This window comes from Diospyros lotus, chromosome 10, assembly GCF_014633365.1.
Source record: "Diospyros lotus cultivar Yz01 chromosome 10, ASM1463336v1, whole genome shotgun sequence".
NCBI lineage: Eukaryota > Viridiplantae > Streptophyta > Magnoliopsida > Ericales > Ebenaceae > Diospyros > Diospyros lotus.
This window is the reverse complement of record NC_068347.1, coordinates 23,039,644-23,105,218: the sequence shown is the minus strand read 5'-3', so window position 1 is coordinate 23,105,218 and position 65,575 is coordinate 23,039,644. Positions and strand designations below refer to the sequence as shown.

Here is a 65,575-nt window from a genome sequence, read left to right as displayed (position 1 = left end):
CATGCATTTTATAATTCTTTTATAAATAAAATTCTTTATAGATGATTAATTATCTTCCTAAAAAAATTTTCAAATGTCGGAGTTATCTACTTTGAGCATTTGTGTGGAACCCCCTACATATGGGAAATTTATGTCTTTTAGTCCAAAAAGATTATTTTGAACTTTTAATAAACCTTTATTCATGACACAATAATTGATTTTCAAAAATATCTACAACAAGATTTGATATCGAGAATTTTGATGGGTGCATTAGTTTTGCCTTGACAAACGAAGTACTCAAGGAAGTCATTAAGGAAAATTCTACTACAAGACTTTGGGCAAAATTGGAGTCTCTATACACGATGAAAACCTTGATTGATAAACTTCATCACAAGCTACAGTCTACAGTTTCCAAATGTAAGAAGGTACATCGATTAAAACTTATATTAATGAATACAACTATTTTGTTAGATTTAGAAAATCTTAGAATAGAGATTGACGAGGAGGATGTCACCTTGAAATTGTTGTGTTCATTACCATTATTCTATAAGCATTTTCGAGATACAATGTTTTATGGCAAGGAAATCTTATTTTTTAAGGATGTTAAGGCATCATTTCTTTTTAAAGATCTGATTGACAATGAGATTATTACTAAAGGTGATAATCAAGCTAAAGGTTTGGTTGCCAAAGATGGACCAAAAGAAAGAAAGCAAGAAGAAAACAAAAGGAAGGGGTGATCCAAGTCTTAACACAAGAACTTAACATGTCATTACTACAAGAACAAAGGGCATACTATGAACGAATGCAAGAAATTGAAAAGGAAAGAAGAACAAAAGAAGAAAAACCCAAACACTGGCCAAGTTGGTGTTGCAGAGGAGAATTTTGATGTTGGTGTTCTTGTTGCTACTAATGTTGAAGGAAAGATGAAGGGTGAGTGGACAATGGATTCTAGTTGTTCGTACAGCATATGCCCAAATAAGAACTAGTTTTCATCTTATGAATCAGTCAATTATGGGATTGTGTTAATGGGTAACAATGCAGCATGCAAGGTTATTGGGTTGGGTACAGTCATAACTCATATGCATGATGGGATAGTGAGGACATTGATAGATGTCTGACATGTTCCAGACTTGAAGAAGAACCTTATCTCTTTAGGTATTCTTGATAGCAATGGATGTAAGTATACAGCTGAAAGTGCAATTTTGCAAGTTTCCAAGGGTGCTCTAATAGTAATAAAGGCCAAGAAATCTGGGAGTTTGTATGTATCTATTATAAAAGGTTCAACTATAGTTTCATCATCTATGTTAGATTTGGATGTTACCAAATTTTGGCACATGAGGTTGGGTCACATGAGTAAGAAAGGCTTGACAATACTTAGCAAGAAAGATCTCCACAAAGGACAGAAAATAAGAAAGCTAGAATTCTGTGAGTACATTGTGTTTTTGGAAAATAGAAGGTGATTAGTATTAACCTAGATACTCATAAGACCAAGGGCAGTGTTGACTACATTCATTTTAACCTTTGGGGTCTGGCCAAAGTCAAGTCCAACTAGACATATTGTAACTTTCATTGATGATTTTTCGAAAAAAGTTTAGGTTTATTTCTTAAAGCACAAGGATGAGGTGTTCAAGACCTTTAAGTAATGGAAGATCTTGATTGAAAAGCAAACAAGGAAATAAATTAAAAGGCTCAAAATAACTAATGGAGTTGAGTTCTATAGTGAAGAGTTTAATTAGTTCTACAAAATTAAGGGAACTGTGAGACATCGCATTGTGAGGAAGACCCTCCAACAAAATGGTGTGGCAGAATGCATGAATATGACTTTTTTGGAAAAGCCAAGGTGTATGCTTTCCAATGCAGGATTAGCAAGAGATTTTTGAGAAGAAACTATTTCCACTACTTGTCACTTGATGAATCGATCTTTTTCAATAGCCATTGACTTCAAGACTTCTGAAGAGGTACAGTCCAGTACTCATGCTAATTATTCTGATTTAAAATTTATCGGACACCATACATATATACATGTGAATGATGGAAAATTAGAACCTAGATCTAAAAAATGCATATTTCCAAGTTATGCTTTGAGAGTTAAAGGTAGTAAATTATAGTTTCCTGATCCTAAGTCCCCAAAACTCTTAATTAGAAAAGATGTCATTTTTTTATGAAAATTCCATTCTTTACCTAAGAAAGGAGTTTGGTGTTTTTTATGCAAACACACAGAAACAATCAGCTGAAAAGCTTGAATTTGAAATTGATGTTTCATGGCAAGCCATTCATTATAAACCACATTCCACTTCACAAGCTAAATCTTTATTAAGCCTAATGGAAGTTCAACAATCATCTGAACCACAACTATACTCTATTGCAAGAGATAGAGTGAGGATGGTGATAAAGAAAATAGATAGATATGCTACTTATTCTAAATTGGTTGCCTAGACCTTGGCAGTTGCTGAGGATATTGAGAGTGTAGGTTAGCCTTCCACCTATTTGCAGACTATTTCAAATGAAAATTTAAAAAAATGGCTAGTTGCTCTGAAATAAGAGACGAAATCTCTACATAAAAGTGGCACTTGGGAGTTAGTAACACAGCCCAAAGGGAAAAAAGATAGTTGGTCGCAAATGGGTCTTTAAGATGAAAGAAGGAACTCTAGGAGTTGAAAATGCCATATACAAGGCAAGGTTTATTGCTAAGAGATACAGTCAGGTACAAGGTGTTAATTTCAACGATGTATTTTCTCTTGTTGTGAAACACTTTTACATTTGAATGTTGTCATCTTTAGTTGCCATGCATGATTTTGAGTTAAAACAACTATACGTTAAAACAACATTCATATTATTGGGAAATATAGATCTCATCATACGCAACAGAATAAAAATAATTTTTACAGGTATTACGTTTTTTTATAAAATATGGTTTATAAAAATTGAAGGCAAGACGAAAGAATACCTGTTGACGAAATCCAATTTCACCGTAAGGTTACCTACCGTATAATTCTCCAAGTGTAGAATGTTGAGTTGATCCAACCGAAATCACTTAGATCCAAAAGTTTCAAGAGAAGAAGAAGTAGAAATTTTCTCAAAATTTCTAACTCAATATAAATTCACACACATACACTTCTCTAAGAATTCTCCCAATTCTCCAACTATTCAAGAAGTATGTTTCATGGGTTTATGGTGCTATTTATAGAGCACCATTGAAAACCCTAGTGTTCTATTAGGCTGGACTTAACAAGCCCAATCCAACTAGTGCCATTGGGCCATGCTTAATATGCTAGCAAAAATCTCAATTCAATTATTAATAATTAAATAACTATATTCACAATATGATCATTTAATTATTTTTATTTATCTAATAAATAAATGTATTATAATTAGTAATTTCAAAATTACTAATTTATCCTTCTTCTATTTAAAAGTGATTTCTTATTGGGTAGGACTTTTTGGGTTTACAATTAAATTGGTAATAAGAATAATCAATTATTAATTCTCATAAATCATGAGTGACATCTAGCAATATGTCATGATTACCCAATTTATTGTGAAATGAGTATTGTGAACATTTTACTACGATACCATGTAATACAATCATTCTATCATCCTATATCACAACAAGATATGAGATCATAGACAGCAAGTCAAATATCTTAATCTCGTTATATAACCAAATCCAAATTCAATCTTAACTAATTATGACACAACCTTATAGAACACACATTTCATCGTCATATTACCTCAACCAATGATTTACTATCAAGTGATTATTGCATCGCACATGAAATCCTTCTTATAAATCTCGAAGTGATAGATTTTATGTCTGATGCACACATATCTCATGCATCATTGAACTAGGCATATAGATACGCATGATTGTTCCTGATTAGAACAAGTATATAATATCGTTGATATCCTAATCCACCAATACACAGATATCCATGTCATCTCAATTCTAGGGACTAGTTGTAGCTAACATTGAATCATTGATCCGTGAGATATAACCCATGTGATTCAATGTTAACAATCCCGTTCAGTGAATTCGTTCTTATAACGAGCACACACTCATCTTTCTTCTATATCTCATACAGAATGGCATGAGACTTACCAATCTTATCTTTCAGTATCTCATGCTGAACAATGAGGAAGACGGTGTGCTGGTCTTTACGAGTTGCTACTATCCAGGTTAGGAACTCTATGGCCAAGAACGTGTTCATAGCATAACGAACTGTGAATTATCCGTAACTCATATTTTTAACACTTTAATAATGGTATTCGTTTCTTATTATACTAATGAATATATATTTAATTTAAATCATATTACAATTTAAATAAAAATATAAACTTGTCATTTAAATAATATTTAAAGAATTACAAAATCGAGTCCCTTTGTGTCACTAAAATTGGTCTTTAGGGCTCATATTCAACACTTACATGGTGAATTAGAGGAGCAAATTTATATGTAACAGCCTGAAGGGTTCATTGTTAAAGGTAAGAAATATCATGTTTGCTTGTTAAATAAGTCTATGTATGGTCTTAAACAATCTACGAAGCAGTGGTACAAAAGATTCAATGCATTCATAATTAGTTATAATTTTTCGAGGAGCAATTATGATGGTTGTGCTTATTTCAAGCTAACAAATAGATCGTTTATATATTTGTTGTTTTATGTGAATAATATGTTAATTACTGCTAAAGATATATCGAAAGTTCATAAGTTGAAAGCACAATTGAGTTGAGTTTAAAATAAAAGACTTGGGAGCAACTAAGAAATTTTTTAGGATGGAGATTCAACAGGATAGGAAAATAGGTAAATTATTCTTAACAAATGAAATATTGAGAAGGTCTTAGGTCATTTTGGCATGAGAGATGCTCAACATGTTAGTACACCCCTTAGTAGGTACATGGAAAACCCTAAGATTGGCAAGTAGTGAAATGGGTTTTGAGATACTTGAAAAAGACTATTTAACACTTGTTTGGAGTTTGAAAATTGTGATGGTAATTTGGTTGGTTAGGTTGATTCAAACTTTACATGTGATCTTGACAAAAGAAAGTCATTCACACGTTATGTATTTTGTTGGGGGTACTGGTGCTATTAGTTGGAAGTCTACTTTGCAATCTTAGTTACACTTTCTACTACAAAAACAAAATATATGGTGATGACTAAAGCTATCAAAGAGGCTATTTTGGATAGAGGTTTATGTTGTGAGCTCAATTGGGATCAAGAGATGATTGTTGTCTATTGTGATAGTTAAAGTATTATTTACTTGACTACGTATCAAATGTTCAGGGAAAATATGATACACGTGAAGGTTCAATATTATTTTATATGCTCAAGGAAGCATCATTGTAAAAAAAGTTGATAGTGAAAACAACCCAACTATATATTGACTAGGTCGTTTTGGGGCAAGTAGTTTAAGCATTACTTGGCCTTGAATGGTGTCATTAGCACTTGAGATTGCCCTCTGAGGGCATTTTGATGGAAGGGGAGTTCTGAGTCCTCCATGTTTAATGATTTTTATAGGGAATTCAAGGCAACGTAGGAATTTGTTAGGTTGTGCCTCTCATTCTCAAGCCTAAATATATTTCAACCCAAGATCCTATTTAAGCCTATTTCCTATTTGCAAGTTTAGGATTTTACCTCAAAACCTATATAAACAGGAAGTATTCCCATCTGTGTAAAAATGGGTATAACAGACTAGGGTTTAAAGGCCATTGCAACTTGCTCTCCTCTTCTTGTACATAAACTTTCTCTTGATAGAGGATTTTGCTCCTCTCTCTATCGTGGACGTAGGCGCTTAAGCTAAACCAATTAATCCTTATATGCAATTTTGAATAGTTGTGGTTTGCTTCTTCTTCTTTTTCATATACATAAATACAGAGACATACACATACTTACACAGGAGAACAACAGTAACGATATTTGATCCGAGAAGACTGATTGTATTGGCCGAACGAGATTTTCATCCCATTTCAACCAACACATTTGGTCCAAAACAGAACCGAATATTAGGGACCTTGTGCCATAGGGCCATGACAACAACCATGAAAAGCAGATGCTCTGAAAGTGAACTTCATTGGAATCCGAATCCCAAAATGTGGCTCCAAATTGGACAAGAACGTCCCATGATCATACAGTTGAGCCACCAGGCAATTCATAAAGACGGCAGTGAAGTTCAGATTAGCTGAAAAGGCTTCATACATCAATTTGAAATCCAACTCCGAGAAACTGCTACTAGGAATCCTCATCTAGGTAACCGCCCCCTTATATCAGTAGGGTTTCATTTCTTTTAGCTGCTTTATTTTAATTGAACCAGATTTCCAGATCTAAAATTCTAACGTAGTCCCAGCTTGAGCTCTAGCTTTGAGTTTCCTGCAATCTGTTTGAACTACTTCAGAGTGCTGCAATGCACTCGATCTCAATTCTTGCATTTAGAGGTAAAGCTGCTACTTGATATGTCGAACGAGCTGGGGCAGGTGATGGAAAGTCTGCAACAAAAACCATATAACCAAGATAAGTTGAACATCAAGTACCAATGGCCATACAAATGCAACTTCGTCGTATGAGTGTTTTGAACTTTTCGTTCTTTATTTCTCTTTTTCTTTGAAGGAAAAGATGGATAAACGGAGGAAAAGAAAGATGGGTTCAACCAATTATGGCATCTGAATGACGAGTAAACAAGAAGATATCAAGCCTTAATTAAAATTGTACTAGTGAAAGACACAAGGTCAGTTGTTTCGGTCGCTTCAATTTTAAGCTCATGCACTTTAGATATAAAGGCTAAAGCAAGCTTCCCCACAAACATCCACAACAGTAAAGGAATCTAGAAAAGAAAAAAGTACCCCATACACATCACAAATTCATTCCCGCCAACAGAATGCACCATCCAGGAGAATTAAGTTCTGGCCATCCAGGACACTATTTCCTGTAGTGGGTCAAGTGTTGATTTGGGGAAAGTTGCTAATGTATGAAGCAGGGTGAACATTTATCTACAAATTGACAATTGCTAAGTGAACTTTGAAAGTTTTTTTTTTTTTTAAGTAAAAAAAAAAAATCATATTCTAGATATTTTGATGCCTGCATAGATGGTGACTAATACCCCCTAGTAATGAATTTTTCCAATAATAAGTCATACATCAAGAATATCATATTCTAGATTATGAGAATCAACAAAAAAATTGCACCATATTTTAGATGTTCCGATCAAACACGGAATAAACAAGGATATACCAGGAGTAGCAACTAGAAAGGGTACTTAATTGTGTGCTAATTGGCAATATGTGATTTGTGGGCAGTACACATGCTTTTAGTGCACACACAAAGGATCACAGTAGTGTTTCCCATCTAGGTTGCATGGAAACGGAAATAGAAACATTTCCGATATGAAACAGAAATGGAAAAATGGCATTTTTTCCAAAAAAGTAAGAAACAAAAACGAGAGGTAAAGTGTAAATTAAAAAAATATAGGGATTTTTTTGTAAATATAATTTTTAAAATAGAAAATTAACAAATTAAATATAATTTGTAGCATTGTTGATTTTACTGTCAGTTGTTAAAAATTGGAAAGAAAAACAGGAAATGGTGTTGATTTTCCTAATCTATGCTCAATTTAAAAAAAAAATGATAGAATTAGAATTTTTTATTTTCTTAGACATACAAAAATTCTGTGTGTCTAGAAAAAGCCCACTTCCTTCTTCATCCATTATCATTGTGTGTATATGTGTATATATAGAGAGATCCAGATCAGGGTTCAGATATAGACGGAGAGAGAGCCCACTTCTTTGTCAGTGTGTGTGTCTAGAGAGAGAGAGAGATATATAACCATATACCCTTAGCGCATGAACACAGAGAGGGTGCGTGTGTGTGTGTGTGTTACTTAGAGAAGGAAGTGGAACAATTAGCAGCAACCGAGAGAAGGTACGACCGGTGGCAAACAAATAGAGCAAACGACCGGAGGCAAGGCTCAATCTTCGGGATTCGACGACTGAGAGAGGGGTGATCTTCGGTGAACAAATTGGAACCGGAAGCGAGGGAGCACCCTAGCAAGCTCTGACAACCGTGAGAGGGGACTTCAGGATTCGGAAACAAAACACTGAAAGAAGAAGAACACTGAAAAGAGAGGGAAAAATGAGCTTTGGGATTCGGGCGTGAGCGGCTATAGCCGGAAATGCGTTTCCGGCCATTTTATGTAATTTACGAAACGGTCTCGGAATGTTTTGCAACGTTTCGCAAATTATAGAAATGACCCAAAAAAGGTTTCGGGCCGTATTTTCCGCTTCTGTGTTTCAGAGTTTCCCATCATTATTCGCGGAAAAGGGAGTAGTAGCAGGGGGATACTGCCACCTACTAAACATGGGGAATAAAAGTCTATGGCTACAACAAGAGATCAACAAAATGCAAAATTAGGATAGGGAAGGAGCAATGCTGCCAGAAAACCAACTACATATCGAAGATACAATAGTAACATATTTGTAGAATGGAAACTCACATTTAGCATAAATTTCATTGACTTTCTTGAAGTCATTCAAGTCAGCTAACCTGCAAGGAAAGAAAGTAATGTAGATTCAACAACATTTCTACCTATCCATGACTAATAATCAAACGCAAATCAAAGATACGAATTTGCATACATAATTGTTGTCTTAACAACAGAGGAATAGCTGGCACCAGTAGCTTTCAGAATCTCCCCCATATTCTTTAAAACCTGCATATTTCATAAGTTCCAATCAATCAGTTTGCAACCCTGCTTGAAGCTCAAAATATAATAAAGCCATCAAGGTTCTTTCTCTTAATATTATTCATTCCTTTTTTGGGAGGATGGGTTTCAACCACCAGAAGGGACTATGTTCTTTTTTTGCCCACAAACAGGTGTTTTACAATTATCAGCACCTATGTAAGGCACTTTGAGCATAGTCAATAAATGAAGCTTAGCTTCTAAATCCTTTTCGCAGGTAACTATATAGAAACTTCTACATGCATTTTACAAAGCAAGCGAAAATAGAGACAAAAATAGTATGCCAGTATAGAATTACCACAGGTTTATGCATCAGTACTAATTTACCTGCTCTGTTTGGTCCTCCACACTGTCTGAGATAAACTTTCCTGTCTGTTGAAATGCCAAAATACTTATTAGCACAACAAAGAGACACCAGGCATTTAAAGAGCTAGTATATATTTGTATACCTGTTAACCACACATTTATTCAAAATAATAAAGAAATATAATCAAATTATGACATTGAAATATCATAAACCTCTGGAATGAGACCAAGAACGCCAGATACAAAAAGAAGGTTATTGGCTTTAATAGCTTGAGAATAAGGTCCCAGTGCTGCTGGAGCCTTGTCAGTTTTCACAGCCTCCTTTAAACCTGCAATGAGAACAAAGCATCAAAGTGATATCCATGAAATGAATGATCAATAGACCAAATTAAGCAATTAGATGCCAAAAAGCCAAATGCTATGATGACGCAGCGTGTAGCGTGTTTGTGAAAAAAACACACCAAAATAAACCCTTGAAAGAACAAACTTCAATGGCCGAAGCTTGGCTTTCAAGAAGACGCAAAAATAAGACTGTTTTGTTAAGAAAACCCAAATAGATTGCTGAAATTTGTATTAAGAAAACTTGATTACAACTCTAGGTTCTAGACATATTTATAGTGTTTGGCTAATCCAAATCTATCTAATATTTGTAACTAAAATCCAATTAGAATAAAATCATCTAACTAGAATCCTAAAAATAAAACCTAAGTAAAAGTCAACTAGAATCCTAATAGAAATAAATTCTAAATAAAATTCAATTAGAATCTGTTACAAATAAAACAGAGATAGCAAGTCCCTTTTACAGTCAAAATCAAACACTGCTGAAACAACTCAAATGGTCGAGAGTATAAACAAACAACTCAAACACAGCAGATATCAAAAACGAAACAAGAGGCACAAGGTTTATAGTGGTTCACCCCAAATAGGGGCTACGTCCACTTGAGCTCCGGTGAGAAGAGCTCGCTCCACTATATGAATAATCCAATTACACTCATACACAAGATCAAAACAGAACAACCCTGGTTCTCTAAATAAAATGCTCAAAACCACTCAATACAGGTTAGGAGCTTACCTTAAACGAACCAGAGAACACATATGAACAAAGACGAAGACTGTACAAAGGATTTACAGAGAGAGAGTAAAAACCCTAAAATGAAAGACTCTCAGCCAACCCCTCTCTTTTCTTTCGTCTTCCCCCGATACCTTCATCAATCTCAAGGTGCGCGATAAATAAGGCAACTGGACGGCTGCGATGCAAGAGAATAAAGGCACAGCAATGGGTAGGATGAATTCGTGCAAAGGACGATCTGCAGCAGGCTATCCAACAAAAGGCAAAAGGCAAAGGGGCTTGGGCCAAAGGTGGCTGCCAAAGTGGCCCTCCAGTGGGCGCCCAAAGGGCAGCCCACGATTGCCGAGTGGCCCCCCAATCGTTTGGCATCATTTGATGCTTCATTAAAATAATAGATTCCTAATAGAAATAAATCGTAATCAAACATGAAGTAGAATCCTAAATCAAGTAGAATCCTACAACTTATGAAGTATTAAAATACTGTTCTAGTGCTACTGTTCCGGTTTGGTCAGGTCAGCCTTGGGCCGGGTCTTGATTGGTGACCACATCATATGATGAAGATATGGTCAAACCCCAGAACAAAAGGTCAGCCTTGGGCCGGGTCTTGACTTTGCAAAGCTTACTCCCATACTCAAATCAGCTTTACCTGCAGGAATTTCATCCATAATATTGGGGAAAAAATCGCAGCAGAACAGAATGCACACCTCTGATAGGTACCGGTTTGTAAGTGTTTGACTAAGTACTCTTCTTTTCTCTATATATGTTCACGAAGGATCAAGGGGTCATTCTTTTCACGTTACAACAAAACACTTGCCTACTTTTAACACTATTATTGGTTCTTGGACTTGTTATCCGGAATGAATCCAGAAAAAGAGATGACAGTACAAAAATTTATTGATTTACGGTGAATTAAATAAAAATCAAGTTTGGGGATAAATACTTTTTTTTTTCTTCCCAACCGAATAGAAAAATAGCTTCTTTCTGTCTATTTTCTTTTCATTTCCCTTACTTTTTCTTCCCTTCCAAATCGATTTTCACTTCAAAAAGAGGTGCAAACATAGAGCAAGTGTCATTCTAGTTCAAAATCCAGCATATCACAGCAATAATTTTCAAAACAGATCTCTCTCTATTTCACTTCTCCCAGAAATTCCAAGCACCAAAGGGCAGCTCTTTCAAAGTGCAAAAGAACATAAAAATATGCAGATCCCGAACAAAAATACACCAAAAGCTATCAGAAAGTTGTAAAAAATACTAATAAATAAACGGAGTTGAAGTAAGAAACAAAAGACATATGTTGTATGGTTGATTGTACAACTACTACACATCCGAGTCAAAACAGAGCACAATTAAGAAGCTAAATATCAGTAGTTTATAGATTGTAAAGACAATTTCATACACACACATACATTCTAGCAACATAATCGCCAAAACGAAACACTAACTCACCGACTAAATCGAATGTACTATACCCTTCCAAGTGAAACTCAGTACGATTTATAGAAGATACGGTGAGCACTTTTGTAGACTGACTGCAGTGTTAATCGTGCGTTAGAGGAAACTCACCAGCATCAGTGGAAATGGCTAAGCAAGCGAAGGGCTTGGATCGGAAAGAAGAGGACGAAGATCGCCAGAGGTTCGAGCCGGCCACCGATACGAACCCGACTCCGAGGACCAACGGCACCCGAGCGCGCAGAGAGGCGACGTCGATCGTCCGATTGTGAAAGCATCTGGCAGCCGCGCACCACGCCGTCAACGCCATTGTTTAGTTTCTCTCAGTCACTTCTCAGCGTCTTGCTGCAAGTCTGCTCACTCACTCTCTCTATTTCAGCCCCAAAATTCGTCTTTGTTCTGCGCTGGGGGTGGGTGGGTCTGTTTGGGGAACTATTACCCGGAAGAGTTAATAGTGAAAGAAACCAAACAAATGGTCATTGATGTCATTAGAATTACTCCTCTTTTGCGGTCTCCGTCGTTCGTGTTCTTAATTTCTATAAAAGAGATAAATTATACGTAAAAATTTTTATCAAACATACAATCTATTGATTTAACTTATTGTAACCCAACAACTTGATCTATGTTTTAGAAATAATGGTCATCGTCCTTCAAATATATATATAATAATAAATTTAGAAAGTAAGAAAATAAAGTAAATTTTAATTAAAACTAAGCACATTACACCTATTAATACTATATTATATTTATTCAATTTATTTACTAATAGATGAAAACATAATCTATATCCTCCTAATCCATTTAAACAACAAAATAGATTTTGTTGTGGTTTAAATATATTTTATGGTTTTACTCATATTTATAATTAAAAGTAATATTTAATCATAAACGTAATTCTAGGAAAATTTGCAAAAATAGAACTGCCGGCAAAGAACTTTACAAAAATAGGACTCTTAATTTTTTTTTATAAAACTAGGACTTTTGAAAGTTAAAGGGACTAAAATGCCCCCGCTTTAAATTGGCCTTAGGATCCCTTCGTCTTCTTTCTCTCGCACGCACATCCTCAATCACCTGTCGACCAGAACATCTATCTCGCTCGTCCTCTGTTCTAAGCATTTAGGATTATTGCTTTTTCGTCGGTCGTCGACTTCAAAGCTATTGCAGGTAATTTTAGAGTCTTTGACCTACTTCGATGCGATTTTTTTAATGATTACGTAATATGTATGCAAATGAACCTCGCTCTACTTTTGCATTCTAAAGCTCGATTGAGTGAAAGTTATGTATTTTACAAGTTTGAACATCTATTGGTTGATGTACCTGTTGGATATATATATATATATCAATCGATATAGGTTCAAACCAGAACCATACCCAAAAATATTTTATATCGGTTCGGTTTATATATCGGTACCCAAAAATGCTTTATGTACTGGCATCATATATCAATATAATTGTATCGGTTTTAATTTAATGTAAATTGATACATAGTAACCGATATACATCCTTTAACAACTACAATATCGGTATAACTATATCGGTTGTAATTCGGTTAAATATCGATGTATTTCAACCGATATAGGTTCAAAACAGAAGCATCCCCACAATATTTTATATCATATATCGGTTGTGAAATGATATAAAAGGATATGTGTGTACCGACATCATATAACAAATGATATATCTGTATATCATATCAGTTTACGTAAATCATATCGATTTTACTTTTATGTAAATCGATATATATGAATCGACATATCCTTACGCGACCGATATTATGAAACCGATATAACATTATATAATCGATAATTTTTTTTACTTACATCCAACTGGTTTTTTTTTTTTTCTAAATTACAGGAATGACAGCTCATAGACCTATATTTGTACTTGTGATGTATAGAGGTCTGTGGGAATATAATGTTGATAGATGGAATATAAGTACGTGACCGATAAATGTTGTTGTGTAATACGTGCACATTCGATCAATTGATAAGTTCCATATATAGAAGGTTCAATTTTAGTCATGCTAAGAAGTCGGTTGTGCTGAAGTACAAGTTTAGAACACTAGATATATTTGCACCTCCAATGGAGATTCAAAGTGATATGGATGTTGAGTGCTTTATAGTGGAATGCTCTCGGATAGAATCCAGAAGCTCATTGTGTGTTGATTTTGTGGACAAATTAAAATCGAGTACACAGCCAAATGAAGAGGTTGTAGAGAATCAAGAATGCAGTAATTTATCGGTGATACGGTTGGGCAGCGGTAGTCCAATATGGTCGAACAACAAAACCACAAGAAACATGATTATGGCTGGTTTGCACGACAATGTTAATTGTGATGATCATGTGGATGGGAATGGGTTTGAAGAAGTCAATTGTGATGATGCTGGACATAGTGTTGAAGATATTTTTAATTATGATGATGCAAGAGCAGGGTCTGAAGAAATAGAAGTTTTCCATGAGATTGATGTTGAAAAATTGGTCCATATCGATGTAGAAGTTGGTGATGGCGCTGAGCAGCCTACTTTTCTCCCATCTTCGAGATTATCAAGGGTTAGTTCGGGAATATCGTCCGAAGTGTTAGAAGTTGAGTTAAACCAATTTTTTGCGTCAAAATCTAAATTACATCAAATGATGAGTTTGTTAGCATTGAGAAAGAATTATGAATAAAAGATGGTAAAGTCAACTACGAAAGTATTGTACATAAAGTGTAAGCACGATCAGTGTCGATAGCGGTTGAGGGGTAACAATGCTTGGCACTTATTTTGGTTAGGTAGTTAGGAAATATGTAAATACTCATTCATGTTCATCTTCAATAATGCGGCCTGATCATTGCCAAGCAAAGAGCAGAGTAATTGGTTCTCATGTAAAATCCTATTACGAGGACCAGAGGTACAAAAGAGAAATACACATTCGTATCGATCACTACACCGAAGTATGTAAACCGATGAAAACGAATGCAACAGACATAGGATATGTTGAGTCGGTCATCAATCGATATTACTGACCGATATCCTTTGCAATGGTTATTATCGGTTTACCCAATTCAGTTACATGACCAATATCTCTACCGATATTATTTTCTGGTTTAAATTTTTATATGTAAATCATGTGCATCTAATAGTGATACATGCTCCATTCATATTACTATAATATAAATTGAATCAAATGATTGTCAAAATTAAATGTTTATTACAAGAATGTATATTTACAGATATATTACAAGTAGTAGTACAGAGAATGACAATTCTGCAAACCTGTTGATATATCGTTTGTTATAACATCAGTACACACATATCATTGTCTATCATTTCACAACCGATATATGATATAATATATATAATATTGTGGGGATGCTTCGATTGACATATACATAGATAATCGATGTCGGTTAATATATATCGGTTTACGTAAAAGTAAAACCGATATGATATACCGATATATCATTTGTTATATGATGTCGATACACACATATCCTTTTATATCATTTCACAACTAATATATGAAATAAAATATTGTGGGGATGCTTCTGTTTTGAACCGAAACAGAACCTATATTGGTTGAAATATATCGATATCTAACTGAATTACAACCGATACAGTTATACCAATATAGTAGTTGTTAAAGGATGTATATCGGTTACTATGTATCGGTTTACATTAAATTAAAACCGATACAATTATATCGATATATGATGTTGGTACATAAAAGCATTTTTGGGTACTGATATATAAACCAAACCGATATAAAACATTTTTGGGTATGGTTCTGGTTTGAACCTATATTGATTGACACACATATATATATATATCTAACCGGTACATTAACCGATAGATGTTCAAACTTGTGAAATGCAGAGATTTCACTCAATCGAGCTTTAGAATGCAGAACCAGGGCGAGGTTCATTTGCATATCCATTACGTAATCATTAAAAAAATCGCATCGAAGTGGGTCAAAGACTTTGAAATTACTTGCAATGGCTTTAAAGGCAATGACTGACGAAGAAACAGCAACCCTAGATGCTTAGAATAGATAACGAGTGAGAGAGATGATGAAGAGGATAAGCGAGAGAGATGTTCTAGTCGGCGGGCGAGAGGAAGAAGACGAAAGGATCCTAAGGGCAATTTAAAGTGGGGGCATTTTAGTCCATTTAACTCTCAAAATTCCTAATTTTGTAAAGAATTTTTAGAAGTCCTATTTTTACAAAGTTCTTTACCGGTAGTCCTATTTTTGCAAATTTCCCGTAATTCGAATAAAATGCAATGAATACTTATTTTAAAATAATGTATATTAATTAATTTACTAAATATTTCAAAACACCGTATATTTATTTATTATTAGTTAATAGAAATCTTTAAGATTAAAAAAAATGGCATTTTATTAAATTAAAAATGTTTTATTAGATGTATACTTATATTATTGATTATCTAAACACTTTATAAGCTCCTTTGACAATCTTATAGAACATTTAATATAACAATAGTATAAAAAGTTAGAAAACAAAAAATAGGCACTTCCATATATATGATTTTGATATACTTCACTCAAAAGATTGCTTATACCTATTATATATAACCAAACGCTTAAGACTTTTCTACAAAAATAAAAGTAATTTAAATTTTAATCCCCACATGAAAATGTAGTAAAATGTAGAAGAAACGATTCTTATATGATATTTTTGAAGTGGCTGTGGTTTGTTCTTTTTGGGTAATATTTGGAGTAAGCCTTTCCATGTAGATTCATTGCTTTCAACCCACCCCCCCATTTGACCCCAATCCTTTTTTAAGATGGCACTGCCTTGGAACCATCATTACTGCTCAATACCCGGAAAAAATATCATTTGTATCATAAATACATAACAAAATACTAGGTGAACAAATTCAAAAACCAAAAAAGAAAAAAAATCATTTTACACAAACCACCAGAACAGTTATGTAGGACCCCACGAGTGTCATAGTTGCTTCAACATATGCCACAATCCATTTGTAGACAAGCATGAATGCATGAATGGACGTCCACAGCTACCAGATAAAGATCAAGTGGAGAGTGCAGAGAGAGAGAGATCCAAAAGCTTTAAAAAGAAGACAGCAATCAATTTATTATCAACGTGTAAATCACTACATAGCAATATAGATATCTCCATATCATAATAGATGGAACAAGTCCTTGAAAAGCAAAACAATTCCCACACACAACACAATTTCTTTCTCTTTCAATCTTAACACACAATTGAAACTATTACTAGTAGTAAGTGATAGGCGTCTCTGCATCACATCACACACCAATCAACCACCACCCACCCTTACACCTTATTTCAGAATGGATCTTCACACAAACGCATCAAGCCCCCCTCAATTCTCTAAAAACCATGTATCTTTATCTGATCCTTCTTCACAATACCAGCCTGAACAAGGAAATTTGACACATTCTTCCGCTGATCCCCCTGTAGTTGAATTACCTTGCCAACCTCCTTGTCTTGGACAACAGTCCCATTACAGCAGAACTCTTTCTTCAGATCTTTCAGGATCCTATCGTAGCTGAATTCTTTCTTCAGCCCTTGCACAGTTGTCAGGCATTTCCTCCCATTCCTCTGCTGGACGCGAATATGAACGTAATCTTTTGATCCAGCTCCAGCAGGGTCGTCTTTCGCCTCAGCAAATGGGTCTGCATCGACAGAATTTCAATTCGTATCAGGGGAAAAGGTATCATCAGATCAAGAACTCAACACCCAGTTTGCCAAGCCCAATTGACATTTATCAACATATAAAGTTAGCAGATACTTACCAAAAGCAGTAGGGGTCTGGAGGTCGAGATCAACCATGTACTTGGTCTGGAAAGTAGCTGTTGTTACGCTTGCTCGTGAGCTGGACATTTCAAAATTCCATAAACATCAGTATGAGAAAGCACAATCATATCAATCTAAGAAACCATACCATCGCATTAACATAACAAATTTTTTGTATTTTGAGTTGTATCTGCACATCATCTTTATATCAATTGTTTTTCAGAATTGTGTTCAAGACAATTAAGGTTCAACTTGGTTAGATCTCTCCAGGCCAGGCCCTCTCAACCAACAAAAAATCAGGAAAAATAATCTTTATTTTCTTCTCGTGTCTTTCTCCTAATCCTTCCTTTCCCATCAAGACTCAAAAGTCCTCGAAGACACCCAACCAAGATCCAAATCTTTATTTCTTTCTTTCCTTATTCCATACATCAAATCCAAAAGCATGTCACATATAATCTCGAAGCACATACAAAGGTTTTTGATGACAAAGACACTCAGATAAATGAAACCCAGATGGCAAAGGATTCAGATTAGCAGATGCCAGAGAAAACAAGGACCAATGGGTCCTAGATTAGCTTTAGGAACAAATAAATATCAGTTGTAAGTACAACCGATGATCAGATCAAATAAAGCTTCAAAGAAAGATCCAAAACTACAGCACCGCAGAAATTGATCCCTCAGATCAAACAAAGAAAGATCGACAAACTACAAACAAATAGTTCATCGAATCATAAGATCAATTCAACCGATCAATCATCCCCAGAAATCATTCGCCTATGATCCCTAACCCCGAGTCCAAAATCGAAGAAAAGAAAAGCATAAATTCGAATCAAAACAGTACAAAGGCCATCAAGACAACAAAAACAACACAATACGAGCCAAAACGAAAGATGAAGAATCACAAAACACATAACAGCCAGATCAGATCTAGACCACGAAGGGAAATTACCTTAAAGAAATCGAACTTATCTCCGGATCTGGAAACGAAGGAAGAACGATTGAATGGACTGAAGAGGTTCTGAGAAAGGGTGTTGGGTATATATAGTAACACGAGATGAAATATGGATGAGTCGGTTCGGGGGGAAGGAGGGGTGGAGATGGAGCGTCGGGGAATGGACGGTCCAGATTTGTGATGGGCTGTGGATGGCTAGGTTGTTCTGGATGCTGTATTTTCACGCGTACGTTCAACGCATCCGGTCTTTTACCTTTTTTTTCTTTTTTTAACAATTTATTATAAAATATTTGGACTGGAATTGTGCGTAGAATATAATAAAGAATTATATGTTATTTTAAGAAAAATTTGTTTTAAATCACCTACTTTTTAAATTTCTTCCGAAAATCTCACAACATATATAAATTATCATAAAATATAAATTATTATACTATTTGTATTGAATAATATAATGTTTGTTCGATCTGGGTAAACTCAGACGGGGCGCGAGTCTTGGCCTGGGCCTCACTCTTATATGTCAACATCGAAATGGATAACAGATCACCTCTGATAAATTATCTTCAATAATATATATTTTAATTAAACTTAAAATGACAAGAATGATAAAATTAATTAATTTTACTAATCAGAAGAGTCTTCTTTATAAAAAGGTAAGTCAAATATATTACTATATATATTTATTATAACAAGTTTGGTTGAAGTATCGGAGAATTTACGTAAAATATTTTATTCTTTTTAACCAATTTTTTTAATAAAATCTTAACGACCAAATACAAACTCTTCACATCTAAATCTATATTTAGATAACAATATTTTGAGCTGAGGAATTCATTAAGTGGTGCTAATTACATCTATCTAAACTTGTGGGCTCAAACCCAATTAATCAAACTAAAAGAATCGAATTAATAAGCCGACTAATCATTTGAATTGGAATTGACCATGGAGTCTGCCCAAACCATACAATATTGAATATACCCATAGGCATAGCCAGCCAATCAAAAGAATAGCGAAAATAGAAATATGATTCTTTCTTCTGGAATCAGCCAGGAGGTTCGTGCGGAGGCGAGCGCGTTCCACACATCTTTCTTTCTTTGGATGGGGGAAGAATCCACAATTTCTGAAGTACGTGGGCGTGACATCAGCAATGTAATAAAAATAAATAAAATAAAAAAAAGCAGTGACATCAAACATCTAAATTTATTTATATTTATCAAAAAAAATTATGTTATCTCTGTCAGCTAATATAAAATTTACCTGTAAATTAAGAGAAGGACTTCAACTCCATGAAAGTGGTGAACCCACGCACCCACGCTACAAATCACGTCACATCAGACAATGTTGTCCGACGTAATAGTTTTATAAAAATTTATATGATCTATTGCTTTTAAAATTATATTTAAGGGTGTGACGCGTATTTATTTTTATAATTTAAATATGTGACGTCTGTGTTATAAACTTAAAATCATAAGTCTCAAACTGCTGTGCAAGACAAAATTCATAAAAGATATACATGACAAGTCTCCTGGAGTTGCCCAGTGATCCACAAGGAGTGGGGTACGTCTAGGTTCCCAAATTCGAATTCACTCCCTATATAGGTCAAAAATCATGAAATCGAGCGATGAAGGGGAGGGCATCTCAAGATATAGCGCATGACAAATTTGAGTCAATTTCAAAATCACTGCTCATATAAAGATACAGTACTATTGCCTTAACTTACAATACTGAAATTATATATTAAACAAACAAATAATATATATATATGTAATATATTGGTAACACAATCATATGTCGTGACAAACAAAGATCAAATCGCAATCCAGTGGGTAATTGACTAGTCGTTTCCATGACACAACAAAACAAAACACATGTTGTTGGGAAGATAAAGAACCAAAGCCATGATGTAATTTTCACGTGCTTCGGTGATCTGGCAGGCGCTTCAGGTCCATCTCAACTTGGCGAATCGTCCATTGCATATTTTCCAATTTCTGTCATGCAGAAATACAACCCAATATGTATGAGAAAAAAAAAGGTTAGGTGTCTGAATGCCTGACATCTCCGCTTTGAGGGAGACAGCTGTTTTTATTAGTAATTTATCTTTGTTTTACAAACACACTGTTGTTTTGGTCACCCAAGGAACAATTTTGTTGTTGCTATCAAAACTTGCGCTCAAAAACCTAAGATATGTAACTCACGGGAGGTGTTAGAATTACCTTTACAATATCATGATACTGCCTGGCAATGGTATCAAAGTGAGGATCAACACCTTGATATTCACGGAGGCGCGTAACCTGGAAAAAACCTGAGAAATTAACCTCTGCCGATATCAAAACAGGAGGCATGAATAGACGCATCGGCTCTCACTTTTGAACAAACTACATATATATATTTATGTGTGTGTGTGTGTGTGCGCGTGTGCAGAGAGTCTAGTAAATGTTCGCCAGCGTTAGTCGTGACGAAGCAAATTTTTTAATAATAAATGAAATAATACAATCACTGTTGGCTCAGTAAAGGGGCACATTCATGACAGTGCACGTTTACAATTTGATATAACTAAGTTTGCAACATAAAAATCATTTGATCATCAACTTAAGCAGTTCTTAAAAGTTGAAAAGCAGTATGCATCTTCTCCGTTGCTAGAACCCAAAACGACAACAAAGATCAAACAACTGAAGTTAATATGGCTAAAGGCTCTAGGCATACAAAAGATGGCAAAGAGGGTCAGGTTGATTACGTTGGTAAATTGTCACACTAGTTTCTGAACCAGGCAAGTATGATTAATTAACTATGGAGACAAAAGCCTAATGCTTCAATATTCATTTCATGAGTTAGGTATGCTGAGTTTCTTTGGACATGCTGGAAGCCTGGAACATTCCGCGTGAAAGATCTTACCGCTTTGTTATATGCAAGTGAAGCTTCTTCAGTAGCCTCAACCAGATATTTCCTGAAGCAAAAGATAGGCCAATCAGAACCCCTCTTTCATTAACTTAATAAAAATGTGAACCATGATCCATATACATCACCTTATTTTGTGTAGAGCTGGAATTGATTCCTGAGTATAAGTTTCCAGCAGAAGAATATGCTCTAAAACCCTAAATCAATAATGGAACAAATCAGAGGCAACTATGCACTCTCCATCTTGGTCAAGGTGTAAGTTAGCCAGATTTACTGTGGATTAAAATGAGCGAGAGAAAATGGAAAAGAAAAAAATTGTAGAAAAATTAATGCATGCTATAACACTGCATGAAAGATATTGACCAAAGCAACTGATGGCCATGTATTCAGTTGGGGGGCAGGCACTCTTAACAAATTTAACTCCAACAAAATGACAGTTGACTTTCTTCATTAGGAACTATAACCAAAGCTTGAAATGTTAAAACAAATTGAATTCCAATATTTCACAATCTTAGCCACTACGCAATGAGATTCAACTTGCATATTCTCCACATTCTATTTAGTTCATGATGACTTGAAGTTTAGTTAAATTGAACTGCAATGCAAATGAAAAGCATAACATGATTAGAAAATGCCTGTGACTCCCCATGTGCAAGGAGATATCAAGCTGCCATCTTAAATTCTGCAATTATAAACTCTGCTTAATATCAATCCAAACCATGCCTTCAAGTTAAATGAAGAATGAAGTTTTGCGAAGAGCAGCTTGCGGCAACATACAATTTGAAGTTGTTGATTGGAATTTTTTGAGATAGTAAAAACTCAATGTTATTTTTTGAAATAGATGAACCGGCACTAGAAGAATTGTAGATTATGCTTTAATACTTCTAAACTCATTATGATTCATCTGAGAGCTAAGAAACACTAATGGGCTTAAAGAACAGAGCAGAAAAAGAAGGAAGAGTTGCAACAGACCTCAGTTTTGCATTCATGGTCTCACACCTTTTGCACAGCCAAGTCTTTTGCAGTTCATCCTATTTGTGAAATGAAGTAGTTAACATATCCCTCTAAGAAGGAAAAAGCATCATTTTGTGGAAATAGAATTTACCTAATCCACTCAAATGCAAATTATTCAGTGTTTAATGTTTAAGCAAGATAGCTGAGTAGCAGCAAACTTACATATTTGTGTTGATGTTGCAACTTCAAATCTTTAACAAGCTTGATAAGCACTCCAAGAATCTGCTCTAAGACCTTTGGCAGAAAAAGAATCTTTTACAAGTTAGAGAATGATAACTACTATGATAACACAATTGTGCAACAAAATAAAATTATGATTATAATAAGAAGAGGGAATAGAACACTAGATTAATATATGATTCATATTCACTAACATTGTAATATTCTGCAAATTTTCGGTCTGCAGAATATAGATCTTCCCTCAGAGCTGCCTCTTCCCTCTCAATTTCCTCAATAATCAACTTTACCCTGCATAAATGATCAGAAAGAAGCACGTAAGCTAAAGGCAACTGAACTCTTAAGGATGTCATTTCTGACAATTTAAGAACAAACAAGCACAATGATATGTTTAGGCAGTTAGGAAGGCAGGAATAGGGAGCCAAAAACAAGGGGAAAATTCTAATAATGACAGGTTATATCTCATTGGGTATAAAAACCACCTTGGTATCAAAGAGAACATTCAAATGCTCATGGCTCCGGAGGAGAGCATTGAAGAATATACTTATAGTAAGACAGCAGTAACCATTTCCATAACAACGTGATCTATGAGAATATACTTGTATAAATATGTCCTTTTCTTTTCTAGATAACTCAAGTCTGCCCCTGGATTCTTATAGCCTGTCCAAAGCCCGGATAAAAAATGAGGGTTTTTGTTAGGTAGCTAACAACCAGTGTAAAATTCATCAGATCAAACAACATGACCATTAGACAAATAAACAAATCGTTAGGGCGTAAGCCCCTTTCAGCTAAAAAGATTATTTAACTGTGACCCTTAAATAAAAAAGGATGAGGACAAGTAGAGGCTGAGTACTTTGGTGACTATTTATAAGCATAAAGGAGATTTCAAAGTTGTGAAGATTAAAGGGGGATCAAACCATGAGCCACACTCTGAAACTTGGGAAGAGAATGATTGAGCAAAGATTAAGAAGAGAGACCAAGGGGTTTGAAATCTAACTTCAAACCCCTTGGTCTCATGCCTAGTAGGTTAACTACAGAAGCTATATAGTTGCTAGAGTGCCTAATGGAAAGATCTAGAGACAAACAAAAGAAATATATGGTATTTATAGATTTAGAAAAAGTTCCTAGAGAAATCTTATGGAGGGTCTTAGAGAAGAAAGGGATTCAAATTGCTTATGTACAAGTTATTAAAGACATGTATCATGGAAACAAACACATATCAGAACATATATAGGAGATACCAAGGCTTTTTCAATTAAAATTGGATTGTTAAGTATCTGCATTATGTTCTTATCTCTTTACCCTAGTAGTGGATGAACTAACTGAATATATTTAGACAGAAGTGCATTGGTTTTTGCTATTTGCAAATGACATTACATTGGTGAATTAAGAAAAGACAAAAGGAGGTGGGAAAACTAAAGTCCAGATATGGAGGAACACTTAGAATCTAGAAGTTTTAAGTTAAGCAAATTGAAAACTGAATATATAGAATGTAAGTCTAGTAAAATAAAAGTGCGGATGATATTATGGTAAAACTTGAAAATCAAGCGATCCCAAGAAAAGATCAGTTCAAGTATGTTGGATCAATCATGCAAAAAGATAGGAAGATGAATAAGAATGTTACCCATAGAATTAAGGCAAGATGGTTAAAATAAAAAATGCATATGGTGTTTTATTTGATAGTAAGATTCCATAAAAAAGTAAAAGAAAATATTGCAAGACGACTATAAGAGCAAATTTGTTATATGGCATAGAATGTTGGGCAATAAAGCATCGACATTTGAAAAATAGGACCTAAAGAAAATGAAGATGTTACGATAGACATGCAATTTATACAAAAAAAATAAAGTACAATTAGAAATGAGTTTATTCGTAATAAGGTCGAAGTGGCTCCTACTAAAAATAAAATGCGTTAAACACAATTATTATGGTTTTGTCATACGAGAAGAAAACTAACAGAGGATAATTTGAGGAGAGTGAATGGAATGAAACAAGTCTTTAATGAAAGAGGTAGAGGTAGACTAAGAAAAACTTTGTGAAAGACTCTTAGGTATTATATGAGTTATAAGGACCTTATAAAAGATAAGACAATAGAAAAAAATAACTGGCAAGCTAGAATTCATGTAGTCGATCTTACATAATGATATAAGGCTAGATACGGTGGTGTTGTTTTAATAGATAACTTGAAGGAAGCTAACCTCAAAAGTATTTTTATTGAGAGATTGTAGGCTAAGAAAGTAGTTTGTGTCCCTTAAAGAGCCATTCATAAGCTCTCTACTCCAAAGATAGAATAACTAGCATAATAGAAAATTACAAATAGAAGTAAGAGAAACTGAGAAATAACTTTGAAACTTTGAAGCAAATATATGTATAATTGATCAACCTAGCCTAGCAAAGCTTCCTATAAGATGGCAAGACAAACATGTTGCCAAAGCTTGATATATGGTCATATTGCTTTGAATTCTAAATTTCAAACAATCAGAATACTGTACATCATTAATATTAACATTTAGAAGAGATATTGCCAGTTAAACAACAAGAACATGAAGAAATAGGACAAACCTTTCAGGAAGCCGAGCAGCTGAATTTTGATTTCCATTTGAAGTGTCTGCAACACCAAAGGAGGGGCAATATTATGCATTTGATCTCTCTTTGTGTGGATTATCTTATACTTGTCTCCTCCTAAAGTGATGCAATTATTTCTCTTTTTATTTGACTATCTACAGGGCAGGAAGCCTACCCTTAAAGCATTGCTTGCACACAACACTAATGCAATTCAAGTATTATGATTACAGATCTAGAATCACATCCATATGTCTGTGGCGGCAAGCATCCAAAACATAGTAGTATTAATGCACACTTAAGCTGACACCAATGCTGGGCATAATAAGAAAATGACTACATGGTCCCAAAAGGTAGGTGCAAACATACTTTGTGTCACTAAATGAGAATGTCCGTGAGAGATTAAACAACAAACAAGAACAAATTGGGGAGGGGGGAGATGTCACACTGACCGATGTCATCAATTACACAGGCATCCACTAACTTATTGCATTTAGCTTTTAAACGACTCTCAATTTCTCGCATTAGTGATTTTTGGTACTCAACCATGTCCTGCAATTCAAAGGGAATGGAACATAATTTACTTCTCTGAAAGTAACATAAAGAAAAAGAAACAAAAGTGTCACTGAAGATGATAAAAATTAACAGCTTGCACATGGATTGATATAATATTTTCACAAAATGCACAAAACAATTAGTCTAAAACATGTTGCACACTTTGACTCTTTAAAGTATGATACCGTGGATAACGGTGCTTGTTGTAGCTGACTTTGCCATAAATAAGCAGGTGTTATTCCAAGGTATTTATTAGGAACACCACCAACACCAGGTTCAGCCGCATCGTTAGAACTGCTAGGAAGTGCATTGTTTGAACCAGTGGTAGTGCTAATGGCAGTTATGTTTGTGTAATTTGTAGAGTTTGAGCTTGAGCCAATTGTGACACTAGTACTTGTGCTATCAAGAGAGCTTCTTGACATTATACTCCATTTTTCAATTTCTTCCTCATGAATTTCACCATCTTTGGAAATCAATGGAAGCCTCAATCTTTGAGCTGCTTCTGCAACAACAAGCCGGTGCTCAAGTGTCTCATAAACCTGAAATATGATGGATGTTCTGATCATGGTTCTCATCATTCAAGGCCACCAAACTCAGATATAGATAAGGACTACACTGTAAATCATGAGAGGAAAAATTAGCATTATGTTCTTTCCAATATCTGCCAACCTCACCTAGTCAGATTAAGTTGCTGTTGTATATTCTTTTCAAGATCTACTAAATGCCAGCTTCGGGCATATGTCATATAACTAAATGTTTAACTAAAACCTGCAGTTAGCATATAGAAGTTGAATGTCAAAAGAGCCCTTGATGTTCAGAAGTAGTATACATATTTGTTACAAGAGGGCGGTCTTTGTTATGCACCTGTAAATAAAAAATTTCAAATGAAGGTTCATTGAGTGGTGCTTGACAGTTGCAGTTTAATTTTTATTTAAACAAAATAAGTCTTGCTGTAGTGGTAAAATTGTTCATAAATTTGTTGTAATTTGAAGAGGTCATAAGTTCAAATCTCGTTAACCTAATTAATTTTTGTTTTCTAAGTGATATACTGGAAGGTATTTTAGGAATACAAAAATTTGACAGGGCTTCACACACCAAATCTGGTGTTTACATATTTAATAGATTACACGTGTACCTTGTACTGCAAATTCACATATTGCACTAGCCATGTCAGGCTCCACTGGAGATACAATAGTGTAAGTCAGATTACCTATGTATTCAGGAACTGCAGCACCATTTTTTCTTTTTCACTTCAGATACAGAAGTAAACTAATCTCGAAAATATCCTATTTTTAAGACTATGAAGTCATGTCTGTCAAGACTAGAAAATAGAAGGAAAATGAAATTACTTACACATATACCTTTTTTCTAGACGATAAAACCAACAAATAATCTTTTGAAATATATTATTTATTTTCTTCTCCTTTTTCTGATCCAATCAAAATAAATAAGAAAAAACTTGGCGTCAAAAACAACAATGCACTAAGCATCAGTTCCACTGGGTGGTCATGACAGGAAATAAATGTACTTGCTTCAATCTCTTCATTTTCTTTCCCCTTAATTTTTCCTTTCTATTTCTTTTCCCTCCATGAGCACTTCCAAACATGGTGATAATGATTCAAATAATAGCAGGAAGTGCAAAAATTTGAAACCTGAGGAGGGTTCTTCAAACCAAGTTGTGGATATAGACCCTGGACATCTCGAATACCTCCCAAGTTAGCCACTGAAAAGGCCTGCTGATGCTCTTCTACCATCCCAATGGCCTCGCTGTAAATTGCCTAAACAAATGCCAATTCACTTGTCAGACTGACAGATAAAAATATGCTAATTCCCAATGGATAATATTTCTTTTTGTTATCATCAAAATGGTCAAGATGTTCTGTTTTGTTGAAGAACAAAAATAAACTCTAGCTGAATAATAGTTGTGTTAATGCATTAAGACATGTCAAAATAGAATATGATTGTACCAAAATGACAAATTGTTTGATAAACCAATCATTAAACTTTATACATCTAGTTAGACTTCAAATCATTCTTCCAAACATTTCTACATCTTCAAAGTTCTCTTGCTACAAAAACATTTATGTTATCTTTGCTACTTGAATATGTGGAAGAAGAACACAAAGAAAGGAAAATAACAGACAATGAAAGTCAAAGGGTTGAAGCATGACCTTTGTTGCATTGAGTTAGAAAAAATTATTTTGACTCGGCTAGCCATTATAAAATTCATACATATATAACTGATTTTACATCCCTTTCATTTTCTTTTCCTTGAGTCATTCTAGTTCTGAACATAGCATTTCACAACACTTCCTTTCCGTTGTTGTAAAAAGGACACAGAAAGAAACTCCAATCCTCGTTAATACCCTGAAACACATTTCAGCAATTAAAATTCCTAAATGCACAAGAACAGTACCATGGCTTCCAGGTACCGTAGTCTCTCTCTGGACATTTCCTCTCTCGCCTGCAACACCAATCAGAATCGTTACACCAAAATACAGGAACATTAACAGATGATGAACAATGAAACATAACTCACTCAATAGAACAATGACAGAATTCATTTCGTTCTTCAATATCCAATTCAACAAGTTTAGCATTTGAACATACAATAGATCAAACTGCAGGTGCTTATCGCAGATATGCACAATTCAAATATCAATTTCCACGTAAATAATTATACTATATTTTCCTACAAATATGTCCAACAGTAATCATGTTCAAAAAAGTTCTCTCTCATTCTAGATTCTGATACTTCCACCATTTCAATTTCCGGATCCAGTTACTGAACGTCCACAAGGGACGTTCATATTTCAACTTGTGTCCGAATTATGTGTTAATTTAGATAAAATTTCACAAGCATCGCACGTGCAGTAGATGAAATTGATTGCATATATGTTTTCCTGTATGAACGTATGTGTGTGAGGAGAGAGAGAGAGTACGAGTTGGAGATCGTAGTACGCTGATTTGGAGACGAGAGAGCCATCTGGGGCCAAGCAATGACGCTCCAGCTGGTCGATCAACTGTGTGACGTCCGGAGGAAGGCCTTGCCCGGCGGCGGCGGCGATTGCCTTCACCATTTTTCTTGATTCGAGGCTTCTCTGCGGCGGAATTCAGAGACTAATCGGAAGCGTTTGCTTTCGTGTAGTTGGCCGGCACCACAACTGGAAGCGGCCGCGGCGTGCGTTTGATTTTCACTTGCCCACAAACGACGTCGTTAGGGATCTTATTTGTGTTCTCCGCCGCCTGGATTGAGAATTAAATCACTTAAAAGGCTAAAACTATTTAGGTATTAGTGGGATTAAATCCAATCTGTAATTTTGAATTTGCAAATATATGCATTTTAATCTAGCTGCAAATTTTACGTACTATTATTGAGATTTATTTAAATAATATTAATTATTCTTATATTATTGAAAATGCCACTCATCTCTTTCCCTCTAAATATATTGAATAAATTAATTAATTTACTCTTGTATTTAAGTTTTTTTTTTTTTTATTCTCTTTCTTGTCCCATATGTCAACAATTGTTTATGGTCGCATTCCCTCCCTCTTTTTCTTTCATGCATGTACTCCATTTCGAGAGTTTTATATAAATCCAATTAATACATATAATAAGAATTTCGATCTTATCGTAATTTTAATTAATGATCGAAAATCTCTATTATGTTCTAAATAAAGGTTTATTTTCTCTCTTTTTTTGATCCATGCGAGTCTTCTTGATATAGTCACTAGAGATTTTTACACAAAATGTCACTGATATAGATGACATTAGAGTCCATTCCAACCATAAATTAATCTTTTTTTATTTGTTTTGAATTCAAAGACACCCAAATCCACCCCCACCCTTTCATATTTTCTCTCCTCTCTCTAAATTTGAATAACACATAGAGTTTCATAATAGAGATTTGGGTTTTTAAAACCCATACTCCTCGTCTTTTTAAGATTTTTTAAAATATTTGTCACTTAAGTGGTTGGTAATGCCATCATCGATAATAACTTTTTTGTTTTTTTAGTATTTTTTAGTTACAATGACATTTTTGAGTTTTAATAAATTTAAATCCCCTTACTTAAGAGACATTTGTTAATCAAGATAAGAGGTAGAAAAGTCAATATACGGGATGCATTCTATACTTCTATCATTTTTAATATGTTTGTTAAGTTTATTTAAAAATTATTAAAAAAATCATTAATGGATCAATATATTTCAAAATATGTTTATCTCTCCCCCCTCAAGATAAGTATTTATAGATAAGAAAAAAAAAAAGACATTTGTGTCATTTAGTGCATTTTAAAAAATTTAACAAATAACTTAATAAAAATTTTAGAATAATTTCCAGACTTATTTTAATCATTCCATATCTTGATTCAGAATGTATTACAACCTTATCTTGACGTCTCTTATCTTGCTCATTTTAACAAACGGCCCCTTAATAGTAAAAGGGTACGTGATACATTAAAGGTGGCATTTTTTTAAAATATAATAATAATCAATAAAATTCAAACAAAATTAACCCTAAAAAAACTCGTATTTATCCATTTATTATTAATGTAGACCCTAACTAAATATATTCTATTAATAACATATAATTGTGTTAAGTTATTTGCATCTCCCAATATATAACAAAAATAAAAGTCCTTTAATCTATCCAAATCACGCCTTTTTTCCCTGTTCTTAGGTTTAGAAAAATAAAGAGAAAAATACGCACACAAAAAGAAAAGCATATATTTTAACACTCAAATTGCATACCTAAATAATTTGATTATAATATTAACATTATTATATACTAGGTTGCACGGAAACGGAAACGGGAAAACGGCATTTTTTCAAAAAGATAGGAAATGGAAACGCGGGATAAACTGTAAATTTAAAAAATATAGGGGTATATGTGAAAATAATTAAAAATATAAGTATTAGAATAAAATAAATAAGGATGTATAAAATTAATTTATAATTTATATAATATAAATATTATTATAAGTGTTGCAAACCCTAATCAAATGGCTGCAGCCATTTGTTGAAGCTGGAGCAATTGTTGCCACCGCGACTCGAGTCTGCTGCTCTGGCCGCTAACCTGCCTCATCGTCGACCCATCTCACCACCTCGTCGCCAACCGTCGACCTATCTCGCCGTCATCGCCAACTGCCTAATGTTGAGTCGTCGACACATCGATTCACCGCTGCCTTGCCTCTCACCGCCAATCCGTCTCGTCTCTCGCTCTTTCTGTCGATCGTCGCCTCTCATCTCTCTTTGTCGACCGCCGCCTCACTTTTCTCGTCACTACATCCTCTGATCTGGCCGTCGCCTAGCCTCTCTGTGGCCGTTGTAGATTTGGTGAGTGACGACCTCATCTTCCTCTTTGCAAGCGATTGCTTCACCGCAATCGTCGGAAATGCATTTTCAGTTGGAAACACGTTTCCTACAATTTTCTGTAAATTGCGAAACGACCCCGGAACATTTTGCAATTTATAGAAACGGCCCAAAAACATTTCCGAAATGTTTTTGCCGTTTTCGAAACGGGAAATGGTTCGGAAATGTCGAAACGGCATCTCCGAGCCATTTCCATGCTTCATAGATTATATATGTTTAAAAACATAGTTATAAATACTCTATGAAACAAGGTATCGGATAATACTAATTAATAATCATCGTGCTTGCTAACCAGTGATCACTAGTACCTCGACTTATTAGTAGATACTAATTAGTTGAATCAATAATTCTATTTAAGATTGCTTTTAAATGAATTTAAGATTTTTATTGTATGGATAAAAAGATTAATTATTATTTTTTATGACATAATAATGTAATACCTCAAAGACACAAAATACTATTTTTGTTTATTTTATTATTTTTGGCTAATGACAAGATATTAAAATAAAAAAATAATGCTATTTTTATATGTTATTTTTACATGTAAACACTCGTTAGCAGATCATGATTGGAAAAATCGAGTGGATTCTTAAATTAACTCACATGGTAGTTTAGGTGTTAATTTTAATTAGTCTAATAAATATTTAATTTTAGATATTTACTCGTGAATATTAAAATTTACTAAAACACTATATATTTATTAATTTTAAAACACTATATATTTATTATTAATAAAAATTTTGTTAAAAATTAAAATTAATACGTAATAAATGTTAATTATTTAAAAATTAAATAAATTTATATTTATTAAGAATGATTGTTCTTACGTGACTCTCAGTACTCGCACTTTCGATTACGTCAAAAAAATAAATTATAAGTATGAGATTTTATTTAATTACATAAGACAAGAATAAAATTCATGATCCATCAAATTAATATTGAGATATTATTTGTCCGTCACCTGATTGGTCAATTTATATTTACTTTAATATTGAAAAAACAAATTATTCAATCGAGGGGTGTGAATTACTTATTTATCTCTGTATGAAAATGAGAGCCATTTCTTTTATATTTTTATTTTTTATTTTGATGGCTTATAATTGTTTCGTAATATGGTATCGGAGGACCGTAATCGGGCTTCAAGATCACCGACGCTCGGCAGGATCAACGCAGCAAGGGTTTCCAATTGGATTTCCGCTCTCTCTTGTTTGGCTGAAGAATTTCAGACTCGACGCCTCTCCCGCCATCTCTTTCGTTGATGGAAAAAGGCGAAGTTAGGGAGACAATTACAAGATCGTTGCAGAAACTCGATTTGAATCCCAATTCAGACTCCCCCAAATCCAAAGGAAACAATCCTTCCGCCTTCCAGCTCTCCAGTACGCATCTCAAACCGTCACGATCCATTTCTGATCAGTATTTAGTATTTAGCATTTACAAGTGTATGTATGCATTTGTCACGTGGTCAATTCAATTTCTTGAAGCGCTGAATGGAACGGCCATATATCCGAAGTATAAGTTTTCGATGATGATCACTGTCAGATTACTGAATGGAACTTTTGTTTTTCGGCATGCGTTAGTGTAATATTGTTGAGATTTTATTTGGTTGCAGTATTGCCACTTGAGAAGGCAAGGCCTCCCACTTTGGTCAGCCTATGCCTTGGTGTTATTGGGAGGCACTTTGAGGATATCATTGAGGACTTGGGAGAGATTGCTGCCAATTTTCCTGCTGATATTAAGGTTATGCTTCTTGTCTCCCCACTTCTTCCTTGCTTGGTTCCATTATTTCTATTTTTGTTTCTGATTCTTTGACGTTTCAATTACAGTCTAATAGTTAGCATATATGCATTGGTTTTTTGTTTTGTGCATGCTGTTCAATCTGCTTTAGTTGATGCATGACCTTTGGGTTCTTTACAAGAAGATAGCAAACATGCATCGTGATGTTAAACAAGAAACCTCCCCTTTTCCCTTTTGGGTTCTTTACAGTGCTATTTTGCTTCAGCTTTTCTGAGTGTTTCAACTATAGTGCTGGTCGTGTTATTAAATAAGCATGTTGGTTTTTTATTTTATGCTCAGTGTTCAATCTTCTTTTGTTGATGAATAACCTTTTAGTAAATGAGCATGTATAATAATATAACCAGAAACCACTTTTCTAAAAGAAGGAAAAGATCTGGAAAACAAGATATGAGATGAGATTAAACCATGTTTGTTCTCATTTCAGGCTATAAAATCTGCGCTGATCATTTAATCTTTTCTCCAAGACTATTGTTATATTTTTTTTTTTTTCTCGGGCTATTTGTTCATGGTAGTCATTTCTTGTACAGCTGAACTAGTGCAGGCCAGGAAATCCTCAGATCCCTTGGTTAGCAAGTCTCTACTTGTAGAGAGAAAACAACTCATCTGGAAAGACATATATACGGACATCTTTACTGTTCTTTGTTTTTTATGTTCATGCATAGATAAGGGTTTTCCAGTGCGCAAGGGTCATTTTTGTATGCAACCTCACCATTGCTTTGCAAACTGGCTGTTACGGGTGTTTATTTGGTTAATTTGGTTGGTGATGGAGGAATTGGGTGATCAAACCAAATTATTCTATTGGGAAACCAGCCTAAACTGAAATTTAGAAAAACAAATTTAACCATTTTAACCAAAATGGCCAAATTATAAAGTTATTCAAAACAATGGGTGTTCAAGTTGTGTTGAAAACATTGAATTTGACAAAAAAACAAATTGTAACTTTGTAAATAACATAAAATGAAGGGGTATATTTGTAATCATATATTTTATTCAATTTGGTTAAAATCGAAATGCTAATGTCAAACTCGGACTTTTTTTTTTTTCCTTAAGAAAATCAAACTAAACCAACTGAAATTAATTGGTTTAGTTTGGAAATTCGGTTTTCTCTGAATAATGTTCAACCCCAAAGGCTGTTTCCACAACTTGAACCCATAAGCTTTCAGTCACAAAGGAACAACCTTATCTTTGCTACTAAGGCTAGACATCTCCATGCACGGGTTCAAGTAGCAGGTTTCTCTGTTCTTTCCATTACATCACCTATCACATTAGGCTTTGCTTAAAATTCTATTGTGCATCTCATTACTGGATATTGCAAGCCTTTATTCATATTTTTAGATGAATTCAAATTTTCAATTTGCACCCCCCCCAAACCAAAAGAACAGGACAAAAAAAGAACAAACTAAAAAAAGGGAAAATGAAAGAAAGGTAGAAAACAAATAAAACATAGGAAAATTTTAGAGCATCTTTCTCTTTCTTTCAAATGATGTTATTTGTACAAAATCAAATTTTATCGGTTCTTTCTTCACAGCAAGCCATTTCAAACTGAATAGAAGCACAAAAAAATTTTACGAGATGAGGATCTTGGTCTTAAGGAGTACCTAATGAACAAATAAGTTCAACCAAAATAAACAGATAAATATATAATACTTTTAGTAGTAAAGGAAATAAAATGGAAAATTTCTTTTTCCTTCTTAAGAATGAAAACCATAGTTGTTATTTTTGTTCCACACTGGCTGGTATGTATCGTACCAGGGAAAATAAGGTTCAAATTCCTTCTCGCTTCATTCCAGTTAAAACCCTGGTATTGGTCATGATACTTTGGGTGTCACCAGTCTCCTATTTAATGAGAGCCTCTGCATCCCTAACCCTGAGGAGTAGGGACACAGCTGCAACCCTGCTTCCACCACATCCCTGTTTCAGCAGGAATGTATGCAGCTAATATAGGGTTGCAGCTACTACTGCCCCTACTAGCTGTAGGCCTATGTTATAATATATTATGTATTAGATATTATATGTTAATATATGGTGTTAATATATATATATATATATAAATATAATATATACTATACATATACTCATTTGATATAATATATAATATTGTGTATATATTAATTTGACATTCATTCTCTTAAATTGTTTTTGCAATTTTGGGGCCAAAAAAATGTCATGTACCTAGGGTTGAGATAGGGTTTAGAAAGGAATTTGGAATAAACTGAGGGAGAGAGAACAGAGTGGAGGGAGAAACAGAACAAGAAGAGAGGGAGAACAGAGAGAATTGAGGAAGAACAGAGGAGATTGAGAGAGAGAAATGTAGAGATAGATGACAGGAATTCAGATTATCATTCCGCAATGCCATTCTCTAACTACTCTAGCCTATTTATAGGTTGTCTAGGCTTTATTAGAACAACTGAAAGGTACAAATAGGTTAAGCAGCAAAGTACAGCACCTAACTAATACATATAACATACTATGACTAATAAACAGGGTTGTGACAATTCCCCCCTCCTTGAGAGAGTTCTTGTCCCTGTGAACTTATAGCAATTGGCCCTGTTTCTTCAGCCAATCCCTACTTGCTCTTCATCTTCTTTTCCTTCCTCTAGTCTTTCCATATATAATAACTGCTTCCTGCACTGATGTCTTGGATTTTTCTCCACAATGGTAACACAATCTTGTCTCTTTTGTTCTATTGGAAGAGATTTGGCCGAGTTAAGGTTAGTATAAACCCTAGGATTCATACTTTCTTGATGCAGTCCTGAGGTTGTAGTTCAAGAATTCCCTTCCAACTGCAGACTGATTGTAGGAGGAATTTCAGTTAGGAGCTTATGCTTTCTAAAAATTGCTTCCAGCTCTAATTCTTGCAATCTAGCTTTCTCAGTAGCTTGCTTGACTGTAGCAGGCTGCATCATTTTAACCGTTGGCCTCAGCTCATCATTAAGGCCATTGATGAAGCTAGATACAAAGTAGGCCTCATTCAAAGTCAGATTATAAATGATCATCATTGACTTTAATTCATCAAGTTTGACCAGATAGTCCATGGCAAAATCTTCTTGTTTCAGCTTGTTGAATTCTTCGATCACATCTGTCATCAACTTATCGCCAAATCTGTCACAAAGATCATCCACAAATTCTTGCCAATTAAAATCAGTTTTCGGCCTACTCCATCCTTGGAACCAGGCATCAGCCATATCATTGAGATATGCTGCTGCCAAATTCACCTTCTGATTTTCAGCCACTTGATGGTAATGAAAAAATCTCTTGCACTGCCTGATCCACCACCTAGGTTTATTTCCTTCAAAAACCAGGATCTCTAACCTCAGCATAGGAGTGTGGTGGTGACTTGAGTTGAAACCTCTACCTGGAATTTCCAGCTCTAATTCATTATGTTCCTCAGCTTCCTGTAGGACATGAGCATGAGGAAGAATTCCAGCTTCTGCTAGAACTGGTGCTGCCTCTGATCTTGGAGGAAAATCCTCCGGTAATCTGTTCTGAAGCAATGTAGAAAGCATCCTCATCATTCCATCCATCTGTTAGGCCACCGATACTGCAAACATACCAAAGGCGTAACAAGAATCAAGGGAATATGGGTGACACCGCGAGAGGGAGTAACGGCCAGCATGTGCGCCAGGGGTAGAATAGGCACTTGGCTGGTTTGTGTAACAAACCAGCATATGCATGGGCTAGAGGGATAACAACCTATAAAAAGGAGGTTAGAAGAGAGAGAAGGTGTGAAGAATTTAGAGTTTTGGGCAGGAGAGTCCTGGGCCTCTCGAATGCCCAGTTTTGTTGCTTATTTCCATTGTTTTCCTTGTAATTGAGAGTTGCATTATAGCAGAAACTCACCTAATTCTCTGGAAAATCCTTCCTATTGTGTTGAATCTCATCACCATCCTCTGGTCAAATTTTCTGTTGATTTCCTGTACAGTTCTTTCCAAGTTTTGAACAGTTTCTCTGGTCGCTGCATTCTCCTCTCTGCAAAGACTCACCTCCTCCTGAATCTGCTTTAAACTTAGCTCCAACACGTCCTGCCTTGCCTCAAACTGTTTCATCCTTGTTCCTTCTGCCATTTCTCAATCACCTATGATCAGCAAAGACAGACTATGATCAACGATCACCTGTGATCGCCCAGAGCAGCAGTCTCCTATGAGACTGCTTCCAAATTCGCCTAAGTCACAATGCCGAGGATCAGCTGCTCTGAATTCGCCTCCTATATTGATCGACTCTGTTGCAGCTAATAGAATTTGTCGAAATCACCAGCGGAAATTGCCTGGCCTTGCTTCGCTGCCTAGATTGTTGGAATTCACTTGACCTTGCTTTGTTACCTAGATCACCGGAATTAGCCTGGCCTTCACTGCCTAGATCTGGAATTCACCTGACCTTGCTTCGCTGAATCAGCTAATAGAAGTGTTGGAATCAAGCCAAGAATCGTTGGCTCTTATACCAAATGTCATGCACCTAGGGTTGAGCTAGGGTTTAGAAAGGAATTTGGAATAAACCGGGGGAGAGAGAACAGAATGGAGGGAGAAACTGAACAGGAAAAGAGAGAGAACAGAGAGAATTTAGGAAGAACAGAGGATATCGAGAGAGATGACAGAAATTCAGATTATCATTCCACAATGCCATTCTCTAACTACTCTAGCCTATTTATAGGCTGTTTAGGCTTTATGTTATTAGAACAATTGAAAGATACAAACAGGTAAAACAACAAAGTACAAGACCTAACTAATACATGTAATATACTAGGACTAATATACCCTTGGGGTTGTGACAAAAGAATTCCATAAAAAATAAAAGGATAACTATTGTGTTGTATTTAGGTTTTGAATTATTATTATTATTATTATGTGTTATATTTTCAATTGTATAAACTACCTCTCTGTATAATTTGTATGTTAATTTGGGTGCATTTTTATATTATTACATTGAATAATTTGTTTATTACATATTCTTGACAATAATGATGGTTTTATATACTTCTATGTTGTCCTTTTATATTTTAAATTATATCATAATAGCAATTTATTATATTGATATATCCAAATTGCTAGTGGGTATAGTACCATACAAATGACAAATGCAGTATATTCTCCTGTGTGGAAATAACAACTTAGGGGAAAACATTATCATTCCAAATAACAATGTGCTTTTCTAGGCGAGTACACTCTTAGAGGCAAGTTTCCATACTTTATCTTACTTTTACCACTTTAGATGTTATGCAATCATGTTGGAACAAGGGTGAAATATAGGCAAATTATGATACAATTTAGGACATTTAGAAAGCTCAAGTTCTTCACAAATTTTGTTCAAGATGGTATATGTTGTTGTGCCTTTTGATGTGTAAGAATGTGTTCATATGAACTACAGATGGCAATGGCAGCAATTGCAAAAAGAAGAAAGTTATTGAATGATGATGTCATTATATCACTGGCTGATAGCTCATGGAGAATCCTTGATTTGTCCAGTTCAGATGTTTCTGATTTTGGCTTATCAAGAATTGCAGCAATTTGCAAATTTATCCGAGCAGTGGATATAAGGTATAACTATAAAGTCTGAGTTCCGTATTGACCTAGCCTGCTAAGTTTTTGAGCCATCCATGAGATTGAGATTGGGTATGTCGTAAGAAAGATCACTTGCTGAAGTGGTCCTATTAAAAGAGCATTCATCACCATATAACTTAACAGAAATCTGTGAATATCACTTGGAATATCAAAATTATGCAAATGCCACATTAATGTGTTATGACTGGCATGTAGGTCCATTGATTAATACCGTAGGCAACTTAACAGAAATCTGTTAATATCACTTGGACTATCAAAATTATGCAAATGCCACATTATTGTGTCATGACTGGCAAGTATGCCCTTTAGGCGCTCTGATATCTATAATTTTTAGATCTCAAACTGTAGTAATTCTTGGTAAAATTTCTTCTTCTTTCAATTTCAAGAGAGCTGTACATTTTATAGAAGAAATCCTATTCTAAATATGGACAGGATTCTAATTACAAGTGTTAACTTGATTGAGGTCTAGCCTCTTCATTTAGATTTTATAGGAGGAATGTACAATAATTTACTCCAAAAAATAAGGACTAATTGACAACTCATTGACATCTATGACAGCTAATTACATTTATTCCAATACTCCCCCTCAAGCTGGAGCATATAGGTAATATACACTAAGTTTGTTACAAATAAAACCAATACAAGGGCCCTGAAGAGACTTAGTGAAGACGTTTGCTAGTTGATCGATTAAATTGACAAAGCTAGTGGCAATACATCCAGATAAAACATTTTCTTTGATGAAATGACAATTAATTTCTGTGTGTTTGGTCATCTCATGAAAAACAGGATTAGAGACTATATCCAAGGCGACTTGATTATCACAGATTAATTTCATTTGTGTCACCTCGCCATATTTTAATTCTTGAAGTAATTGTTTCAACCATGTAAGTTCACATGTTGCCAAGGCCATAGCACGGTATTCTGCTTCGACACTAGACCTAGCAACCACATCCTGCTTCTTACTCTTCTAAGATACCAAGTTGCCACCAATTAAAACACAATACACAGAAGTAGAGCATCTATCTGAAGGAGATCCTGCCCAATTAGTATCAGAATACCTAATCACCTGGGTATGACCCTTATCTTCATATAACAATCCTTGACTTGGTGTGCCTTTGATATATCTAAAAATGCGAATGGCAGCATCCCAATGACTATCACATGGAGATTGCAGAAACTGACTAACTACCCTCACAACAAAAGAGATGTTTGGCCGAGTGATAGTAAGGTAATTTAGCTTTCCGACAAGTCGGTGATATCTACCAGGGTCGGATAATAGCTCCCCTTGTCTTGGTAAGAGCTTGATATTTGGGTCCATGGGAGTATCAATCGGTCTACAATCAAGTAGACCAGCGTCCTCAAGAATGTCTAAGGCATATTTCCTTTGTGAAATAACTATGCCGCTTTTGGTTTGGGCTACTTCAATGCCAATAAAATATTTCAACTTACACAAATCTTTAGTCTGAAAACGGTTGAAGAGATGTGTCTTCAGTTGAAGAATACTATCTTGATCACTTCCAGTGATGACAATATCATCCACATAATCCACTAGATAAATGCATTAACCATTTAATAAGAGACGATAAAAAACAGAGTGGTTGGCCACATTGCGATTCATATCAAATTCCTGAAGAACTATACTAAACCGTTCAAACCAAACTTGCGGAGATTGTTTCAGCCCATAAAGAGAGCGACAAAGTTTGCAGACTAATCCAGACTCCCTTTGAGTAACAAAGCCAGGGGGTTGCTCTATATAGACTTCCTCCTAAAGATTCCCATGACGAAAAACATTCTTAATATCCAGTTGATAGAGAGGCCAATGATTCATCACAACAATGGATAAAGACAAGCGCACGGGGGCAATTTTAGCCATCGGAGAAAAAGTGACATCGTAATCCAGTCCAAAAATCTAAGTGTAGCCTTTGGCAACCAGACGTGCCTTAAGGCGATCAATCTTCTCATCTGGACCAACCTTCACGGTATAGACCCAACGACAACCAATAGTAGATTTACCAGGAGGAAGAGAAACCAATTCCCAAGTGCCACTAGAATGTAGAGCATCTATCTCATCAACCATGGCTTGGTGCCTCCTAGGATCTGAAAGTGCCTCATTGGTAGTTTTAGGGACATTAATAGAAGATAAGGTGGACACAAAAACATAATAGGGTGAGGCCAAGCAATGATAGCTAAGGAAGGTGTAGATGGGATGAGGGTTACGAGTAGAGCGTATACCTTTTCAAGTGGTAATGGGCTTAGGAGAAGGTTCAACAATTGGCTCAAAAGGAATGGGCTGGTCCGAGGTAGGTGAGGATGTCGGAGCACTAGGTGAGTTAGCAGGTTCTTTGTTAGTAGTTGCAGGAGGATATGGATAGCGATGATAAACCTAAAGGGGACGTTCATGGACAGTAGGAGTAGTGTCAAAGGAGGGAGAACAAAGGTAAGGAATAAGAAGAACCTCAAAAACAGGACAACTCTCGACAGAGGAGGAGAGAAAGAAAAGAGATGCCTCAAATAAGGTAACATCAACAAAGATGAAATAACGTTGTTGATCAAGAGAGTAACACCAACAGCCTTTTTGAAGTAATGAGTAACCAAGGAAGATGCACTTGATAGCCTTGGCTGAAAGTTTGCCACAACCAGGGGTCATGTTGTGGACAAAACAAGTGCACCCAAAAACACAAAGTGAAAGGAGATAAAGACTCTAAGCAGGGAAAAGGATGGAGTGAGGAACCTCATGTTGTAAGATAAGAGGAAGGCATCCGGTTAATGAGATAACATGCAGTTAGAATAGCATCAACCCAAAAAAGGGAAGGAGCATGACCATGAAATAAAAGAGTGCGGACAGTTTCAATCAAATGACAATTTTTGTGTTCAACAACTCCATTCTGTTGGGGTGTATAGTCACAAGAAGATTGATGTAAAATACCCTTAGAAGCCATGAAAGTGGTGAAAGGAGGTGAGAAATATTCTCTAGCATTGTCACTGCGGAAGGCACTAATAGAAACATTAAATTGAGTGTAAATTTCAGCACAGAAATCCTTAAAGATAATAAATAACTCTGAACGGTTTTTCAATAAGAATATCCAAGTACAACGAGAGTTGTAATACCCCAAGAGTCCAGAAAAGAGTAGTAGATATCGAGGATAAGTAAGGAAGGAAACAACACCAGTTGGATACCTTTTGGGCTGAATGTTGATAAAGAACTCCCAAGTTAAGCGTGCTTGACCTGGGGTAATCTAATGATGGGTGACCCCCCTGGGAAGTTCGCGTAGGTCTATCAGGGTAAGTTGTTCCGGTCCTTGTTATTGCTCGATACGGGATGTTACAAGTGCTATTAGAACTGACTCCCGAGCCTCTGAGCGCGGTGGTGGGGCAAACCTCAATGAGGACGCTGAGTCCCTAAGGGGGGTGCGTGTAGGCACCTTAGGCAAATCTCACATTGGCCATGCAAGGGGGGAGATCTGGGATCAGTTGTAAGGTCGCATGATGAGGACGTCATGTGCTCAAGGGGGGGAGAATGTAATACCCCAAGAGCCCATAAAAGAGCAGTATATATTGAGGATAAGTAAGGGAGGAAACAACACCAGCTGAATACCTTTTGGGCTGAATGTTAGCAAAGAACTCCCAAATTAAGCATGCTTGACCTAGGGTAATCCAAGGATGGGTGACCCCCTGGGAAGTTTGCGTAGGTCCATCAGGGTAAGTTGTTCTGGTCCTTCTTATCGCTTGATACGGGATGTTACAAGAGTAATCGTCGATGAAAGTGACAAAGTACCAAAAACCTAAAACAGGGGAATATGACAAGGACTCCAAACATCACTATGGACAGGTTCAAAAGGGGACGTACCCTGATTTTTGACACGCTTTGGAAACGAAGTATGAGACTATTTTCCAAATTGACATGACTCATAATTTAAAGTGGAAACATTAGAAAGATGAGGGACCATCTTTTGTAATTTAGATAGACTCGAATGCCCCAAACGATTATGAAGAAGAGTTGGAGATTTAGTAGAAATGCAGGTTGCTAAGGAAGATGGTTTGTCGAAATAATGAAGTCCTTGCGACTCACGCGTGACGCCAATCATCTGTCCTGTACCTTGGTCTTGCACGACAACGGAATCAGCAAAGAAGGTTATGGAACAGTGAAAAGCACGTGGACGTCGACCATGTAATTTGTGGCACCGTTTTGGAAGATGACCCCACCAATGGTAGTAGTTGCATTTAGTTGACATGAATCCTTGATCTTCTTTTGAGACCATTCCACAAAGTGTTAATTTCACTACCAAGTTCTAGCGGTTGTAATTCTTTTCTTATATCATAATTCAATTGCCTGTTTAGAATGTCACTGCAATTTTTATTTGAAACTTCATGCTTTCATTTATTTATGGAATTTTATGACCATGTTGAGACCTTTTTTTTTTTTTTTGGCAGCCGATGCAGCAAAATCACATCTCTTGGTGTTTATGAACTAGTGCAACATTGTCGTTCATTGGAGATATTAAGATGCGGGTATAACTTTCCTTCTGTAACTATTTAGTGTTCTTTACTTTGTTGGATGGAGGGAGGGTGTGAATTATACACGCATTAGTATGTTCTAATTTTTGCTTCTACGTTATTAAAAAAGTTCAGAGGTATTTGTTAATAGCATAGAATTAGGGTTGGCAATGGTTTGGTTTGGTTTTAGTTTTTGCCAAAACCATAACCAAACCAAACTTAAACTACTAAAACCAAAACCAAACCATTACCAATTGGTTTTAAAAATTAAAAACCATAACCAAACCATTCGGTTTCGATTTTAACCATGATTTTTTTAGTTTGATCCATACCAACAAGCAAAGACAAACTCTTGTAAATAGCATTCATAAAAAGTTTTGATAACTTCACAACAAACAAAGACAAACTCTACTAAAGTTACCTTCTTCTTGCATAAAGTTACAAATTAACTTCAAACTTCTTGGATAGAAAATCACATCTCCAAACCTACACATTCAGTTTTAAATAAATATATATATTATATATGTATATTCGGTTCGGTTTCATTCGATTACCCGCACATTCGGTTCGGGTTTTAGTTTGGATTTAGTAAAAACCATAATCAAACCATGCCCATTGAAACAGTGTTCGGTTTTTTCCCAAACCAAACCATTAACCAGTCAAACAATTTTTAACCGCGTTGACCGGTTCGGTTTCAGTTCGGTCCCCCACGATTTCGGTTGCAATTGCCATCCCTACGTAGAATACCTGTCCAAACAGCTTTGCTGCTTCTCCTTTTCCAAGTTAGATAAAAAGTTTGAAGGTCAAACATGAAAACCCTGTGACCGGCTGGGTTAATAAGCAGTAAAGAACAATCTTATCAGTTTATTTTTTTTATAAATAAAGTGGTAAATTTACCGTAAATTACATTTGGTTCTATGGCAGGTCTATGTTAACCTTCCCATGAGGGTTAGTTCCAATTAATGTGTCTGAATTCTCCTTAGAGGCCATTTGGCTAGGCTTTTTTAAAAAAGAGCTTTAAGTTATCTTTAGCTTTAAGCTTTCTAAAGCTTTATGTAATACTTTTAGCTAATGAAAGTGTTCGGATAAAATGTACTTAAAGCTGTCAGTTATATAAATATGTGTTTAGTAAAACAAAAGCTTAAAGTTGTTAAAAGTGATTAAAATGACCAAAAAGGGCATGCCATTTTCCTTTGCATAAATAAATTCATTAAAAGTAATTATAATAAAAAAGCATAAATAATTATATTTTATAATAGAAGTATAGCATATATTATGATTTTAATTAATAAATTCTTATATACCAAACAATATATTTATATAGTTAAGCTTTGATCTGTCATTGGCAAGCAACTCAGTGGAACCCATCGGCAATGGGTTTTGCTGGTGACTAGGAAAGCATCCTTTTCACCAAAAGAACCCATAGCTGATGGATTCTGTTAAGGTGGAAGACCTTACGGTCGCTATGGGTTCCATCTAGAACCCAAAGAGGAGGGGAGAGAGAGAGAGCAAAGATGACGGCGATGAAGAACACTGGTGAGGATGACAAGGCAGCTTGGAATTTTTCAGTTTGTTTGATGATATATTTTTCTTTTTCTTGGTCAACTATAGCTCTTTTATGCGGCTTTAAGCTTCAAAAATAAAAATTTTAGCCCCCTATAGCTTTTTAAAAACGCTGATGTGAAAACTTTTTAGCTAGGTAGCCTTTTGGCTATTTAAGCCTAGCCAAACACCTCAAATTTTTTAAAACGCTGATGGCTAGCTTTAAAGCTGGTGTTAGACCAGCTTGTAAGCCTAGCCAAAGTTTTTAGCAGCCTTTATATTGTTGTCGCAATTTCAGTACTGTATTGACTCCAAGACACAGGATGGCCTCACTGCAATTATGAAGTAGATTGCTTTTGATTTATATGTAGCTCATGTATTTAAATGATGAAAGTTGGTATTTATGTTCAATGATTTTTGTTTTGTGCTGTTCATGCCCGGAACTTTTAAATGATAGAAGCAGGCTTGAACAAGCTGTTCATCTTTGATATCTGAATCAGCGATATTTGGCCTGCCAAACAAGACTTGACCATAGCATTCTTGCTAGAAGAACCTCTGGAAAGATATTGAGATTGACATGGAAAATGTGCATAATGCTCTCCTTTTCAGCTTTCTGGACTACTTTTTTCCAGTTATGCAAGTATGAGTCATGCTTGTGAGAAAAAGATAGAGAAATGAAGGAAAAGAAATTGATGATCCTTGGGCATGTTATGAACTTTAGTAGCAACTCCAAGAACCATTAGTTGTCACATTTTATATAAATAAGTTGAATTTGTTTGGAAAGTTAATGCTGGATACACATTGACTCCATGGCCGATAGGAAGGATACCTCCCAAATTTTGACTAAAGTAAATTCTATATACTTGTTTGGTGTCTAGAATGAGCTGTTGAACTTGGTCCCCCCAGTGTTTAAAAAAGGGCTCTTTAAGTGCAGCATGCTTAGGGCTTTTTGTGTGTGAAGCTTAGTGACTTTAGTTGAGTGTGATTTAAAGTGCAATTAAAGTGCACTTCAAAAATACACTTGGTTTTTTTCTTTTTTTTTAAATTTTTATCAGACAATGTGAATATGGCTGGATTTGTTTAAATTTTTGCAATGACGTGGCTGCTTGAATGGAAACCTTACCAAAAAAATCTGTTTTAAGTTATGATAAAATCATATATACATTTAAACCAAAAAAAAAAGACTCAACTGTATTTACCAAGCAAAAATATTGATGGAAGCATGTAATTAGGCAAAAATTAAGGATTGCTATTTGCTAATATATTCTTAATTGTTATAAATTAGGGATTGATAACTGATTCCCGATTGTTATAAATTACAAATTGTTGATTGATTTTAAATTAAGGATCAATTGTTTGGGGATTGCTATAAATTAGGGGTTGATTGACGAGGATAGGTGTAAATTTGGGATGATTTTTTTTCCTTGTGCATTTTTTATGATTCTATGAACTCGTAAACATGTATAAAATATAAATAAAAGGGCTATTAGTATGAAAAACCAAACATTTTCGCGTTTTTGAGATTTTATCCAAACGTTCCAATTTTGGGAATAGACGTTTGATTTGCTCAATCGATTGCAATTTTAGCCACGATTCGAATCTGATTCGAGAGTCGTGTGCGCCTGTTGACGTAGCACGCCATTTGGTGTTTTAAAACATTTTAAGTGGGCCCTACGTTGACACATGGAAAAAAATAAAAAAGAAAATGTTAAATATATATATGTTATACACACACACACATACAGAGAGAAGAAGCAGGGGAGGACGGGGATGGCGATGAAGGAGGACACCGACTACCGATCTGGAAGCTAGAGGCAGCAATCGATTTGGGCTTCCTCCTGCTCACGGCAACAACAACCGATATGTAAACTGGATCAATGACTGATCTGGGTTTCCTCTTGCTCACGACCACCTCACTGAAAGCGACTGATGGCCCTTTGCTCTTGTCAGACGATGACGTCCTTTGTTAGCCGCCTCACCCTCACCATCGGTCGCTTAAGCCGGCCTTATCGACGTCAATGATCAGCCATCAAACTTTCAGATTCTAGATCGGCCTTCTTCCAGATCAATTTCCATTGCCGCCTCCAATTTCTAGATCGGCCGCCACCTCCAGCCCAACATCGTCATCGTCCCGTCGCCGTCTTTGTCCTCTGCCTACCTTCCTTTTCTCTATGTGTGTATATATCACATATATATGTTATTTTCTTTTTTATTTTTTTTCATGTGTGTTAACGTGGGGCCCACTCAAAATGTTTTAAAATGTCAGGTGGTGTTCCACATTAGCTAGCGCGCACGCCTCTCGAATTGGATTCGGGTCATGACTAAAATTGCAACAAATCGACCAAATTGGGCGTTTATTGCCAAAATTGAAACGTTTGGATAAAATCGCAAAAACGCAAATTTTTTTTGGTTTTTTTATGATATTAGCCCTAAATAAAAAATGGTATTTTGTCATTTGTTAAATTTGTAGTCCTTATTCTTAGTTTTTTTAATGATTACTTTTGTGATAGTTTATATTTTCCATGTTTATAAAAGTTTATACTCTTTCATTTATTTGTGATTCGCTTCGCTAAACGTGCTCTTTGCTTTGTGCTTTGCATTTAAGTTTCTAGGCCTTCTGCATTTAGTGCATTTGAAAACACTGGGTGCCCCAGTGTGTGTCTTTAGGAAAAGGAGGGAGGGGGATAAGAGAAGAAAGAAAAATGCTCAAATGACATCAGGCATGCAGGCCAGACTCCTTTTTTGTTACAATTATTAAATACCCTACACGGTCTTTAACAATTAAAGGGGAAGGTAAAAATGATGAAACCATGATCTGTTAAAAGAGAGAACGCTTGATGGTGAATGAGTATCTAATCTAATGTGAGTTATCACTCTATCAAAAATATTTATTCATCAACTGAACTTGAGAAAATGACAATTAGGATTGCTGCCTTTGAGTATGGAGGAATGGGATGGGAATTGAATTAGTGAGAAGGAAACAGCAGAAAAGATGGACTGATGATGGCCCTGTTTTTGGACTTGTGGCATGCATAATGATGTGAATTACACCATCTTATAAGAAGACTGTGCTTGTCAAACTTCATTAATCGTAGGACAACTAACTTTCTGTTCACATCCCCACACAATGAGAGTTTCTTGGGATATTAGGTTTAACTAAGGGGTACAAACCTCATAACAGGCTATGAACCAAAGTTGCTATTGCAGAGGGTGCCCTAGGAGTGACAACACTGCCCGCAGATGCTTGGGTATCTTGAAACCAAGCCTAGAAGATGTGGAGGGGGAGTCCTGGGAGGAACTCGATACCTTGGAGATTGCTCATGGTGCACCATCGCTGCGCTGGCTTGTATGGGTATGAACTTACTATTTCTATTCAGATGCTTTTGTTAGTTCATATGTGAGATCTTAAGTCCATCTCTTGCTCTTGATTTCCCTGGTTTAAGTTTTATTGTTCATGTTGTGAGATACAACACTGGAATTAGGACTTCCTGTTCCCTGTTTCCAATTTGTTAGATTCTTCTCCCTTTTGCAGCCAAAGATTGACAAGGATTCATTGGAGAGCTTGTCCACTGAGTGTCCACGGATCATAGTAAACCCCAAGCCATCGCCTTTTGGCTACAGGGGTGCAGAGGTTCCCAGAGAAGCACTGCCAAATATACCATTGGATGATCCTATTGTCAAAGATATTGATCCCAAAACATGGTCAGTTTATGGGTATGCAGCCAGGTCCACTGCTGCATCTGTTTCCAACCCCACGGATCTGCCAATGGCTGAAAAATTCAGGCTTGCATTCGTGGAGAGGGACAACCGGTTGGCGCCAAAACGCGCGAAGAATGCAAGGCAGCATCAACGGCGTGCAGAGAGGGAATGGGTGATGACTAGTACGAATGCAAAAGCAATAGCTCTTGCCTCACAAGCAAGCAAATCACTGCACAATCGAACCTAGTTTGTGAAAAAGCAATGCTTTACTGAACGGACAAGTCCATGAAGTTCGTCTATTTTTGTGTGTTGAACATGACACTTGCTATGTAAGACAGGGAATCGTAACAGTGAGAATCTGATGATGATTTTGGGTTCAAGAATTTATTCATTCAAAACAAACGTCTAGCATTGTTATTATTATCATCATACCGCAACGCAGTTACTTTCACCAACATAAACTAAACTTTTGGATACACCAAACCCCAGTATTTATTGACAGTGGAGAACAGCTCTGCTGCCAAATAGCATAAGCAAAAGCTGCTCCTATCAAGTGTTATGCCCTTTTCCCTAATTCGAAAGGACCCTTTTCCCCTGAAAAAAGACGATGGTTTTTTCCCTTACTGGTAACTTTATTTCCGTGACACAACAGATCCAGTAATTCTTCGCAAGGCGGTTGAGAACAAGTATCTCTGCGAGAAGGCAGTTTCCGGCGAACCATGATGGCGACAGCTGAATGATATGAAAACAGTCCGAAAAGTGTTCGATAATAATTCACTGCTTAATCAGATTCCGAAGGGCATATGGAAGGATTCCACCATGATCAAAATAGGCCAATTCAACCTGCAGATGCAACCAAATGAAGCTCTGATATTAGATCTCTATTGAATATGTGGAAAAACCCAAGTTGGCTGGAAAGCCACCCAACCATCAGATTACTCATATTTAAAGTCCCATTAGGAAGGCATTCAAAAGAAGCAAGAATTCATATGCCAGCTACCTCTGTGTCAAAGCGGAGTATGCAACTGAACGACTTGCCATTGTCAGTACTCACGGTAACATCTTGACCGGGCCTTATCTGACTGACATTACTTGGAAGGTCAATGGTATAACGCTCATGACCTGTTAACCCTAGAGTGTCGGCATCCTGACCAGGTTTGAAGCAAAGAGGAATAACGCCCATACCGACCAGGTTGCTGCGATGGATTCTCTCAAAGCTTTTTGCAATCACAGCTTTCACTCCCTGACAACATAAGATAGGAGGAGAATGAATACCGCCAATAGCATATTAACGGTCAGGTATTGCTAAACGTAGAGATCAACTCACCAGTAGCATTGGACCCTTGGCAGCCCAGTCCCGAGAACTGCCACTTCCATATTCTGCTCCTGCCAGAACAATGGTCTCTTGCCCTGCAGACTTGTACCTCTGCCAGTACCAAATTTAACCCTCAACATTGTGCAACAATAAGGTTAAAATGATAGATTCTCTCAAGCAGACAGAGCAAGTGTCTATGCAATTCAAAACAAATCCAGGACATGGTAGTTTCAGCAATGCAGTGAGTTGTATGAGAATCATAGCATAGAAGCATCGCAGAATTAGGGCAACAGTTACTTGCATTCTTTCATATTATTTGGAAGAAAGGGGAGAAAAAAGGGGGAGAGATGATGTCTGCAGGCCATAGAAAATGTGCAATAACACTTCACACCCCAAAATTGTAATGTCCACTATAAGGATAGAGATAACATTCCCACTGGAATATAGGGAGACAGCAATTGCACTTAAACTTTGATTCATGTTAAGACAGCAGCAATATCAGAACAATGAAAAAATCATAAAACAAATTATCAATGCAGCAAACAAACTGCAAGGAGCTAATATTCAGCTCTAAATTGTGAACTCCACTGCAGAAAAATTATTTCCAAAAACAGAATAAAGGAATATGCCAGTCTTTGCAACCCATCCATTTAATATTGGTGGATGCACAAGTAAAAACAAACAATCTACGAATCCTGCTCTGACATGCATATCAGTGGAAAACAGAAGTATTTACAGAATATGTAAGAACAAGGATGAGTGGCATTTGCATAAGCTACTACCTAGTACCACACAAGATATTCAGATGGAATTTGTTCATGTATAAGACTAAATATGCATTCCATTATGCTGCATCTCCAAAAAGTGACCCAATTTTTTCCGTGTGTATGTGTGCATCTCATTTTCTAAGGGGGGCATTTATCACAAATGAAACTCACCATTGCAGCATCAAATACATATAGCTTCTCCCCTGTTGGAATGTGAATAGTCTTTGGGCCAGCTTCACCATTCAAGAGCTTGTTAACAAGACGGATATTGGCGAAGGTGCCCCTTGCCATCAACTCATCATTGCCACGGCGGCTACCATAGGAGTTGAAGTCCTTACGATCAACCCCACGCTCAAGCAGGTATTTAGCAGCAGGGCTGTCCTTGTGGATGCTCCCAGCGGGAGAAATATGATCAGTTGTAATGCTGTCACCACAGTTGAGTAAGCAGTAGGCATCCTTCACTCCATGAGGACCTGGTGGGTTCATTGTCATATCTTTGAAATATGGGGGTTCGTGAATGTAGGTTGAGTTTGGATCCCAACCATACAGACTTGAAGATGGGACTGAGAGTGAATTCCACATAGGGTTGCCCTTTGTGATAGACTCGTAAGTGCTCTTGAACATCTTGGGCAGTACACTAGATTGAACCACCTACCAAAGGATAGGATCTAAAATGATCAGCATCTAGCTGTTATAGGTATGGCATTGAGTAACAAGACTAAATATATCTCCAAACAATCTACCTCTGCAATTTCTTCATTGCTAGGCCAGATATCCTTGAAGTATATGCTTTTGCCATCTTTTCCAGTTCCAATTGGCTCATTCTCAAAGTCAATGTCAACCTGCAATGATTATCCCAAAGAAACAATTTTTCAGCATTGTGCTGAGTGCATTAACACATCCGGGCATAGGTGCCCAGATTTATGCTATTTGCAGAAAATTGTCTTCGTAGATGAGACAAAATAAGGTGTGAATATTGAAAACCAAATACATAGAATGTAAGTTTAGTAAAAATACAAGTGTGGATGGCATTATGGTAACATTTGGAAGTACAAATTATCCCAAGAACAAATTAGTTCAAATATCTTGAATCAATAATCCAAAACAATTGAAAGATTAATGAGGATGGTAAAATGAAAAGGTGCATTAGACATTTTAGTTGATAGTAAGATTCTGTTAAGAAAAAAATTTTGTAAGATGGTTACAAAACTAGCTTTGTTGTATGGTAATGGTACAGAATGTTGGGCAATAAAACACCAATATGTGAAAAATATGAGCATAACAATGATGAGAATGTTATGATAGATGTCAGACCATGCAAAGGAAAGATAAAATTAGAATTAGGATATTTGTAATAAGATCGAAGTGACTTCTATGGAAGCTCAATTCAAACATTTCGGATCAATCATCCAAAAAGATGGGAAGATTAATGGCGATGGTTAAAATGAAAAAGTGCTTTTGACATTTTATTTGATAGTAAGATTCTACTAAAGATAAAAGAAATTTTTTTATAAAACGATTATAAGACTAGCATTGTTATATGGTACAAAATGTTGGGCAGCAAAACATTAATATGGGAAAAATATGAATGTAACGAAGATGAGGATGGAGTGTCCATAGAAAGAAAGATAAAATTATAAATTAAGTTATTTGTAAAAAGAATAGAGTGGTTCCTATGGAAGATAAGGTACATGTGACATGATTAAGATAGTTCAGTCATGAGAGAAGAAGACCAATAGAGGCTCTTGAAGGGTGAGTGGATGGAGTGAGACAATTCTTTAGAGGAAGATCAAGAAGCACTGAATGGGATACTCTCAAGTATTGTATAAGGGCCTAAGATAAGATAAGGCCACAGATATAAAGGATTGGCAAACTAGAATTCATGTAGCCAACCCCATTAGTGGAATTAGGATTGAAATATTATTGTTGTTTAATTGGAAAGGCATTTAGTGTCCTTATATGGAAAAAGACTCCTCAGATTTGAGCATAGGACTTCCACAAGCAGCTATTGACCAATGAAATGGCTAAAAAGGTAGGTAAGCATGACTTGTCAAATCTGGATGGCAGAACAACGGTGACAACAAAGATGGGGGTATTCACAATAAACAATACCTGACCATAATAGTTTTTAGCTCAGGATATTGTTTAAATACTGGCTGACACAAGTGGTACCCAATTGTCCAAGAAATAAAAGCATGCATAAACTCTCCTTATATGGAAGCAAAGAAGCATTTAAGCAAAATCAGCTCATCAACACCTTGGATGAGGGGCACCTTGTGATTCTGTAAGAAATAAAAGCACCAACAAAAGAGCAGTGGTATACAAAGAACAGGAATTGGTTAAATCCCCTCTCAGCTTGAAGATCCTTTTTCGAGATCAGTAAGTATTAAAAATGGGCAGATGGTTATGAACCCAATCACAACAACACCCCCAAAAAGAAAAGGAGATAAAGGTAGGATAATGAATCTCTTTCAAAGTCTTGTTTACATACCGTGCCAGCAAGGGCATAAGCTACAACTAAAGGAGGGGAAGCAAGATAGTTAGCTCTCGTGAGTGGATGAACACGACCTTCAAAGTTCCGATTTCCAGAAAGCACAGCAGCTGCAATAATATCTGCAGAAGAAATCGAAAATTCTTTAGGAAAAGGAGGGAACAGGGTATACAAGAAGTGTGAGTAACCACTGACTAGACACAAAGTTAAAACTCAAAAATGGAAAAAAATAGTAGAATATAACAATTACAAACCTTAATCCCACTAGAAGGCATTGACTACATGATTCTCTACCTACAACAATCTCTATCAATGGCCATATTGTCAGTAAGACAATTACATTTTAGGTTGTTTAAAGGTTTGCCACCAAGTTCTCTTTGGTCTTCCTCTCCCTCTTTTGCAGTTTTGCTACAAACTGCCTCTTTGGTCTTTCCTCTCCCTCTTTTGCAGTTTTGCTACAAACTTCCTCTTGTTTCTTATTTTGTCCCTTTTGTATGGTCACATATCAGCTGTAGTATTCTCGTCTTAGCTACCTCATATTTTGCACATGTTGGCACTTAACTACCCAATATCTTGAGCCATACAAAAAAGGTGGTCTTGTAGCCATCCAATAAAACTTCCCCTTATAGAAATTGATCTTTTTTGGGGATAATTTAATCTCTTGTCTCACAATAACATCATCTACACTTCTATTTAATTGATCTTACATTTCACAAACTTGGTTTTCAACCTTTGGTTTTGTAATTGATATCACATAAGAATGCAGTATCTTGCCTGTTAACCCCTATTTCATATTGGTTACATAATCAATGTAGTCCCTACTACCTAGGGATATACATCCCATCAGACGTCAAAGATACAATGAATTGATAATTGAGCAACTAATCCGAATCTTATATCAAGATGATAAGACACCCAGAACATCCTCTGCATCCCTGGGCCAATGTATTGATGTGTCTTGCCCCATTTACTCAAGCCTTAGACAGCATCAGTTAACACCTTTGATTTATTGTCCAATAATGATGCCTACCAGAGGTTGACAATTGAATCTGCCCACTAAAGATTTTGCTTTTGTTGTCTTATTACAACCAAAATAATCTGCAACAATAAATGAGGATTGCCAAAAAATTCAAAACTCTCTACATATCTATGCTACAAAAATTATGACTTCAGTATCTGCCAGTACCTCTGGTCTAATGAATTTTATGGTAGTAAACTCAATGAACTATATAACATTGTTACTTGCATTACTTTTCTAAGAAATTTAAGAGTCATAAGAAGGAATGATACCATTGTCAGAAATTGCAGAAGCAACCGATTCATCAAGATCCCCAGAATTCCCTATACAGGTTGTGCATCCATAGCCAACAATATGGAAGCCCTGCTGATTTAAGTATTTTTGCAGGTCACTACAGACACCAAGGTCAGACAAAACATTCAGTTCCTGAAATAAACATGATTGGGATCCAAGAATAAATTGAACTACATAATATCTTCCAACATCTGTAACTAGTACCTCTGCAATAAATATTGTGTAACCACTCCAGAACCTGGGGCCAGACTTGTTTTTACCCATGGCTTAACCTGTTGATATCCAATAGTTGCTCAGATTTTTTTGGCTAAAGATAAGATTAACACGCAGAGAACTGTTCCTTTTTTCTTCTCCTGTCTAAGGAGTTATTATATACATAACCATGCATTGCCACAGGTGTCAAATAAAGAGCATTATGCATTTCAATAGCAAATACCGACCTCCAGACCCAGCTCACAGGCTTTCTTTGCTACAAGACCAGCACCAAGCATGACACTAGGGTTTGATGTGTTTGTGCAGCTCGTGATGGCAGCAATAACAACACTACCATGCTTGAGCTCAGCAGGCTGTCCATGGAATGAAAAGTTTGCAACTTTTTCCTGTTGCTCCTTGGGTACACCGAAGCCCTAAAGGAATTTCAAATTTTATAAAAGTAAAATTAATAAGACAGCTAATGGATCTCATAATGTAAGTCAACCAAAAAAATATAACTCATCTAAACAGAATAAATGCTATCAAGGCACCCACAAAAAGCAGCAAATAATGTGAGTGGAGAAGCAATATGGAAAAATAAAATTGTTGCAGAAGAAATGGATGTTTAGAACTTGCCTTGAACCCAACTCTGCTATCAAGGCATGAATGCCAGTCAGCTTTCATGTCTTTTAGAGGAACTCGATCATGTGGCCTGTTAAAAATAGGAAGTATCGTCATAACAACATCTAATAGCATGAACTGTGGAGTGTTTGGTATTAGCACCAGAATACCATCACCTTTTGGGTCCTGAAATACAAGGTTCTACATCTGCTAGATCCAACTCCAGATATGATGAATATACTCGTTTCTGTTGAGGCTGGATATCAAAGCACCTTATTAGCTTCAGATCTAAGAGTTCGAAGAAGACATACAGGAAAATTGTTTTTGGTGGGCGGGGGGGGGGGGGACAAGTTCCAACCTCATTGTAGTCAACGAACATTTTGTTTGCACGCAAATAAGCTTCAATCATTGATACCTAATAATTTCAGTAATCAAAGAAATTAAATCATAGTAAAGTTCCATCAACTTGTATGACACAAAAAAAACAATAACTGGGAAAGAAAATAAATGATAAGAAAACACACAGTTTCTTCACTCCTTCCAGTCAATTTAAGGTACTGTAACGTGACATGATCAACAGGGAAGAAACCCATGGTTGCTCCATACTCGGGAGACATATTCGCAATAGTTGCCCTGTTAGCCAATGACAGCTCACTCATACCCTCACCTGTCAGCATAAAATAAGAATTAGATTCATAAAATGAAAACATAAATAAAACAGCCAAATCTACCCGAATTTACAATTACAAATTACCATAAAATTCCACAAACTTGCCAACAACACCATGCTTCCTCAACATTTGCGTTACGGTTAAAACCAAATCAGTTGCTGTGACACCATTGCGCAATTTTCCAGATAATTTGAACCCAACAACACCAGGTAAAACCATGCTCATTGGCTGTCAAATGCAGATTGCAGCATCAGAGGGGGAAGACACAGAAAGAAATGAGAAAACAATAAAGGATTTCATACATGTCCATCTAGCAAAGTGCATAAAATAGCTCTATAGCTACAGGAACAAGTTCATGTCTATATTGGTGACTGTTTTCCTGGACATGGGACCAACTGCTGAATTAACTTACTCCAAAATAAGAAATTTCCCATCCATACACAGACATATGAATTATCTTCAGATGGAAAATGTAAAATATAAGCATTGCCACCTCATCAAAGAGGCATATCAGACAAACCAAACATGGATATAAGTTAAGAAGACAACCAAATGCTATTCTGAATAACATATTCATGAATTTTTATAAAGATAGTAGAAAGAATGATTTAAGTTTTAAAATTCAAATGCGCAATGGTATGACATAGGCAATGCTTAGCAAATACACTTATGAGCAACTACTAATGCAAACATCTTATTACAAAACAAAAATATTGACAATCAAATTCTCCCTATACCAGGGCACTAGAACAATCTAGAGTAAAATGAAAAATAAAAAAGAATGGGGATTTTAACACAAGTTACCTGGCCAAGCATTGCTGCCTCAGCTTCAATTCCTCCAACTCCCCAGCCAGCAACTCCCAGCCCATCAATCATGGTTGTATGGGAATCAGTTCCAACCACACTATCAGGGTAAAGAATGCCATCTGTGTTAAAAACAACCCGCCCAAGGTATTCGAGATTAACCTGAAAATTAACAGAAATTTGCTAAATGCCAAATCCACAAAATGGTGCATGAAAAAGGATAGACAAACTGAGGTAACATTTACACAAAGGTAGAGGTAAACAAAAATTTGCTCCAGAGGTGCCATTAAATTGAAAACTGCAAAACCCCATATCCTATGTCATGTTTTTTTTTTTTTTCTGTAAATGAAAAAACACTAAACAAGAAAAAGTGCACAAGTGTCTACAAGAAACAAGCTAGTGTATACCACGAAATATCCTATGTCATGTTATGCCCTTTTGGGTGTAGACTAGCACATTACCACATGATTTTCCTTGAAAAGAACACATCAACTTCATAGGCAAATATCTTCAAATAACATGACTTTCAAGTACAGAAAAATCCTTGATGCCAAAGTTTTACCTGGTGGACAATACCAGAACCAGGAGGAACAACAAGCATATTGTGGAAGGCAGTGGAACCCCACTTGAGAAAAGCAAACCTCTCATAGTTTCTCCTAAATTCATGCTCCATATTTGCTTGCACTGCATTTTCATTTCTCGCTACATCAACCTGAACTGAGTGATCAATGACAAGATCTACTGGAACCTGGATGTACATTTCTCTTAGAACACATGAAACACAGGAAAGGAGCATGGCAATCATGCCCACTATAAGGAGTAAAGAAAAATGCCACAAATTATTGGGATTAGGGTAAAAGTCCTGTATACAGGTTGGCAGTTATAAAAGAAATTAAGTAGAAATAAATAGACATCCTTAATGAACTTAAAAGACAAGGGAAAGATATCTGGATGAACTCTGGAAAAAACTGCCGAGGGAGAGGGATTAGCATTCAGCTATGAGAAAATATTCAAATAATAGTAACATTACTTACCAGGGGGTTGATCTTGTTAGAGTCACTGCCAAGCCTGTTCATTGCATCCCGCATACAAGCAAGGTCCACCACAGCCGGGACTCCAGTGAAATCCTAATAAACAAACATAAGGTTAAGAAATGGGCTGATGCCACTGAACTAAGCCATCACCAAGCTGATGGTGTCAACCTGTAAGAGAACACGAGCAGGCTTAAAGGGAATTTCAACTAGCTTTGGAGAAGTATTCTCCCAATCAATGATCTTCTCCACATCAGCCTTAGTAACTTGGAAATTGTCACAATTCCGTATGGCAGATTCCAGAAGAATCCTAATAGAGTAGGGAAGCTGGTCTGCAATGTACCAAAAATATAATAAAAAATTAATCAACAAGAAAAAGCATTCAAATATGTGTAAATATATAAGACAACCAGATAATAAATATAACCGTTGAGCCTCAAGAAACACAAACAATAACCACACCACTAATCTATGTCAGGAATTCATTATTAATTGCATATCCTTAAGCTAGCCTGATGGATGTTTAAGAGGGACAACATTGGACAACCAAGGAAAACATTTTCCAACAGGAATGCATTTACCAAAGTATTTCACTTCTCAAATTTCATCAATATTTTTTTTATGGATCTCATGTTAGTTTGTAGCTTAAGCCTTGTCTTATGACTGATAGTGTCACTTAAGGAGGAAATGTGTGCAATAACAACAGCGGGGCTGCTTTGGGCAAGGATTGAAGTTTTCCATGATGCAGTCAGCAAATGAATTAAAAGTAGTTGCTTCTTCTTATAAGTATCTAAGAAATAAACAATTCTTAAGAAGTATAAACATTTTTAATTCAAAGAAATTGTCTCTCATAATATTCAAATGCTCTCGTAATACAATAGACTACCAACAAGTTTAGACCGCCAAAGTAATTTGAAAAATACTTACCAATCCTTGAATCGTTAAGAGCTGGTAAGCTGTAGAACTTTCCATACTCGCCACCTCCAGGCTTGGGAAGACTGGTAAAGATTTCCTTGAAAGCATTTTCTGAAACTGAAAAGAATGATAAAATATTAATAAGAATTCAAACATCAGTATTTAAAAACATCCATTGTTCAGCTAATAATCCAATGACACATACAATGAAAAATCAAAGAAAAACAGATAGGAAATCATTAGAAGAAAGAAAAAAAACTGAAAAAAATACCATAATCTTTTCAATAGTGCATATGCTCTGTTTTGGTTTCTGTTGATTCAGTTAGCTAGTTTCTATTAGGTCATTAACAGACAGCTGGCACCAAGTTGTAGAGAACGGAGTTTGTATAAATAGTTGGATCTCTTTCATTTCTGCAACACTTTTCGTAGGAGAATAATAAATCTCTCTCTCTCTCTCTCTCTCTCTCTCCGAGTCTCTGTTCTCTCTTCTTCTTTTCATGTCCTCATCTCGAGAGAACAGAATTCTCTGTTCTTCATATCTTTTATTAATCTTCACAATGAATATCAACCAGTCTAGACAAAACAACCAAGCCTTAATCCTCAGACCAGCAGACACTAAAGAAAGCAATGTAACAGGTTCAAGTAACTCAAACCCTACAAATATCAACGCCAACTCGAGCAAACACAAGCTTAAATCTCCGGAATCCATTACAACAACTAGAAATGACAACCTTTAGAACACGATCATCGTGGCTTTGTTTTTTCCCGGGAATTCATTACCATCAGTCAGTCGTCACTCGCGTGTAACGCAGAAGTAACTCAAAATCAAGCAAAAAAGCAAACGAATCAATCATTTCAAGTCCAGACAACTAGATTCATACCCATGTTACCGATCTCTCGGCGGAACGGCTCGATTACGGGGGAGACGGCTCTGATCTGACGAAGGCCGCGACGAGATCGTTGAGCGAGAGAGGAAGCAACGGACGGGAAGTTGACCAGAGAGCGAGGAATCGGCCTCGAAGAGAGAGGGGACGAGCGTCGAACCCTAGCTGCAGCTGCAAGTGAAGAAGAAGAAGAAGAAGAAGAAGAAGAAGACGACGACGATGATAATGCAGAGGAGCAGGAGGAGGAGGGCGATAAGGCTGTGTGCATTGACGATTTATAGAATTTTGAGAATGATGGGGAAAAACCCTAATTAAATCGGGATTTGTCTACTACATAGAATACGCATGAGGATCGCATATCGTGTAGGGGCGCCCGCCTCGTCTCGTGTATATGTGTGGGCGTGTTGCCGTCTCGCGTCAAAACGGCTGACAGAGCTCGCTGACCATGGCAGCTTCTCCAACTGCTTTGCGTCCACAGTAAAACGTCGTCGTTTCCGGTGGCTTGTCCAATCCCTTTTCTGTCCGTATTTTTTTCTAAGTAATAAGATGTTGGTGAGACTTAGTGAAGTAAGTCTTTAAATGTGATGTGACTTGAATCATACTTATCGTTAAAAGAATAAGTTTATTCTCTTATTTTTACTAAACATGGCGGCGAACAATATTATATTATTTGGTGCGGGCGGAGAGTATGTAGGTCTTTTTTCTAGGGCTTATATCCCCTCTCAATTTGTCCGTGTCGGGCATATATTGTATTACCTAACACGAATAATGTTATATTTTTATTTTTACTAATATATAATGTTAGGTCCACATTTAATTAAAATTATTTTTTTGATAAATAAATTTTATATTTAAAAATATTTGATCGAGACTTTCTTTTTAACTAAGCCATCACTTTGGCGGTGTCCCCTTTTTTTATCTTTAACATAGGTTAATTATCAAAAATTTTATTAAATTTTGGCTAGTATATTAATTATGTAATAAATTTTGAAATTTATTATTTTTATAGTTTAATTTTTAATTTCATATTAATTCTACAATACTATTCAAACTTACATAAATTAATTATTGATTTTCTTTTCTATTTTTCAAATGTAGTCATACACATAATGATAAACTCTAATTATGTACATGATTTAGTATGAAAATTTGAAAAGAAAAATCAATTTTTTATCATTTTGGTTCACATAAATTCATTTAATTTTGTGATACACAAGTTAAATCAATTGAGTTTAATAGCTAAATTACCTTCGGGATAATTTAATGAGCAAAGTGAGTGTGATTTTGTTTATCTTGGGGTGACTTTATCTTAGGAGTAAAATAGTTATTTTGGGCCTCTCTCTATACCCACCCTCTTTCTCCCTTCTTTTTCTCGCCGTCTTGTCGCCTCTCTCATCTATAGTTTCATTTCATCGTTTCTCTCTTCTCTTTCTATTTTCTCTCCTTATTGCGCAACGACAAAATGAGGTGAGGCAAAGATGCAGCGGGTCGATAAGGTGAGATAATGATACAGCAATGACGAGCAGCGATCGACAAATCAATTTTAGAAAAAAAGAGAAAGAAATAGGGTAATAAGTATGAAGGGAGAAATGAACAAAATTATACTCTGAGTAAGTTTAACCATCTCATCAAATGCCTCGAAAATAATTAAAAAATATTATATTTTATCTCTTAGGTTATTTGGCCAATCTTGCCTATCTTACTAAAATCTGATTTTTACAATTATCAATTATTTTTACTTAAAAATGTAAATTCTATAAATAGTCACTTGTACCCTAAAGTCAATATAAATTCAATTATGGAAATAAATTTGTCTTTTTTTACGTAAGATTTGCACTCGTAAAATTAATAAATTTTATTATTAATTTATTTATTTTTTCATAAATTTTTTAAATTAATATGATACGTATAAATTCATAATAATTTTATATAAAATTAATAAAAAATCTATTCGTAACACTATTATTATAAAATTATTAACATACATGATATTACTTTATGAATATTATTTATTAAATTTATTCATACGCACGACGTTTGTCTTTTTCAAGTATTTTAGTGGTGTATTATATCGTTTGCAGTGGCGTCCACGCGTGAGAGGATCCTTTGTTGGGGACCACCGCGTGGACATTCCTGTCATTTGCTGCTTGGGTTGGTGATCACGTGGTGGTAGGTGATGTCACGTGGGACGAGATTTTAATGAGTAAAAGAAAGTGGAAAGGTGAAGTCTCGTTATCGGAAATTTCCTCCGTTCATGCATATCCCTCTCTTGATTGAAAGGGTATCGTCATCATTTTCTCAGGTGAACCCGAGAGAATTCCAGGAGCGCCCGTAGTAATATAATAATTAAGGATTTCAATCTATTTTTAGAGGCTTTTCTGATTTTTTTTGTTAGTTTAATAATATTTTTAAATGAAGTGTTAAAGAGTCAAAATAATTAAATTATATAGATCTTTTGGAGACATATTTAAATCGTAATAATTTTAAAATGTGTCTGAATGAGATATTTGAGGGAAAAAAAATCATAAAGACCTCCAAATACTTTTTAAAAATCATGTGATTTTTTTTATAAATAATGCAAATAAAAAATATCTACTTATAATTCACGCTATAATTAATGTATTTAGTATGACGATACGACATCCTTCGTTGAATAATTTGCTTAAAATGCAATTACTAGTTCAACTAAGGTAGAAATTATGATGATTAATTATGTCATTGCAAAAGTGCAAACAATCACGACCATCACTAAATAATAATACTAAAAATTGCCCCAAGGCCTAATTGCACTGGCAAAGGAAGAACTTCTTGGGATGATACTTTTCGGACTTCTAAGTTTCGTGTTCGAATCTTAATTAGGGAAGTAAGTTCAGTAGTCAGGGGCAATCCTAAAAATTTAAAAAATGCCTGTCATCCTCACATTTGCAGTTTGCTAGGAATCGAAACTAGTTATTGGATCATTTGATTTACATCTCTTACTGATATCGTGGAGCTAAACAACGGGGACGCTCGTGATAATGTATTAATAAAAAAAAATAATGCTAGAAATTAGTCATGTAGTGTCTTTTTATTGGAGAAAGACAAAGAAATCATGTGTTATTGTTTCCTTTAGTACATCTTTTAATAAAGAGACAACACATAATTGATAACACTGTTATTAGTTATGAGTTATAGTATTACCCATTATTATAAAGAAAAATGTTATTGATACATCTTTGTGTACACATTGAGCTACACAAAGGTATATCAATAACAAAAAAGTCCCTCATGAGGCTCATATTTGCGCATGGAGACGAAAGGTATTTTGGTCATAATACCTTTTTATGTAGCCGAAGACGTACAAAAGTGATGTACAAGTAGCATGATTCTTATTATAAGGTAATTCAGACTTTAGATATAACTAGGTTTGATATCATATGCATAATTAATTTGAAATCCTACATATATTTAGGGTACATAATATTAAATAACCTTAAACTTAAACCTAAAGCATATGCCAATCAATGAAGAAAGAGTTCATCTTAAACCAATTAGGTATTAAATTACGGTTTGAAAAATAAAAGGATTTACCTTTAAATAAAAAATAATTATTTAATAGAATTTCTCATTGCTGCTACAATCATAACTAATAAACTTATACTAATTTTTATTCATACCAAGTTTATAAAATATACAAAACCTAACAAAAATAACATACTTATTTTTCAATGGGTCGAATCTTTCGACTTATTATAATTTTTTGTTGTTGTCAAATAACAGAACATCCATAGTTGTTCTCCGATAACTATTCTGTTATTCGATAACAAATTTGATTAGTCATATTCTCTTATTGAAAAGAACAAGCGTGATATGTTGTCTGATGCGAGTTTGTTGGGGAATAGAGTGATTGGTTCCTCTTTGTGGGTTCTAACCTCATTTAATTTGTCCATACTAAATAAATGATCTATTTATCGGGACGATCAATTCGCCAGAGAGAGAAGAAAAATCAGTTTAAATATGATCATGGATAAAGTAATATTTTTTTACTTAATTTTTGAATAAATTGGGAGATTTGTCATTTTAAATGTTAAAGATGTTCTTGTTATTTTGCAAAGTTGATGGTGCTAGGTGTAATTTACCAACACAAAGTTAACCAGAAGGAAGACTGAAGGCCAACCCGGATCTCTGTTTCAAATTCCCGACATTTCTTCTCATTTTCTCAGCAACCAAACGGGGCTGAGAATCAGATACTGGTCAAAAGAATTAAATTATATAGACTTTTCAAGACATATTTAAATCGTCATAATTTTAAAATGTGTCAGAATGAGATATTTGAGAAAAAAAAATCATAAAGACCTCCAAATACTTTTCAAAAATCATGTGGGATTTTTTTATAAATAACATAAATAAAAAATATGCCTACCTATAATTTACACTATAGGTAATGTATTTTGTATGACGATACGACGTCATTTATTGAATAATTTGCTTAAAATGTAATTACAAGTTCAACTAAGGTAGAAATTATGATACCTCACGGGGTGGTCTCAGCAGTTAGTTGAGAGATATGAGCTACTCTGGTTTTCAGATTTGAATCTTCCCCCAATATAGCTGCTGGTGGATAATACTCGAATTTGCCTCCTCATCACTAAAAGGATGCTGTGGTGGGGCGTTCACAAAGGGACGTTAGAAATTATGATGATTAATTATATCATTGTAAAAGTGTAAATAACCATGACCATCACTAAAAAATAATACTAGAAGTTAGTCATGTAACGTTTTCTCATTAAAAAAAAGATAAAAAAGCCATGTATTATTGTCTCATAAAAATATGACACATGATTAATTACACCATCATTAGTTACGACTTTTAATATTACTCATTATTAAAAGGTAGCTCAAACTTCAAATATAATTAGGTTTGATATCATATGCATAAATAATTTGGAGTCCTACATATATTTAGGATACATAATATTAAATAACTCTAAACTTTAACCTAAAACAAATGCCTATCAATGAATAAAGGGTCTGTCTTAAACCAATTAACTATTAAATTAGGGTTTGAAAAACAAAAGAATTTACCTTTAAATAAAAAATAATTATTTAATAGAATTTCTTATACTAATTTTTATTCACACCAAATTTATAAAATACACAAAACCCAACAAAAATAACATACTTATTTTTTAATGGGTCAAACCTTTTAACTTATTATATATTTTTTTTGTTGCTGAATAATAAAATAACCATAGTTGTTCTTCGATGACTATTCTGTTATTTGTTGACAATTGACTAATTATATTTTTTGATTGAAAAAAAACTATTCGATATATTGCTCAATGTGAACTTATAGGAAAATAGAGTGATTGAGTCGCATCTTTATGGAATCTAACCTATTTCAATTTACTTATATTAGGTAAGTGATCTATTGCCCGATGCAAGTAATTCATTGGAGAGAGAAGAGAGAAGAAAAATCAATTTAAATGATCATGGGTAAAGTAATATTTTTTTACTTAATTTTTGAATAAATTGGGAGATTTGTCATTTTAAATGTTAAAGATGTTCTTGTTATTTTGCAAAGCTGATGGTGCTAGGTGTAATTTACCAACGAAGTTAACCAGAAGGAAGACCGAATGCCAACCCCGATCTCTGTTTCAAATTCCCGACGTTTCTTCTCATTTTCTCAGCAACCAAACGGGCCTGAGAATCAGATACTGGTCAAAATCTGCCAAGGACCGGCGCCGCACCACCGCCGAAAACTGTACACCCGAGACTACCTTTCCGTGCCCGTGCCCTGCAACATTCTTCGGTGAAAAAGACAAATCTAATCGCTCAAAACGATAAAGGAGCCATGTCTTGCTCAGACTTGTCACCGTGGATCTCATCAAAGCCGTTGGTTCAATCTCTCTATTCATTCTCTTCTCAATCAGAACCGAACTCATTTCGCCCACTTTCTGTTCCTCCGATTCGCTGCGGCCTCCGCGAACTCCGGCAGCGGATCGACACAGTGAAAAACACCCATAAAATTACCGAAGCCATGAAACTCGTCGCGGCGGCGAAGGTCCGGCGAGCGCAAGAAGCCGTCACCAATGGCCGCCCATTCGCCGAAGCGCTCGTCGATTTCCTGTACTCCATCAACGAACAGCTTCAGCTCGAAGACGTAGAAGTGCCTTTAACAAGCGTCCGGCCGGTCAAGAGAGTCGCCTTGGTCGTCGTCACCGGCGACCGAGGCCTTTGTGGCGGATTCAACAGCGCGATTCTGAAAAAATCCGAGAGCCGGATGGCCGAATTGAAGCAAAATGGGGTAAACTACACTGTCATCAGTGTTGGAAAAAAGGGTAATTCTTATTTCCGTCGAAACCCTAATATTCCCGTTGATAGATTCGTAAAAGGATGTGGTTTTCCCACAACCAAAGAAGCTCAAGCAATTGCAGACGTTGTTTTCTCTTTGTTTGTTAGTGAAGAGGTTGATAAAGTTGAGATCCTGTACACTAAATTTGTGTCTTTAATTAAGTCTGATCCTGTGATTCAGACATTGCTTCCATTGAATGGGAATTGGGTTGATGCAAGAGAAGATGAATTCTTTAGGTTGACAACAAAGGAAGGGAAATTGGCTGTGGAGAGAGATTCAATTAGGGTTAAGAGAGGGGAATTTTTGTGTAATTTTGAATT

The 65,575-nt window shown here is 35.6% G+C and overlaps 6 protein-coding genes across 6 annotated transcripts in view; 2 read left to right on the top strand and 4 right to left on the bottom strand.

The window, feature by feature from the left end:
* Nucleotides 1-6,018: 6,018 nt before the first annotated feature.
* Nucleotides 6,019-11,951, bottom strand: LOC127812341 (reactive Intermediate Deaminase A, chloroplastic). The gene is made up of 6 exons (XM_052352778.1): nucleotides 11,644-11,951; nucleotides 9,225-9,340; nucleotides 9,033-9,077; nucleotides 8,602-8,675; nucleotides 8,460-8,509; nucleotides 6,019-6,459 (listed from the first exon to the last, which is right to left on the bottom strand). Exons 1-6 carry the CDS (start codon nucleotides 11,837-11,839, stop codon nucleotides 6,365-6,367), a joined length of 576 nt encoding a protein of 191 aa, XP_052208738.1. The 5' UTR covers nucleotides 11,840-11,951; the 3' UTR covers nucleotides 6,019-6,364.
* Nucleotides 11,952-16,598: 4,647 nt separating this feature from the next.
* Nucleotides 16,599-18,348, bottom strand: LOC127812249 (protein translation factor SUI1 homolog 2-like). Its single transcript, XM_052352636.1, has 3 exons — nucleotides 18,261-18,348; nucleotides 17,311-17,390; nucleotides 16,599-17,190 (listed from the first exon to the last, which is right to left on the bottom strand). The coding sequence occupies exons 2-3, from the start codon at nucleotides 17,345-17,347 to the stop codon at nucleotides 16,886-16,888; spliced, it is 342 nt and encodes a 113-aa protein (XP_052208596.1). The 5' UTR covers nucleotides 17,348-17,390; nucleotides 18,261-18,348; the 3' UTR covers nucleotides 16,599-16,885.
* A 1,701-nt stretch (nucleotides 18,349-20,049) lies between these two features.
* On the bottom strand, nucleotides 20,050-28,667 carry LOC127812268 (AUGMIN subunit 4). Its single transcript, XM_052352658.1, has 13 exons — nucleotides 28,406-28,667; nucleotides 27,880-27,927; nucleotides 27,116-27,241; nucleotides 25,649-26,002; nucleotides 25,361-25,460; nucleotides 24,909-24,954; nucleotides 22,544-22,637; nucleotides 22,332-22,403; nucleotides 22,128-22,186; nucleotides 21,284-21,352; nucleotides 21,153-21,204; nucleotides 20,474-20,551; nucleotides 20,050-20,248 (listed from the first exon to the last, which is right to left on the bottom strand). Exons 1-13 carry the CDS (start codon nucleotides 28,541-28,543, stop codon nucleotides 20,171-20,173), a joined length of 1,314 nt encoding a protein of 437 aa, XP_052208618.1. The 5' UTR covers nucleotides 28,544-28,667; the 3' UTR covers nucleotides 20,050-20,170.
* A 3,276-nt stretch (nucleotides 28,668-31,943) lies between these two features.
* Nucleotides 31,944-48,165, top strand: LOC127812243 (uncharacterized). The gene is made up of 6 exons (XM_052352628.1): nucleotides 31,944-32,210; nucleotides 32,444-32,571; nucleotides 37,990-38,159; nucleotides 42,615-42,692; nucleotides 47,427-47,571; nucleotides 47,752-48,165. The coding sequence occupies exons 1-6, from the start codon at nucleotides 32,093-32,095 to the stop codon at nucleotides 48,163-48,165; spliced, it is 1,053 nt and encodes a 350-aa protein (XP_052208588.1). The 5' UTR covers nucleotides 31,944-32,092.
* Nucleotides 48,166-48,277: 112 nt separating this feature from the next.
* LOC127812242 (aconitate hydratase, cytoplasmic-like) lies at nucleotides 48,278-59,300 on the bottom strand. The gene is made up of 20 exons (XM_052352627.1): nucleotides 58,919-59,300; nucleotides 58,050-58,154; nucleotides 57,294-57,454; nucleotides 57,126-57,218; nucleotides 56,654-56,839; nucleotides 56,092-56,253; nucleotides 55,371-55,515; nucleotides 55,141-55,283; nucleotides 54,975-55,031; nucleotides 54,793-54,872; nucleotides 54,632-54,707; nucleotides 54,244-54,429; nucleotides 54,008-54,075; nucleotides 53,782-53,900; nucleotides 52,492-52,613; nucleotides 50,744-50,842; nucleotides 50,172-50,651; nucleotides 49,246-49,344; nucleotides 48,919-49,161; nucleotides 48,278-48,761 (listed from the first exon to the last, which is right to left on the bottom strand). The coding sequence occupies exons 1-20, from the start codon at nucleotides 59,187-59,189 to the stop codon at nucleotides 48,693-48,695; spliced, it is 2,964 nt and encodes a 987-aa protein (XP_052208587.1). The 5' UTR covers nucleotides 59,190-59,300; the 3' UTR covers nucleotides 48,278-48,692.
* Nucleotides 59,301-64,491: 5,191 nt separating this feature from the next.
* LOC127811617 (ATP synthase gamma chain, chloroplastic-like) overlaps nucleotides 64,492-65,575 on the top strand; it is a 1,565-nt gene continuing 481 nt past the window's right edge. Inside the window, exon 1 of the mRNA XM_052351630.1 lies at nucleotides 64,492-65,575. This exon is cut by the window's right edge and continues 481 nt beyond it. Coding sequence (XP_052207590.1) covers nucleotides 64,755-65,575 — 821 coding nt within the window. The 5' untranslated portion in view covers nucleotides 64,492-64,754.

What these genes read in the sequence shown, in the direction of transcription:
- LOC127812341 (XM_052352778.1), bottom strand. Translation starts at nt 11,839, where the DNA reads ATGGCGTTGACGGCGTGGTGCGCGGCTGCCAGATGCTTTCACAATCGG. An exon ending in AGCCATTTCCACTGATGCTG is followed by an intron (nt 9,341 to 11,643) that starts GTGAGTTTCCTC and finishes TTCTCATTGCAG; the next exon opens with GTTTAAAGGAGGCTGTGAAA. An exon ending in TGGAGGACCAAACAGAGCAG is followed by an intron (nt 8,676 to 9,032) that starts GTAAATTAGTAC and finishes TGAAATATGCAG; the next exon opens with GTTTTAAAGAATATGGGGGA.
- LOC127812249 (XM_052352636.1), bottom strand. Translation starts at nt 17,347, where the DNA reads ATGGTTGATCTCGACCTCCAGACCCCTACTGCTTTTG. An exon ending in CCAGACCCCTACTGCTTTTG is followed by an intron (nt 17,191 to 17,310) that starts GTAAGTATCTGC and finishes CTGTCGATGCAG; the next exon opens with ACCCATTTGCTGAGGCGAAA.
- LOC127812268 (XM_052352658.1), bottom strand. Translation starts at nt 28,543, where the DNA reads ATGGTGAAGGCAATCGCCGCCGCCGCCGGGCAAGGCCTTCCTCCGGAC. An exon ending in GTTTGAAGAACCCTCCTCAG is followed by an intron (nt 26,003 to 27,115) that starts GTTTCAAATTTT and finishes ATCATATTTCAG; the next exon opens with GTTTATGAGACACTTGAGCA. An exon ending in CCAGCTCTACACAAAATAAG is followed by an intron (nt 21,205 to 21,283) that starts GTGATGTATATG and finishes CTTTTGCTTCAG; the next exon opens with GAAATATCTGGTTGAGGCTA.
- LOC127812243 (XM_052352628.1), top strand. Translation starts at nt 32,093, where the DNA reads ATGGAAAAAGGCGAAGTTAGGGAGACAATTACAAGATCGTTGCAGAAA. An exon ending in TTCCGCCTTCCAGCTCTCCA is followed by an intron (nt 32,211 to 32,443) that starts GTACGCATCTCA and finishes ATTTGGTTGCAG; the next exon opens with TATTGCCACTTGAGAAGGCA. An exon ending in ATTTTCCTGCTGATATTAAG is followed by an intron (nt 32,572 to 37,989) that starts GTTATGCTTCTT and finishes TATGAACTACAG; the next exon opens with ATGGCAATGGCAGCAATTGC.
- LOC127812242 (XM_052352627.1), bottom strand. Translation starts at nt 59,189, where the DNA reads ATGCACACAGCCTTATCGCCCTCCTCCTCCTGCTCCTCTGCATTATCA. An exon ending in ATAGCAGAGTTGGGTTCAAG is followed by an intron (nt 54,430 to 54,631) that starts GCAAGTTCTAAA and finishes AAATTCCTTTAG; the next exon opens with GGCTTCGGTGTACCCAAGGA. An exon ending in CCTGTGAGCTGGGTCTGGAG is followed by an intron (nt 54,076 to 54,243) that starts GTCGGTATTTGC and finishes GGATATCAACAG; the next exon opens with GTTAAGCCATGGGTAAAAAC.